Source organism: Sciurus carolinensis, chromosome 6 (genome assembly GCF_902686445.1).
Source record: "Sciurus carolinensis chromosome 6, mSciCar1.2, whole genome shotgun sequence".
Classification (NCBI taxonomy): domain Eukaryota; kingdom Metazoa; phylum Chordata; class Mammalia; order Rodentia; family Sciuridae; genus Sciurus; species Sciurus carolinensis.
In genome coordinates this window covers 142,836,926-142,909,014 of record NC_062218.1, presented here as the reverse complement: position 1 = coordinate 142,909,014, position 72,089 = coordinate 142,836,926, and the positions used below count along the sequence as shown (strand labels likewise).

General features: G+C 37.8%; 2 protein-coding genes across 2 annotated transcripts; one reads left to right on the top strand and one right to left on the bottom strand.

The window, feature by feature from the left end:
* Window positions 1-11,991: 11,991 nt before the first annotated feature.
* Mfap3 (microfibril associated protein 3) lies at window positions 11,992-28,960 on the bottom strand. The gene is made up of 3 exons (XM_047555514.1): window positions 28,913-28,960; window positions 17,948-18,412; window positions 11,992-14,655 (listed from the first exon to the last, which is right to left on the bottom strand). The coding sequence occupies exons 2-3, from the start codon at window positions 18,240-18,242 to the stop codon at window positions 13,862-13,864; spliced, it is 1,089 nt and encodes a 362-aa protein (XP_047411470.1). The 5' UTR covers window positions 18,243-18,412; window positions 28,913-28,960; the 3' UTR covers window positions 11,992-13,861.
* Fam114a2 (family with sequence similarity 114 member A2) lies at window positions 28,935-61,466 on the top strand. Its single transcript, XM_047555512.1, has 14 exons — window positions 28,935-29,044; window positions 32,830-33,053; window positions 33,414-33,513; window positions 33,877-33,969; window positions 37,179-37,270; window positions 38,571-38,705; window positions 39,184-39,342; window positions 40,036-40,159; window positions 45,687-45,766; window positions 51,919-52,038; window positions 52,697-52,836; window positions 53,149-53,221; window positions 57,800-57,853; window positions 59,686-61,466. Exons 2-14 carry the CDS (start codon window positions 32,844-32,846, stop codon window positions 59,818-59,820), a joined length of 1,515 nt encoding a protein of 504 aa, XP_047411468.1. The 5' UTR covers window positions 28,935-29,044; window positions 32,830-32,843; the 3' UTR covers window positions 59,821-61,466.
* The last annotated feature ends 10,623 nt before the right edge of the window (window positions 61,467-72,089 follow it).

Here is a 72,089-nt window from a genome sequence, read left to right as displayed (position 1 = left end):
TATTATTTCCAACTTATAGATAGAGCTCTGAGAAATGAGCTAACTTTCCCAAAGATGCATCACCAATAAGACAGGAGGGCAGAAGAACTAGAGCTCTTAAGCCCAGCTTACACAGTCCAGTCCTTAGCCTTCCTGCATTTGGGATGCCCATTTAAATACTTGAATTTTTGTTATGCAGTTAGAAGGTATGAAATAACTCAAAACAGCACCAAAGAGCAACAAACTAAAAACCATCATGAATACAACACTCTTTTAAAGTTTTCCAGAATTTAGAAAAGCTTCCAGTTAGCTAGTCCTTTCCTCTGTCCTCCTGCCCTATCCCTCCCTCTGTTGCTGCTGCACAGACCTCTGTACCACTGGGAACATCCAGGGTGCTCCCCTGACTGCTTTTGTATGTTTCTGCAGGCAGCAATCTCACAGATTCTATTGAACAACCTTCCTTCCTCTTCCTCACCATCACAGCCCTCTCTGTACCAGGCTGCATGATCTTTCCATGCAGGGTTTGCTGATTAGACACTGTTATGCACAGTCCATATGCTGGTGGAAGCAAAAAGAGGTAGTATCTGTACTCGGTTAAATAGTGCCCCCCTACTTCATATCTACCTGGAGCTGCAGAATGTGACCTTATTTAGAATCAAATGTGGTCTTTGAAGATGTAATTAGTTAAGATGAAGCCTTATTGAATTGGTGTGAACTCTGTTCCAATGACTGGCATCCTTCCTTAGAAGAAGAGAAAACAGACACAGACAGACCCTTGAACATGGAGGCAGAGATTAGAGAGATGCCATTCTACCTCAAGAAACATCAAGGATTGCTACCAAGAGACAAGAAAGGATCCTTCCCTACAAACTTTAGAGACAACATGGCCTTGCCAACACCTTGATTTCATATTCTTAGTCTCTAGAACTACGAGAGAATGAATTTTTATTGTATTAAGTCCCCACGTTTGTGGTAATTTGTTACGATAGCCCAAGGAAATGAGCAGAATATCTGCTGGTCAGAACTGGACGGTATATCTGAGAAGGACTGTGGTATCCCCATGTGCATCAGTCAGCTGCACTGGACTGCAATCACCATTAAGAACTCAGCAAGGGCTGGGGAGATAGCTCAGCTGGTAGAGTGCTTGTCTTGCAAGCACAAGGCCCCGAGTTCGATCCCCAGTACCGCAAAAAAAAAAAAAAAGAACTCAGAGAAGTGGGCACAGTGGCACATACTTGGAATCCTAGTAACTTGGGAGGCTGAGGCGGGAGGATTGCAAGTTTGAAGCCAGTCTCAGCAACTTAGTGAGGCCCTAAACAACTTAGTGGGATCCTGTCTCAACATAAAAAATAAATAAATAAAACTGAAAGGATGGGGTGTAACTCGGTGGTAACGCCCTCTCCCTGGGGGGGGGTGGTTAAATGCCCAGTACAAAAGAAAGAAAAGAAGAAAGGAAGATGAACTCAATGAGGGCTAGGAATGTGGTTCATTACTTTCCTAGCATGTGCAAAGCCCTGGGTTGGGCCCTCAGGACTGTAAATAAATAAACAAATAAATAAAAATTTAAAAAGAACTCATTCAGGAGCAGTACCAAATAATACTTCTGGGAGGAACTTTGGAGATAGTGTCCTTGGCATTTTCCCCCCAGTACTGGGACTAGAATGCAAGGGTGGTTTACCCTTGATCTAATTTCCGGTCCTTTCTTTTTTATTCTGAGACGGGGTCTCAATAAGTTGTTGAGGTTGACCCTGAACCGTGATTCGATCCTCCTGCCTCAGCCGCCCCAGTTGCTGGGATTATAGGTGTGTGCCACCATGTTCAAGCCAGCAGTTTATTTTAAAGATGGGAGAGTAAAGTCCAGGAAGAGCAATGAGCTGGTCCAAAGTCACGTAGCTATTTAGTTGCAGGCCCCATATCTCTGTAGCTCATTTTATAGCCTTTGTAATCTGGAATACTTCTTGGTCCCTAGCAGGTGCTCAGTAAATATTTGTTGAATGAATTAAGTGAATAAAATGCAAATGCCTGGTCTCCAGCCCAGTTTCCTTTAAATAATGTGCTCATGGCTTGCTAAGATTAAAACCAACACTACTTTGTTTAAGTTGGCAGTTACTTTTCTCCAGATGCTTAGGTTAATGCCTCCCAGCTATGGACTGATTTCATATTGTTGAAATGTCAAGGTTTTTTGGAGATTTAGTAAGAGAAAATTTCTAATACTGAAGCATAATGCTTTGTAGGTTTTCCTACCACCTAGAAAAGGACTTTCCTGTCCCATTGGACATTCCTCTAGAATAAATAAGTGGGCTTTCTAAAAAGAGTGCCACCTAAAATGTACTAATATTATATCAACCCTTTGACTTCAGTTTTATTTCCCCTCAGGCATTGGAGATAAATTCTTGACTGGTTGCTCACAAGGATAAAGGCAATGTGACTAATAGCCACCATTCATCAGGCAACTGTGGTATGCCACATATTCGTTAAACACTTTGTTACATTTGTTACATTATCACCAATCTTCACAATAAAGATTAATGATATCTTTCAGGATATTGATTATTTCTCTGCTGTCCAATAAGGCAGACACTAATCTTGGAAGAAGTTCTTTTTGTCGTCTCCTCCTCCTCCTCCTTCTTCTTTCTCCTTCCCCTCCTCCTCCTCCTTTCCCTCCTCCTCCTCCTCCTTTTTATTTATTTTTTTTCTGGTACCAGGGATTGAATCCAGATGTGTTTCATCATTGAGCCACATCCCCAGCCCTTTTTATTTTCAATTTTGAGACAGGATCTTATTAAGTTGCTTAGAGTTTTGCTAAGTTGTGGAGGCTGGCTTTGAACTTGCAATCCTCCTGCCTCAGCCTCTTGAGTCTCTGGGATTATAGGTGTGCGCTACTATGCCTTGTGAAGAAGTTCTTTTTGGAGGCTGACATCAGAAGGGACAAAATGATGGTTTGGTGAACATATAGGACAATGCTGTTCCAGGTTTTAAAACTTCTAAGAACTTATCTTATATATAAAGTCCTCAAGTGTGCTAAGACATATGTTCAGAGATGTATGTTACAGAAATGTTTATAAAAGCAAAAGATAGAATTATCTAAAATGTCCATCAACAGGGGTTGGTTAAAGGATACATTCCATTAATAGAAAGCCAGAAATTCACTCAAAGGAATAAAGCAGATCTATAAGTACTGGTATGGAAAAATGTCCAAGATATAGGATCTGAACATATGGTCCCATTTGTGCTAAACATACACAATTAAATAGAATATGAATAGAAAGGGAGATGGGAAAGATGGTACAATATTTGTGTAAGATAAAGATAATTTTGGGGACTATATGGAGAAATAAAGGAAAAGATGGAGGGAGAAAATTTCTTCAAGAATGTATAAAATACTGCTAATATACAGGGAGTATGAATGTGGAGAAGGAAGTAGGAGGCAAATAAAAGATTGTTTCTTTATTAACCTACAGACCTTCTGTAACTGTTCATATTTTTAAACAATATGCATGTATTAAACTTATAATTTAAAACCCAGTTATTTAAAGATAATAAGAAAATATAGGGCTTGTGACTTGTTATTAACACCCCTGGAGTCTGCAGAGATCAAAAAGAAACCATGGAAGCTTATTTCTGCATTGATGCTCAAATATTAAGAAAAATTTGGCTTTTAGCATCATGAAAGCTCAGGTTAATGTGCTCAGAATAGACTGAAGATAGTAGCACTGAACATATTCAAAAGCTGATAAAGATATTCCAGAGCACAAAATGTTGGGCAGATGGAGGCTCAAGATGCTTCCCCCAAATGTTACAAAGTCTCCAAATGATACAGAAAAATATAATATTTAACATGAATTCCTAATTTAAAGGGGCCCCTTTTGTTCGTAAGGAAACATTCGTGTGTAATTTTTTTCCTCTTGCTTTAAGTGGGTAAGATGTGAGCCATTAAATATCAAGCTAGAAAGTCACAGAGTGACTCTAATATTTACTGATGGTTTTTTCCAGACCATTTTAGCCCCACAGCAACCTGATGAAATAGGGTTTTCATAATTAGGCAAACTGATATGCAAAGAAGTTAAGTTACTTGTTCAAGGCCATTGGTGAGTAGGGGGTGGTGGGGTCTATCTTCTACCCTCCTACTTGCTATGGTAAGTGCACCTCAGTATTCTAGAGAGGGGAGGGTTCCTCAAGTACTATCTCAGTCTATAGATAGTGGCCAAGGTGACACTGGAACTTAGTGCTTGTACTTCTGCTCTCAGAATTTCCCTGTAGGCCCTGTTCTTATAGCAAGTGTCTCAGATAATGTTAAGCTAAGCTACAAAAATGTAGCAGGTCTCCAATAATAAGGTTCCTTTCTGAAAGCTGCCCTCTTCATTCCTAAATATCCACTTTTTGATTTTTGCATTTTTTCTCTTCCCCTGAACATCATCTGTCAATAGTTTGTGCAAGGCAGATTACTGTGGCATCACTTACTTTATCTAGACCCAAAATATGTGTGAAAGCACAATTTTGTTGGTTGTTTTCTTCTAACACATTTTTGAAGTGTAAAACTGATCATGTCACTTCCCTCTTTAAAACCGTTTAATCTGTGCTTAGAATGAAGACAAATTCCTAGGCTGGGCTTGCAGGGGACTCTGTAATCTGGCCCTGGTTGACTCGACAGCATCATCAGGAGCGACGCTGTTCTCATTTGTCTGCTCAAATGCACCTTGGCTCTCATGGTCTTTGCATGTACATTTCCATCTGCCAGGAACATTCTCCCCCTGAATAACTCCTTTGTAGGAATCAGTTTAAAGGCCATTTCTTTGCAGTGGCCTTCCCTTGGGTAGGTCTTTGAGACTCTTGTCACATTTCTTCTTACTTGGTCATGCCATGGGTTCCCCTAGAAGATTCTGGGCTCTAGGAAGGTAGGGACCACATCTGTCTTTTCATTTTGAATATAATGCTCAGCAGCTAGCCTAGTTTGTGCTAGATGCCCTACAAATAGTTGTTGATTAGATATATGTGAGAAGAGAGAAAAACCTATATAATACACAAGGAGAACTCAGTAAACCTAACTGTTCTGCACACTTATAATTTCAGAGCTGATTACTCTTTCATATCCAAATATGATAACATATGCTTATGACGATGTTGCCACATTATTGATAAAAGGCTCAGTGTGCCCACCAGAGAAGGTGGCACTACAATTTATTTGAAAACTACTTCCATTAAAATGTTTAAACATTAAAAAAGTCTTATTACAATGGGAATATTAACTACATGAAAAAACAAATCACTTAGCAAAATATCTATTGATGCCAGAGAAAGGGCTACTCTACTTTGATTTAATGTAAACTACACTTATGAATTTTTATGTTGTAAATGGTTACATTTTATTTTCCCCTCTCTCACTCAGTCCTCAGGAGGTTTGTAAGAAAATATTAGCTTGTCATTGCTATTTTCAAATGACTCTCTGCCCATAGATTCCCATATTTTTCTCATCATCATTGCTAAAGCATTCAGCCTTCCCATTTGTCTGAACCACTTCCTTTGCATTCTGTAAGAGTCAAGTAGTGTATTACCTTCATTTTTACCAGGGAAGGAGGTAAACTGAGGCAAAGATGCTAAATGATTTCCTTAAGCTCACACAATCAGGATTCACTCATCCATCTTCATCAGTGATGCTACAAATATTCAGTGACTGCCAACTTGTGGTCAAGCTCTGTTTTAATTGCTGGTAACATAATGGGAAATAAGATGGACAAGGGCTCCTTTTTCATGGGCCTGTTGTTCTAGATGAGGGAAATAGACAAATCGACAAGCCAACAAATAATCCAAAAAATCAAGTCGTGATGGATGCTATGATGAAATTAATAGGGACATGAAGTGCAGGGTTATTTGACCTTAACCCTAACCCCAACCCCACCCCAATGTTGGGAGAAGCTACTTTAGTGTGTTCAGGGAGGCCTCTCTGAAATGGTGACAACTGAGCTAAGCTCTGAACGCCAAGAAGCAGCCAGCAAAGGGAACATCTGGGAGATCATTCCCGGCAGAGGTAACAAGCAGGATCAAGTGGTTTGACGTGGCAGCAGACTTGGTTGGTGTGTTAGAGGAACAGCAAAGCTAGTGTGGCTGGGATGTAATAAGTGAGGTGAAGAGTGGTGATGGAAAAGAGAGGAAAGAGCCAGGTCACATAGGGTCATGTGTGCCATGGCAAGGAATGTGGATTTCTTCTAGAATTTTCTTCCAGTGAGGGTAAGCACTGATTTATTAGCAGAGAGTAACACGAGGGACTTTATGCTTCTGAAAGTTTACTCTGGTGGCCGTGTGGAGCACGGATGACCTGGGGAGAAGAGTGGAAGCTGACTGCTTGGTGGTGGCCATCAGATAATACAAGTGAGAGATGATACTGTCTTGCACCAGCATGCTGGAAGCAAAGTAGTTGATGGATTGGGTAGATATTTTTTTGAAGTGGAATAGGACTTAGTAACCTACTGGACATGGGGAATAAGGCAAGCAGAGTTAAAGATGATTCAGGGTTTTGGCTTGAGCACATGAGTAGGACGATTTACTGAGAGAAGATGGCAGGGGGAGAAACTGGCATATTCTTTTATAATCAGGGAAAGGAGCAAAAAATTTCCATTTTTAGGCATCTTAATTTTGAGATTGAGATGTCTGACCAACTGGAATTGCCAAGTAAGGAGATGTTAAATACCCAAGTCTGGATGGGAGTATTTGGAACTGGGGATAGAGATTTGGAAGTTACCTGGGTGAAGATTGTATTTAAAACTTTGAAAGTGGGTGATGTCACCAAGGAAACAGGGTGGCCACAACTCCCAAGTCCTCATTCCTAATCCCCACACAGACCAACAGACACGGTCACATACAACACAATTCTACTCCTCTGTTCCACTAACTGGAACAAATATTTTTAATATCTTCTATATTTTAAGATGCTATCCTAAGGAATAGAAGCTACAAAGATAGGTGACCAATATAATTTGACGCCATTCCTCAAGTTGCTCACAAACCGGTAAGCAGAGAGCAACTGTAATATAAAAGGTAGAATATGTTAAAATATTTCTAAGAGAGCGAAGGGGATTATCAACATAAGCTCTGGAAGATGGGAGGGAGCAGTTCTTGGAGGGTCAAGAAACTGGATTTTTTTTTTCCCTGCTGAGACAACAGGACACTCTTGAAGATTCCTGAGTTTCCCGATCAGATTAACACCTTTCCTTCCCCATGCATGTCTCAGTCATCCGTCCATGTCTAGCACCTAGTCCACCTGTATTGTCCATTCTCCTACACAGTGATTTTTTATCTTTCAGTCCTTCTGCCTTTATTATCTAGGGCGAATCCATTTGGCACTTAGGATACATGATCTCTTTCAGGTGGTTAATAATATCTTATTTTTTCAACTGGTCTTTAGATTCCTTCTAAGCAGGATCTGTGACTTAAATCCATAGCCCCTGGCTCAGGGCAAGGAACATAGTAAGCCCTCAAGCAATGCCTATTGTTTCAAGTATCACCTTTTCCCATCTCCAATCAGATCAGGCTCCTTTGATCTAGGCTCTCATAGAACCTTCAGCACACTTCTGAGTTTTTAACTGTTCACTGTCTTTGTGACTATTTCAATTTGATCTATCTCCTCACAGGCTGTAAGTTTCAAAGAGCAGAGACCATCTCTGGTTTTGCTTGTGGAACTGTTCCTATTTTGTGTATGACATTTATTAAAAAAATTGAATGAATAGAGCTTCCCTTAGGTGTGAAGACTTTACGAGCAAAGTAGCTTCAGTAATGATCTGTTGCTTGCGGTTTCTGAAAGGGCAATGAAATTCATACTGCAACACTACACCACACAGGGATTTCCTTTGGATATACCTCCCTCCTGCTTAGGGACAAACTACATCCCAGAGGGTGGCTCTTCTATCCAAAGGAGGCCCCTTGAAAACTGATTTGTCATCACTTAGGACACTTGAGTCCTCCCTTTCATGAAGCTGAGTAGGAGGCAGAATGTTCTCAACGATCAAAAAGAATAAGCACGCTGGCAGCGGCCACAGATCCTCTAGGCAGATGGAGTGACATATGTATATTTACATATATATATATTTCCTAATCAATAGGTTCCAGCAAAAACATGAAAACTCAAGAACACGACTGGAATTTAAGGGGCTTTGAAGGAGTTCATTTCCTCAAAGAATATTAGCACAATTGTTTTTTGGCTGCAGGTTACTTCAGGAAAAAGCTAATAGTATTATTGAGTGATGATATTTTCTCCCTTAAATACGTAAATCTCCTTTTCTAAATTAGGCATTTCTAGTATTTCTTCTAAGAAATATATTTCTGGGATCAGCGGGAGGAAAAAAAGGGAGAGATTTGAAGTCTTCTACCCATATTTCTGACCTCTAGCTGCTTTTCTGTCTCCTTTATCCACCCATGAGCCTATGTCTTTTGTTTTTGTTTCTTCAATAGGTCAAACTGGCCATTTCTCTTTCCTCTGCCTGGTGTGCCCCTCCTTTGAATCTTTCCATGTCTGGCTCATCATTTGAGTCAGTAACACAATGTCCTCCTTGGAGAGGCTTTTCTGGTAAAGACATACCCTGTGCCACTCTGGATCACTGTGCAATCTGTCTTGTGAAGAGCATGTGGCATATGGTGGGTGGTCAGTAAATATCTGCTCAAGAATAAATAGGGCAAGATAAGTCAGTTATGCCCTGCAGAATTCCATAACTTGTCCATTGTTTAAGTCAGTGGAAAAGTTGGGAACAATTTAAGCAATGGTTTGAAGATTTAGCCTATGACTCATTGCTTCTGATTCTGTTTTTCATGCATGTGATTATCCTCAAGGAACATGGAGGCGATTTTATCCACCACAGAATCACATTTTGCTCTTGAGATTTGTGTGAAGTTGACCTCGTTTCATACAACCTGTTGCCTACAATTTGCATTCTTCCCTCCTTTCTTAATAATGGAAACTCAAACAGAAAAAAATGTATCCAGTCAAAAATACCCACTTATCTCTTCATGCTTTCTAATGGCTGCAGCAGGTAGCCATGTAACCTGGTTCTGGGTGCTGAGGAGCCCAAGTTGGACGAGGCTTTGGGAAAGCTGTTGCTTTCTTGATAAAAAGGTACAGACTCAGCTGCTACGTGTCTTCTGTCTTTTGACCTTCCACTGTTCTCCCTGCCTAGAGTGTGGATTCGATGCTGGATGTGTAGCAGGCGCTATCCGTGCTCTGCCCGCAGCTCCCTGACACTCACTATTCCTATATTTACCACAGCTTCCAACACAGAGCTCCTGTAAATCTCTATGGAGGGCTTTTGCTAGCTACACGATCATGCTTAGTCTGTTCATGGAAGGCAAGAAGTGCCAGGGATTTAGTGACCTTGGGAGCAACCTTAACTAATACCAGATGAGAATCAAAGGAAAACAATCCTAGCTCCCTGGCCTCCAGGGGGACAACTCTGAGGCATGAGAGGTAACCAGTGGGATGGAAGACTACTTGCTCATGGCAGTAACCTACCCATTAATGCATCCTGATTGTCTTTCTTCTCTTTCCAGCCTCACTTCCCCTACCATTTTGAGATCACCTCCAAAATAAATTACTTGCACAAAAATCCTTGTATCAGGAACTCCTTCCAGGGGAAGTCAACCTAAGACATCCTGTAATCAGGAGAATGAAAACCATATGCTAAGGGCAGAGAGGAGTCTAGAAGCCCGGTCTGAGCCACTATACCAGGGCTTGGACTTCTTATCTCTGGACTTTGTATTGAGAAAATATATTTATCTGGGTAAGCCACCATAATCAGGTTTCTATGGTATACAGCCAAGAGGTGTAGACAAATTTTTAGTTTATACAGATGACACCAATCATCAGCTGGATTTGGCTGCTAGCAAAGCTGACACTGAGGCTGCATTACTACCCCCTTACACCACATGGCACATTACAACTAATTGTTTCCTTAACTGTTGCTACATTTAATCCTCATGTCAATTCTGTGAAGTAGGTATTATCAATTCCATTCTAAAGCCCAGAGAGGCCTGGAGAAGCTGAGTCACTACTTGTTCATGATTATAAGGGTAGTAAATTCCATCACACAAGGCAAGGGGTACAGTTAGGACTCCAAGTCCAGCAATCCCCTGCCACTAAAAGACAGGAGCAGGATTTTCATTTTAAGGAGTCTGTGGCATTTAAGTTATTAGTCACACCTCCCACTTGCTCCCTTTGCCTTTCTCCTAAGACCCTGAGATTTTCTACACTCATTTTCTATTACCAACTTTCACACGTATGGGACTCCTGGCTGCCAAAGCTCATCAAAAACTTTTATATACTAATTAACATGCTCTCTGAAACATGTTACTGAATCTTCTTATCTCTAAGCCTTTGCCCAAGCTCTTGTCTTTGCCAGGAATGCTTTATTTCAAAAATAGGACACCATAATGTTTGGGCTTAGGAAAGACAGTCTGTTATCTGTAAGGACTGTTGTGGGCAGGATGCCCATCCCAGTAGAGCTCATAGACTAAAAATACACAGATGCTTAGTAAGTATATTTAATATTGAAATGGATAGCTGTAATGGAATCTTAAGTTGAATTCAAATTTAATCCTGTTTAAAATCATTAACATCAAATTCCATCACACAAAAATGAAATATACCATAGATTTCAAATGACATATACTCCATTGAACATTTAATAAATTAAAGTGTAACTTTTTTCCTAAAAGACAAAATTATAATGCAACTGTTTATTAAAATGCTGAGAATTTAAACATCATCTGAATCATATCAAATACCATTTATGTTTGCAAAGTATGATAATGAGAACCCAGGAGTTTTTGTATAAGGCTGAGCATTTTCAACATTCCTGGCCTGTATGAGAAAAGATTGTGTTCTCTTATTGGTAACTCTGGAAATACAATACACTTGCGTTACCAAGGCTGGTGTGTGGAGACAAGACTAGCACCCATGACTAGCTGGACTCTAGAAAACAAGCATGCAGTACTTCCGTGCCACTCTGGGACCTGATAAAGTTTGATCAAGGGTGATACTACATGCAGGATCAGACTGGACTAAAGGAGCTCACTATGGCTGGAAGGGAAAACAGCATGCAGATAGTGCTCTGACCTTAAAACAGAAGTTGAGTGAAGCAAAGAAGCAGCCAGGAGCCTTCTCACAACCATCCCAAATCAGCAAGCTGAACGATGTTTATGTCAAGCTAGTGAGTAGGCCTGACTCAAGAATGAAACCATCATAACAGATAAAACTTTGAGGACAGGGGGCTATCACACTGCCTAGAGTCACTCAGAGGATGCCCATCTGGTTTCAGTCGACAGGGAATCTATATAGATGTTTATGTGTCAAAAAAGCTCTGATTTCATTTCTTAAGAACAATATGGTTCATTAAATGACAATACAAAATTTACAAATGAGATAACAGAACTATTTTAAATACATTTTGTTGGGTAAAGGTATTTTCTTTACTAACTACAAAATTAGGTAAACAAAAAGATAACACCACAGCTACTATCAAAAGACAGAGACTGTAGTTCAAGTTCAAAAGGTTAAGGACATTACAAAAGACCAGACTGCTGGTTATACATGAAGAGTACTTAATTAGATACAGAAAATATTAGTGTATGGTTTTCTTCTTCTTGAAATCTGGCTTTACCAGCGTCTATTAAAATTTGACCTACTTAATGGTACTATAACCAGGAAGATTCAAAGCAAACCAGTTATTTTTGCCACCAATTAGATAACTATTATGTTTCTAAAAAAAAGTATCTAGGATACACTGGAGTAGCCTATGCTTATTTATTATATGGTATTGTGCAAACTTACAGATATTTTTCAGTAATCCTATGTTTTTCCAAAGTTGTTTCCTAGGGCACTGATCATTAAGAATATTTGTTAGGGTTCCAAACACTAATGTCTACTCTGAGAATATGTGGGATGACACCCCTCTCCTTAATGTAGCAAGTTACATCCTAAGAAATAATACAGGGCAGGGCTGGAGGAACTAGCTGAAGATCTGAGGATCTGAGGGATATTAAGGAGATTGACATACACAGGGGCTTTAAACTTTTTTTTTTTTTTAATTTTTCAGGAGAAACATTGTAGGAAAGAAAAAAGTGCTTCATAAACTAGGGTATGTTTAAAAGCCCTTGCTGTCCTAGACAAATGTCCAAAAACAGTTTTACTTCAGGAAAACACCTCTAAGGGCCAAGGTAAGCTTTGGCTAATTGATTGGTAGCATTTGTTTGGCTCTGGAGGTTTCCATGGAAACAGCCTGAGAGACAGAAAAGGCAGCATTATCATCTTTATCCATAATGCCATCTGATAAAGCTGCACATTGATTCATTCATGCTGTCCAGAGCAGATATATTACTTTGGTTAAGTCTGGACAAAGGGAGGCATGGGTTCTACAGGTCACACTTTACATTTCCTGTCTTTTTGTTTGAAACCTTAAATTAAAATCTCGATAAAACCCTGTTTGAACATTTCCCTCAGAAGCTTCTAGTTCAAGGAATGCTTCAATAACCAGAAACCAAATGAAGAAATGTGAAGCATCAAATGGAGCTCCACTACTAAGTTCTTAAAATTATTCGGCACCAAGCTTCCTGGAGCTGAAGAAATTATTCTGCAGAGTATTTACAATTCCATTATATCAGATCTTAGCCAGGCAAGAAATGCCATGTTCAGTGTTTATTGTACACAGTTGAACCAGGTGGCGTCGTTCATCATTTCTCTCCCTCTGTCTAGATTCTCTCTCTGTCTTAATACAGTAACACACCAAACACAATTTTCTAATCTTATTTCAGGTAAATGCTTCTTAGAAAGGCCACAAAAGCAGACCTAGCTCAAAATTACACATCTGAAATACACAAAAACATCAACAATAAAATATATACAAATAAGTAAAATAACGAGGCATGCAACCGTTAGCACCATATTTAAGACCACAGAGTGCAGGAGTGTTGACAGAGGTCTAAAGAGGAATATAAGTTCTAGAATAGTATCCCAAAGATAGAACCTACTTCTTGAGTCCAATACTTTTAAAAAGGGAAAGCCTGAGAAATTCTCAACAGAAATATAAAAATTCATGATTTAACAGAGACAATGTGGTATTATTCTTATTTTAAAAGCAGTGAAAACATTATTCTTTAGGAAAAGACTGCTCATTTTGGGAGACCAGTTGGGAAACCACTGCCAGCCTCCATGAACTAAATGTCGTCTCAGTAAGTTAAAAAGACATGATATGGCCACAAGAAGGACCAATTTACTCGTGGCAAGCAGTTTGCTAAAGAGCAGTTAGCTCCCCAATATCTGTACAACAGTCCACGTGATACATTAAAAAGATTCAATCTGGCACATACAATTGTACATCCACAAGGCAGAACAGTTGAAAAATGTCCACACTTCTGTGTACTATGGGATCAGTGTAGAAATCTAGAGCATAAACTCTCAGCTTGGTCCTTTCCAAAAGAAAAGGTGGTGGTGGGGAGGACTAAAAGTCTAGGGAAAGGTTTATCTAGTGATGTAGTGAAGATTTTTATGATTTAAAGGTGCTCTTATCTATTGCAAATCCCTCATCTTACTGATGGGAATTGAGAACTCAAGTGTCACATCTGCCAATGGAAGAGGAGCCATGGGACAGTTAGTTCAGTCTTTTTCCATTATACTTATCTCTCAGGCTCCTTTAAATCTTAACATGCATCATCTAATTAAGCTCAAGGAAAAATAACTGAGATATATCAGATAGGAAAATGCTGCATTTTTTGCAAAGATTTTGGCAATTCATGTTCTGATGTGCTTAATATAAAGGAAAAATCCCAGTCATCTTTTGGTTAAAATGTTATTTCCTCCAAGAAACAGGTCCTCTCCTGAGAGAAGTTTTGTAGGTACTGGGACAGTTCATAGCTGACAGTTTTCATATGCCCCATCTTTGTAGTTAGAGCTGGATTCTGCAGATCCTGTATCATCAGGTGGGATGAAATGATTGCTGTCTTGAGAATCTGTATCAATACTTTTGGTCTCTGACTGAAGGTGGACAGAAACCTGAACTGCTATCTCTTGGCCTTGCTCATTCAGAGAGCCATCATCTGAATCTCCTCCTGGTGAGTTGCTCCGCCCCATCTCTGGGTTAATGACATAGATGCCACCTTGAGCATCCAAGGCAGGTCTCTCTTTAATTCTTTCTCCCATGTCGTCAGGGTCATCCACTCTTACAGCCTCAAACATCTCTTCAACAAAGGCCCGACAGTTTAGAATAAGGGGTGGAAGAGGAACACTTCTTGCTAGTTCCTCAATGTAACGAGCAAACTCCATGGTCTTAAACTGAGTGACTTTGGCGAGTTCGAGAGTCTTGGCTGAGGTGATGATGGGGATGCGTTTTGCAATCTCAAAGGCCTTCTGCAATTTCTCAGCCCCTTCAGTTCTGAAGAACTCATTGATGGCCTTCTCAGTCTTGCGGAGATGGCTGCTCATCATGCACAGCCGTGTAACATTCAAGATGAGAGTGATTGTAAAGGCAATCAGGCACACAATCATGTAGTAGATACTCATGTCTCCCGAGGTGAAGATAACGCGTAGGGTGACAGAATAGGAGGCACGAACCGGAGAGGTGACAAAGCATGTGTAGAGCCCACGGTCATCAAAGGCTACATTGGTGATATTTAGGAAGTTATCAGAAACCAACCATTTTCCACCTGATAATTCAACAGAAATAAAAGCAATTACAGCACAATAAATATTATTACTAAATAAACCAACTGCCTTATCAATATTCTACCACTTCAAGAAAGTACTTAACTGTGAGATTTTGCTGTTTGTTTAAACCATGTAAAAAAAGGGCAGACTATTATATCCAGAGCCAGAATTTAATCTGGAACTTCAAAAAAGAAATCCAGATTTTCTCTTCCAATGCTAATGACTACTGCCATCATTTCCTTTTCACTGCTTGCCATAAAATATCTTTGAGGCAGACAGGTGTGTCCAAATAGTACTAAATGACTACTCGTTAAAAAGATGTTTATATGTAACATGTCTATACCACAATCACTGTCTATAAACTTTTTTAATACTTTCTATATTCTAGAAGGATATGCCTCAGAAACATAAAACAATGGTTATCTTCAGGATAGTGGGTTATAGATAATTTTTATTCTTTTTCTTTTTTGTTTTTTTTTTTCAGTACTGGGGATTAACCTCAGGGCCTCACATATGTTAGGCAAGCATGCTATGATTGAACTATATTTCCATATCTTTTTAAAATTCTGATACAGGATCTTGCTAAGTTTCCCAGGTTGGCTTCAAATTTGTGATCTTCCTGCCTCAGTCCCCTAAGTAACTGGGATTATAGTGTACCACCATGCCTGGCTATTTTCTTCTCTTTATTTAACTGTGTTTGTTCATAATGAACTTATACGACAAAACACAAAAGTTATATTTTTTAAAAAGTCTAGCAATTTAATGCATTTATTCAATTGCTAACTGGCTAGTCTGGCAAACCTTGCACATGTTAACTTGCTTTCTTAGGAAAGGCTTGTTGATGACATCTTGATTTTCTGGCAAAAGGAACTAAAGCACAAGCCAAGAGATATATCTCACAAGACAGGGTAAATGAGCAGCTTGGCAAGGAGAATCAAGCTGCCCTTAGAATGCGTATGCTTCTATTTAAAACCTACAACATGCTGCCTCTGGTCCATGCATGAAGATATATTCCTTTAGGGAATGTGTATGCAAAGAATAAAAGTGCACAAGTAAACAAACCATACTGAGCACTTGCACTGATTCAACATCCTTTAATAACATGGCTTACCTCAAATATAAGATGGATGGACTAACTGGGATTGTGTGTGTGTCCCAATGACTACAGGTGGTGTCCTGGGGAGACTGGGTGAGTGTATGTTAAGTATCACCTGATTAACATTCAAAACTGCTTTCATCCCTGAGTTTCTATGGTTCTGGATTAAAATAATCCACTAAAATAGTAGCAAATAAATTAGTAAGCACTTTGGATTGTGACCCTTTTTATCATCATTAAAACTGATTTCAATTCTACAGCTATATTTATTTTTAGGAGTCATTACTTCACTAATGTAAAAGAAGAAAATATGTAGCTAGGAGCTTTGCCATTATTCCAAAGCTTCTGTTCTATGCACTTGGAGCTATGAAAAGGACACCCTTTGAATCCAAGGTGTGATGAACTACACAGACTCCATTAATCAACCAATGCACTACGAACACAATCTAAACTCTCTAGCTCACTTGCTGATAATAGCTCAAGATTTATGAACCTTATATTAGACTGACATGCTCTTTAAACTCCTCTCACTTGAGATTCATAAAATTTAATACAATTTTCCAGAGCTGCTACTGAAAGCATCAATGATAGATGTTAGTAGTCATCAAAGTAAAGGGAAAATAGGAAAATGAAACTGCGATTCCACTTGGCTGGTTTTGTCCTAACCTAAGGCTTTGTTTATGCAGTCAGTCTGTAATGATCACACTGAATAATTCAAACTCAGATGTGTTTGTTCAGGACAGCCCAGAGGAGAAGAGTCTAGTTCAGTGGGTCCAAATAGAGAAACCTAAATCACATTAAAAAAAAACATTCTGATTTAATAGGTCTATATTTTTAATAAGCTGATTAAAAATACTCTGTTCTTTCTAACGATATAAACTCTTTAATTCCTTGGTGATCAGTTATTTTATCTGCAGTAGGTTAAGATGTCTAGTATATATATACACTACATATACTCTTCATCTTTTTTTTTTGGGGGCAATGCTTGTGCACAAAGAGCAAAATTAAGTAAAAACATATTAAAAAGCAGAATTAAGTTTAATTATCATTTGTTTGTGTGATTTTTAAGACTGAGGAAACTCAGGTAAATTAAGGTATTGAATAGGAAAAAAAAATAAAGTGAGAAAGAGAAAGAACTGTTAAGGCTTATAGATTTTCACAGTATCCTTCTAATTCTCAGAGGTACTCCAAGTTTTATGCACAGATGAATACAGTAGGTCTCTAGTATCCATACATTCTTGGATTCAACCAACTGCAAAGTGAAAATAATTGGGGGAAAATTATATCTGTACTGATTTTCTTCTTGCCATTTCATAAACAACTACTTTCATAGCAATTGCATTGTATTACTTATTATAAGTAATCTAGAAATGATTAAAGTATATGTGTAGGTTATATGAAAATACTAGCCTTTGTAGTTAAGGAATTTGACCATCTGCAGATTTTGTTACTTGTGGGGATTCCTGGATCCAATGCCCTGGGAAACCTAGGGATGACTTAATTCATTTAAAAAACATGCTGGATTTCCTCTAATATTTATAGTAACTCATTCTGGAACAAGAAATTTTTGTTTTTATAGGTCTAGTCAAAATCCTTCCTGAGGTATTCACATGGGGCTACTTCACTGGTCTAGTCACAATGAAGTGTAGGCAAATGGTACCCCTGGAGTTGTACATATACAACTACACAGTTGTAAGTAGCAGTACTCATGTCATCTATTGTCAATGAAGGAAACCAGCTCACCAAGAGGAAGGAAAAGAGCTCATGGCAATCATGTGTACACCTTTTAAATTTATAACTATTCTTTGCATTTTTATTCTTCTGGTTAAATAATTATAATTATTTATTTATTTATTTATTTTTGTACTGGAGATTGAGCCCAGGGGTGCTTTAAAGTGAGTTACATTCCCAGTCTTTTCTATTTTTTGAGACAGGGTCTTGTTATATTGCTGAGCCTGGCTTCAAACTTGAGATCCTCCTACCTCAGCTTCCCAAAGTGCTGGGGTAACAGGTGTGGACCACTGTCCCTGGCACTTTGCTCCTTTTGATAGGCATAACAGTCTAGGCTTTTCGAAAATTGTAAGCTATTCACCCTCATATCTCATCTTTGATATTTCTTGTTAAATATGTCATGAAATCAGGAAGAATGGATAGGAAACAAGTAATTGGATTAAATTACAGCTCGACACAATTACCTCTGCCTCTGTCATCCAGTTGTTGTCCTTTTGAGTTGTACCAACGGACATCTTCATAGTGATCAGCTGTGAGAAGACATTTAATTGAAATGCTAGTTCCCTCTTTGGCTATGATGACATCATCACCTGAGTGGGAACCTGCTGTGAGTTCAAAGGTTGGGAGAAATGATGCATTGGAAGTACTCTGATTTGCTCCCAGAGGGGCCATTTGGTTGAAGTCCACATCTTCCACAACAAGAGCAGCTGGCACAATAACAATCACCACTAAAGTGAATAAGCAACAATGTGGATTCATGGGAAAATGAAAGAAAATCTTGTTTAGACACGGAAAACTCAAAAGTTGCTATGCTATAACAAGAGCACAGTGGGTGATTTATTGCTTGGTAGAAAAGTTTTCCAAAAAAGTGGTAGATCCCAGTATATTTTGAAGTCTTCAAGATTAAAAAGATGTGAGTGGAGATCAACCTAAAAGAAAGACAAATATAAAGTTTAACCAACTGAGACTCATAATGGGGTGAAGCTCGGTATGTTCCCGAAATGAATAGACATGAAATTGATTAAAATAATTGCTGCTGACATCAGGGAGTGATTAGAGAAAACTGCCTAAAAATCTCACACAGAGATGGTAGAAAATGCACTGAAAGAGCAGACCAAGATTCCGGTCCTAGCTTTGCTTACTAACTAGCTGTACGACCTTGGCAAGCAGCATTCTCTCTGGGATTCTGTTTTCTCATCTGTCAAATGAGGGAGTGCATAAGATAATCTCTAAGGACTCTTCCAGTTCTGAAATGCTATGATTCTATTTCACTTTGACAAATCCTAGGCAACAGGGAGACAATGAAGGCTAAAATATTTAGCTTAATGATCCTTTATTTCAACCTGTACCACTGCCATCTGTTGTTATATCAATAATGTAAATCAAATGGTACATCATAATCATAACACAGGGCTCCAAATTTGTGTAATTCAAGTACATACATATATTAAATATAAATAATGCAGAAATACTTGAGGTAGTTTTTTGGTCTTCATATTTGAAAGAAAACTGCATTAACTGCATATACATAAATCTCAGAGGTATGGATCTCTGAGGCTATAGAACCTCTCTCTTGGGCAAAAATGCTACATGAAAGAATTTTCCTTTAATAGTTTCCTCAATATTAAGAGACAAAATACAGTGTATTAAGTAGTTTGTAAGAATACCAAATTTCTAGCTCAAACTCTAGTAAAATTAGCTAAGGGGAGAACTGACATTTTAAATGTGTGGTTGGTAGAAATGAATTAAAAAACTCCAGGGGAAAAATATTAGACAAATTAAAAGAAGAGCAAAATATCATGAATAAAAAGCAAAACAAAAGCTCAGTTTAAGAGTTTTAGTATTTATAATTATCTTCCTGCTAATTTGATTCCGCTTTTAAATTACTGACTCTCAAGGAAAAATTTCAATTTATACTTCTATAAAATACAGATGAAATGCCTAGTTTTATTTCTTATAAAGGCTCAAGATAATTAGTTTTAGAAATGACATTTACTCTCCTTTATACTCACATGAAGACTGCTTGATCACAGAACATAAAAAGCAATGGATCATTGTATTTTGCCAATAAACTCCTCAAAGTCTGAATTACAAGAAGTTGTAAATGACATTTAATTTTTTATGAGCCCTTGAAAGAATGGTCGAATAATGACTACAAATAATCTTCCAAATCTTTAAAATTTAAGGATGGATTATTTAGAATAAAACAAAAAATTTCAGACTTTAGCTCTACATGATAGATTAAACATACGTGTTTATTTCCACTTCATTTTAAAACCCCACTAAATGACAGTGAAGGAAACAAAGACTTGGGTATTGGAGGGGGCCTAGTAGGTGATTTTATCTAATCTATAAACTTCACAGTGACTTGCTCCTTAAGATTAAGTTAGAAGTTAGTAGGAGAATCCAGATGAGCACCTGGTATTTTCTTTTTAGGAAGGGAGATGGGCAGAAACAATGGAAATAACATTTCTTGACAGATGGCCACAAGTCAGGCACTGTGCTAGGGACGTGACAAGCAAGCTCCCAAGTTCTTTCTCATCACAAAATATACAATACCCAGTGGGCATGATTTTGCCTCTTATTCTAGAGTAGTGATTCTCAATAGCAATAGGCTATGTGATTGTGCTAAAAAAGTGCTTGAGGCTCTCCTGGGACTTTGATAAGAAGTTCCTGTGGTTCAAGACAGGATTTTAAAAAATTAATTTTCTCCCTCTACTGTTTTTGCTACATCTGGGTGGGTACCAAATCATTACTAATCATGCCTTTTCTTTAAATCAACATTATTTTATGATCATACATTTTTTAAAAAAGGAAATTCTATATCATTTTTGTGGATAAGAGTAACTCTACAAACAAGCACAAGGAAAGCAAATAGTGTTATCACCTCAAAAGATACTTCCTGAGCTGGAAGCGTGCCTTCTTTGTAGGGACACCAAAACCAAAACCAAACAGAACAAAAATTCTAAGACCACCTCATTCCTTATCCTGTCATCTTCTTCCTCCCTACCTTTCCCCACCACTCAGTATTAGACTAGAGAAATATCAGTAACATCTTGGTGAGCACCTACTACGTGCCACTCTATTATCCTACAGACATCATCTCTGCCTTCACAAAGCGCAGTCTGGAAGTGGATATAGACACTAACTAAATATATACAAAACATGCTTAAGGCTACCCAAAGGGAAATACAGACACTACAGGAGGACCTAACGTGAAGGGAAACCTCATTGCAGGAAGCCTCGCTGAGAAAGTGAGGTGTACAACAGGACCTGAGAGATACAGAGAAATCAAGACTGGAAGTGCTTCAGATTGAGGGCCAGGGCACAGGGAAAAAGCAGAGGGGTCAGTGGTCGGGCGCATTCAGGAAGAAGAGCTACGAGTTGTGGTGGAGACAGGCAGATCTCATTACCCACCTTTCAGGTGGCCAGAGAATGCTGGGCTTGGAACCTGATTCTGGAGGGGAATGTACTGGGCTAACGGTGAAGTAAGAGTTGGATTTTAGGAACTATAATGACTGAAGTGAATAAAGGAGCATCTTGTCCAAGATGAAGAGGTCAAAGAACTGAGTGTTCAGAAGTGGGGGAGCTCACCGTGGGGATGATTATGTACCCTCACAATCAAGGCAGCTAGTGTAGAAGAAACTGAAGTAAAGGACATGGACTCCTTGCTGTGAGATTCAGGAGCACTGGGAGGATGAAGAGCCTCTGCACAGGGTTACTGGGCAAGCAGTGTCCTCACAAACAGAATGCTTGGCACAGCATTTCCGCTGCAGACTCTCTTCAAGCAGTGATATAGAAGATCCTTCAGAAGCTGGCTGTTCTTTCCACGTGGAGCCACACAGCACACCCAACCCCTGGAGCATGCCACACCCACAGTACTCGCCTCGCACTGGTATACGCTGCTCTGTACTGCTAGGCAGCTTACCCATCTCACCCCTGAGCCTCTTAAACACAGGGACTATATATTTTTTACTACTATGTCTCATAATGGCACATGCTCAATAAACATTTATTGATGGATATTAGTTTAAATTTGATAAAGTATGTGATAGATTTTTATAAACTGAATATTTTTGTGCAACAGAGATCATAATCACTCAAATTGACATATTTTACTAGCACCTATTATATTCCCTGGGACAAAAACAGCAAATGTCAACAACTTTCAAAGGACCTCAAAGGTGCCTACTTACAAGCTTTCTTCAAACTGACTCCCAAACCCTAAAGTCTTCATTTATTATCCTGTCCTAGAAGATAAGATTATGGTGGGAATAAAAGATCACTAGTTCAGAGTTTCCAAACCAAGATGAATATCACAGTTACCTAGAGAGTTTGTTAAAAACAAAGGATTCTGAGTCTCACTACAGACCTACTGAGTAAGAACCTCTGGGACTGGGTCTTAGAATTTGTTGTTTTTCAATTAGATCCCTGGGTAATTCTGAATGAGTGGGTCCATGGACTGGTATGGCATCCAAGGGCAACTACAATATTTCCTATTTGAAACCCTGACTAATGGTGCTCCAGATTGTTTGAACATGCTGGTAAGAGAGAACTAATCAGTCACACTTCATTCTGAATTTAATTACTAAGGAATGGTGCAACTCAAAGTCTCTGATAAAGGCAGGGTAGCACAGAGGTTCAGAGCAGATTCTGAGGCCAGATTTTCCAGAATTGAATCCTGGCTCTCACTCTAACCAGCTTTGTAACTTTCATATATGGTTTAATCCCTGTGCTTTCATCTTTAAAGTGTAAAAATAATAGTACTTCTTTTCATAGGATATTGTGAAATCTAAATGAAGTTTATATATAAATGTAGTAATTGTAACTACTGAATATGCTCTGGTTATTATTGTCTTGTTCAGATATTGTGTTAAAATATACACCTGTTAGTTATACTTGTAAAGCACTTTCACTCAGGATACCACGTAACCATTTAAATATCTTGTGTGTGTGGGGGAACACTATCATGCAATTTCATTTTTTAACTTTAAATTTCATATTTTTTCCTTTTCTCAATGCAAATAAGTTTTCTGCAATAACATGGCACAAACAGGCATTATAAACTGAGTTTGGGTCTCAACCGTGATGTTACATTAATTTTTATGTGTCCTGTGTTTGTGGTACAGAACATTCCTTGTGATCTACCCAGGCTATGGCTTCCTTTTGTGAGTCCTGCTTCTCTCTTTGGGGGTTAGGGTCATTTGAGGAAGAGGAGGAACACAAGGGGCTAAGGCAGTCACATCTGGATCACATACACAAGGAGAAGCCTAGGGATAGGACAATGGGGATAGCACTGATAGAAGGGAGAGAGTGCTAACAGTGTGGGAGAGAGAGAAGGGCTGCAGGGAAGAGAGATTCACACATGCTGAGCTGGCTCCTGACAGAATTCAACTTCCTGGCTCCAATGATTTAATTTTTTAAAATTATTTTTAAAGAAATAAACATCTTTATTCAATTTTCTTTAAAATAATACACCCTACAAAAATGAAGACTGAGTGTACAAACAAGGAAGCAAATGGGAAAATGGATTAACTTCACCAAAAGTAATTGAAAAGTAACTGTGCATCTGGCTACCAGGCAATCCTTATCAAGGATCTCTAACCATCTCTTCACACACTGGAGTAGTGCAGACAAACTGCCTATGTGGCAATATTTGTCTCTTCCAGAAGTGCAAAGAAACCTACAAGACTGAGTCTAGAAAAACCTTACAAATACCCTGAAACTGCTCTTAGGCTAAAGGTGGGCAGAAGCAGCCTGTTATGCTGATTTCATGCCAGGAGAGGAACAGGTGTGATGATAGTCTTATATGTCCTGTCAATACTAGGCACCTCAGGTTCGCACCACAGGCATCCTGAACAAACAGAACTTTTGCTGTTAAGATTCACAACCCATATGCTGTTAAGAGGCTACTGAGCAGGTGGGAGGGAAAAACTGGCAAAGTGTGTGTCCAAGGTGACAGAAACAAAAAGGAAGAGGAAATAAACCATCCTTGGAATCAGGATCCCTTGGCTTATTTCCTCATACAAAATCTCTTTTTACGTGTCAGCTTTAGTAGGTTTCTGTTATTTGCAACAAAAATTACATCAACTATAACCATCCTTTTCCCTGCTCTCTGCAGCAGCACTGATAAAGCTAAACAACTATGACCCTTCTGCTAATTCTAGTTTGACTTAAAAAAAATCAGTTAAATCAGGGACCCATAATGTGCATGTTGGAGTACTAGGTGCCACCAGGATGCTCAGGAATTCACAAACTAGCTTGGGAGGTAAGGGTAGAAATAGCTAACTAGATACAAGGTAGTGTGAGAAGTCCTGAAGAGAAGTGTAATTATGCTGCAACTGCAAGAGAAAGGAGGAATTTATGAATTTTAGGAGTGCAATTCACTTTTAAGTTTGAGACTTCCTATTTTGTATATATATATACATATATAAACACATACATGTAATATATCATGCCTGCTATTCTCAATGCAGCTGAAGCTGAAGAATAAAGAGTTCAAAAAGGAAAATCAAGTGTCACCTTCCTGTGAATAATAAAAAAGGGTATATACTCTGCTCTTGGATGAAGTTACTTGGTAGAATTCTATATTACCTTTCTTCAACATTAATAAGAATGTAACAAATAAGTACAATGCTCAAGCTGAATACAACTCCTTTTTCAACTTTTTGGTATGTAAAATGTTAAGCTTTGCTAGGATCATGAATAATCACAAATGTAGATGAATTTACCCTAGAAAACCATTCTGAAAACTGACTATATTATTCTAAAAAAGTGAAAGAAAAGTGCCTATAGCTGTCATCCCTAACAGATTGCCTTGTTGCTGCTTTTGCCAACTTCTGAGAGAAGAAATATTTCCATTTGGTTCCAATTTTCAACATAAGTAAATAAGGAAGTAATGTGGCTGATTTCCGTTCTAGTGGCTCAATATTAAGTTGGCTGAGGAAACTGTTTGCAGAAATAGTTCTGGGATAACTCAAAAGAGGAAAAATACCGATGCCCAGATGGTATTGTTTTTTGCTCCAATTATACTGGGATATTAATGCTTCATTCCCCATAGTTAAGTGTGCTCCAGGCTGTATTTACAGCTTATCCACTCTTCTCTGCCTGCACTGTCACACTTAGAAAATGGAGGAGTTCCTATAAACTAGCACACAAATTGGCAAAGTGGCATTCTGAATTGGCAAGGAGCACAAAGAACAAATGAAGAGCAGATTGTTAGCACTACTCTATCCTATGCAAAGAACAAACACAAAGTTGTTTTGCTTATACTTGAGCATTGTTATAGAGATGTGTAACGTTTACAAGTTACTAGTATTAAAACAGAAATCACCATTTTGGGGGCCATTTACTTACAAATTTCGAATTCAAATAGGCTTTATGCTTCTAGTAGTTCTCTTGGAGCCATCACACACCTCATAACTGGCCATTTGGGCAGTTTCAGGTCAAACTTCCACATATTTTCTGGCACACTAAAAAACACCTTCTGTACTGACTGTATCTTCTGGATTGATTATATTATTTAGAGTTTTGCTTTCAACCCAGAATTACATCAGTTATACCTGAGATTTTCATCCTTTTTGCCATAAACATTTGCATATTCAGTTCCTAGAGGTAAATGACAGAAATAGAGAGAGGCAGGCTTAGATTTAGGATCTCTCTGCCCCAACTTTTTTTCTTTATAGTCTGAAACATCCTTCAGTATCCTAAACTCAGTGTATCTGAACAGAAATCCTCACTCTTAGCCTTGGATCCACTTTTCTAACATATGCATAGCTTGGATGATAGCACACAATTCTTCCAGTTTCATAATATCAAAATTATAGAAACTAGGCTCAGTGGTTATGAGAACAGGTCTCAGAGTACCTACCCCTGGGTGAATCCATGAGTTTGAAAGGCCTTAATTTTCACAGCTGCTGACTAAGGTTATTACAGGGTAGTTGTATGGTTTAGATAAATGGATGTGACTAAATTATAAATACATGTCCTTATTATTCCACTTCCTAGATGTTTTTCAATTAAGTCCTTCTGTACTTGCCCTAGGTCATAGTCCTTTCATCTCACCTGGGTATCACACTATCTTTTTAATTTCTAAATGAATCTCCATAATTCTAATCTTATCCATCTGATATATTAAAATACTGCCTTTCTCAGATTGGTTCTAAAGATAAATTCAAGCAAATCCAGACAATTTTAAAATCTATTAGAGATTTTTCCTCAGTGTATGAGAAAAGCTAAAATTCCAGTCTGTCATCCATAATTCTCAGGAACAGATTCAGGTGGCACATCAGAAGTGATGGGAAGGAGCCCAACAATGTCCACATGGGTGAAAATTGTTTGTTGCATTAATACATGGATTTAGAAATTAAACAAGGACTTTAGTTGCACCTCTATCACTAATCAGCTCTGATGTTGTCTTGTGGCCTCAGTTTCCTCATCTGGAGGTTGATTATCATTTCTTTCTTTACTCAAATCCTATAATCTTTTCAGCTTTCTTGCCTAGGCAGGAAGTCACAACGATGTTTGGTCTAGTCTTTAAATACTTTTTCACATTAAGTTCTGCTTTTAGTTATTCCTTTTGCTTAAAAACCCTTCTGTCCCTCCCCATTGATATCTTCTTGTGAAAATTCTACTCTCTCTAAAATATGTAATTTTCACCTTACTCAGGAAGCCCTCTCACCTAAACTCTCACTTGCCCTCTTTATTTTGGATGAATTTCTTTTGCTGTCAATTTTCTAGAACATTGAGAGTACCCTACTGGAAGACTTATTGCAGTCTCCCTCTTTAACAGTTTTTTTTTTTTTTAAATCTGTTCAAAAAGACTGTAAGTCTGAAACCTTTCTCAGTCTTCAGCAGAGGGCCATGGCCTGTGTCAAGTGCTCAACATTTTGAGTTCAGATACTCAGCAACTTTGTAGTCAAAAAGGTGTCTGGGGCAAACTTCTTACTAACATCCCAGAGTTTCAGGCTCTGGGAATGTTAATTAACAGATTTGAAGGCAAAGAAACCCAGCCTTTTAAAAAAATATAGTATGCAGAACACTCTAGAGAATATGATTTATAACTGGTTTCTCAAACTGCAACTTTTAGATCAGTTACATCAAATTAATTTGTGGTGCTTGTTTTTACAGATGTGAATTCTTGGCCCTACTCAGACATACTAACTTGATATCTCTAGCTAGGAGGATCTGGAGATAGATATATGTATAAATATATATATACACACACACACACAAACACATATATATATATGTTTTTCTTTTTTTTTTTTTTTTGGCCTGGGGATTGAATCCAGGGCTGTTTAACCACTAAGCCACAATGCCAGCTTTTTAAATTTTGGGACAGGATCTCACAAGTTGCTTAGGGCCTTACTACATTGCTGAGCCTGGTCTCAAACTTGCAATCCTCCTGCCTCAGCCTCCTAAGAAGCTGGGGTTACTGGCAGCACCCATCTTGGACATCTGCATTTTTAACATGCATATAGTTTTAGTGATTTAAAAGTCAATCATATATTCGATTGTCCTATATTTCTTATGACAATATCATAATTTAGCAATCCTTGAAGTATCATGCAGGAACTTCTGGGTGTCCCTGGGACTTTTTTTTGGGGGGCAGGGAGGCATTGAACCCAGGGGTGCTTAACTACTGAGTCACATTCTAAACCCCTTTTTAAAAAACTTTTTTGTTCTGAGACAGGGTCTTGCTAAGTTGCTTAGGGCCTTGCTAAATTTCTGAGGATGGCCTCAAACTTGTGATTCTCCTGTCTCAGCCTCCCCAGTTGCTGGGATCACAGGTGTGTGCCATCATGCCTAGCTGGCTGTCCCTGGAACTTTGTCAAGACAAAGTTGGCCTTTTTCACTTTCATTCTCATAACATGGTGCAATTTTCCAGAGGTTTTGTGATGATTGATACTGAGAGAATGCGGAAGAAATGAGAATCTAGCTATTTCCTACTAAGAGAGACATTAAAGAAATTTGTAAAAATGTGAAACACTGCCATTCTCAATATTTTTGTTTTGGAAAATATCCTTTATAAAAATGCTAGTTATGTTATTATGTAATGGGTTTATTATTTTAAAAGGAAACATTTTTTAAAAGTTGTTTTGATTTCTAGAATGGTAAACATTGATAGCTATAATCCCCGCCCTCCCCCAAAAAACAACTCTTTGAAGTTCTCAGTAAGTTTTAAAAGTGTAAAAGATTCTAAGACCAAAATGTTTGATAACTGCAGTTATAAGTAACAGCAACATTTTTTTTATTAATAATTCTCAATTTATTAAAAAGAGTTCTACAACTTTACAACCAGTGCCAGACTAACACCAATATTTTAAAGATTAATATACTTAAGCCATTTATCAAGATAAGGTAATTCCCAATTCTATTCATTTTGCATTACAACAGAAAAATAAGAGGCAGCTATCCATTTTATACTTATATGGTTTTTGTTTTCCAATTTGGAGCAGGGATTTGTAACAAGCTCCCAGGTGATACTGATGCACCTAAATTTAAAGAACCGTCATCCAAAAGCAAACGAAAATATCTGGACTTTAGGAAGTAGCAATTATTATATCTGGACATTAAGACAATTCTGAAGGCACTAAGTGGAGGTGGAAGACCTGGATTCCTAAAAGCCGAGTCCCCACCCGGTATTCAGTTTTCCACATCTTTGCAATAAAGATGACTTTAATGCATTTCTGGCTCTGTCAATCAGGGTTTCATGCATTCCTACTGCTCAAGGGCAAATGAAGAGCTGCATCTTTCTGATGAGGGTGAGAATAATCTTAAAGACAGAAATCTGAGCATGTCACTCTTCTGCTTAGAAACCTGCAATCGTTTTCCATTGAGTTCCGGACAGAAGTGAATCTTCTTACCCTGGCTCCTAGGCCTTACAAGACTTGGTCGCTAACTCCATGATCTCATCTCCCTCCTCCTCATCCTGCTCGTTCTGCTCCAGGATGTGGCCTTTTTCCTCTTCCGTGACTTGGCTAAGTTTGTCCCATGCACATGGCCCCTGCACTTGCTATTTCCTCTGCTTGGAATGCTCTACCTAGGTCTGCAAGTGGCTTATTACTCCCTCACTTCGTTCCATTCCATCACCTATCTAAATTTCTTTAAAGCACTTACTACCATCTTAGGCAATCTGTTTGCTGACTTGTTTATGCTCTGCTTCTCCCACCAAAATGCCATGGAGCGATTTGACTGCGGGGCTTTTGCTAGTTCACCAGTGGGTCCCCGGCGCCAGGGTAGTGCAGGCAGGTATTTGGCGCTCAGTAAATATTCGGTGGCCGAACTCATGCACCCAGGCCAGGCCTTCAAAAGAAGGGCGAACATCCCCGACTCGGTCACATCGGACCACCACGCACAAGCTACCACCCACGACGCGGCGACCTCAGCACCTCCCTCCAGGCTATCCGGTCCGACCCCTCACTCACCGAACCCGAGCGGAGCTCCTTCCGCCTGAGCGGATAGTGATCCGGAAGTGTTCTCGGGCAGGCGAGCCCGCCTCCGAGCCGAGGGAGTACTTCCGGGGCAGTAGGAGCGGCGAGTTGGCGGCCGTGGCTGCGGTGAGAGTGGCGGCGGGCTGGGCGCGGGGCTTCCCGGGCTGAGGCAGGCAGCCTGGGGTCCTGGGCCTGGTCCCTCTCGGGGGTCGCTGGGGCCGAGGTGGAGGCGGCCCGAGGGCGGGAGGCGGGCGCCTCGCGGCGGGTGCGGGGCCGCGGAATGGCTTGGGTTGGCTGCGTTGGTGGGAGCGCTCCCGTCGGCGTCGGGAAACTTAGGAGCGCAAGTTTACAGAACCTCTCTGGTTTGGGACCTGCTGTTGGATGTGGGAAGAGGGAGAGAGCTTGTCTGTCCATCTAGAGCAGCCACATTAACAACGATAGTAAGGCTGCAAACTACCGAGTCCGCCGCGAATACCGACAGCGGCTGTTAATCTGCGAGCCCGTGGGTGCAGTCGCTGGTCCAGGCCCCTCGCCTGCGTCGTGGAGTCTTTAGAGGAGTGCATAGCCCCGTTTGACAGACGAGGAAACGGAGGTGCAGAGAAGCGAAGTTACCTCTGGACAGGGTTAGAAGAGTCGAACTCAGGAGCCAGGGCTCTTAACTCTTAAGCTTTGCAGCTCTCCATTTCGTTAGCGGAGGTGGGGGCCGCGTATACATGCGAGCACGTATTTCTGTTTCTTAAAAATGTGGATCAACTGTTTAGCTGGGATGTTTCTCTTCCAATTTTGAAAATAACACACTTGTTATTTATACCTGGAAAACCTAGTAAAACATTAAATAGTGTAATTCCGTGTTTATTCTTGTGTGTGTGTGTGTGCGCACGCGAGTGCTTTTCCTGCTAGATTTTGAATCTATTGAGAACCGGATGGTATGGCCATTTAACAATGAGAGTAACAATATAAACAACCATCACCACAAAAACATTATTTTTTGGCTTAGCCTAAATGTCTGACACATTCTACATGTTCATTAAATCTTTGCTGCACAAATGAGAAGCTAGGGATAACCTGCGTTTAATATTTTGCCTTAGTCTTTTGTTACATGAATTATGTTTATGCAATATGTATGTCACTACTTATAATATGCTTTATAATAGTTAATGTGTTGTAACCTGGAGACAGTATAAGGAAAAGATACTAAAAAAGACATTCAGCTGCAAAAACATTGACGTTTGTGCAAGCCCTGAGTTGTCTTTCCTACTAGGCCCCTGAAACAAATGAGGCAGAAACTGCCTTACTTACTTCCAGATAAATTGCCTTCTTTTTCTCCAGAACTTGGTAAATAGTGGGAACCCAAAAGGTGCTTGCAAGTGAGTGAGTGAATGAATATTTCTAAGTTGAATGTCAATTGGTAGTTGTTTCTGGGTTGTTTTTTCTCTATTTTTGGGAAAAAAAAAATATATCTCATACCTGCATATCCTAGGCTCCATGGCATTGATCTACCCTTTCTAGACTTGTACTTCCCTATCGTTCTTAATATATTAACTACTCCAGGTAACTGACTGTATCCCCTGTGCATTTGAGCTCTCTCATATATTGTTTCTATAACCTCGAATTCTCTCATTGGCATTTTCGTATGTCAAAAATCCTAAGTTCCTTTTATGTCAGGTATTGCAAACTCAAATGTCTACAGGGGCTAACCATGTTAACGTAAGTGAGCGAAGTGAATTTAGGTGGAGATTGTGGGGCACAGGAAAGCACTGCCCTGTCTCAGAGGGCCTAACAGCTATTTAGTGTGAGGCAGTTATTATGCCATCAAATGTGGGCCCAGTGTTGCCAGAACTTTGAATTTTACAAGAGAAATTGGAAACATTTTTACATGAAGTCTGAGTTTTAAATGTTAGCAGTTCCTGTTTTTAAAGTTTGAACACTGTACAGATCAATTAAAAACATCTATAGGCTGGATTTGGCACTCAGTTTGTAACCATTGCTGTAGGCTCATTTCAGATATTTTGTTGAAAAATCTAGATTCCCTGATTCTTATAGACATCTTTCTGTTTTAGAATTTTCATGCACTTCAATTATAGTGTTCAGTCTGAATATGTACCCAAGTGGAGTGTGTGTGGGGGGGTGGTGTGTAAGAGAGAGAGTGAGTGAGTGTGTGTGTGTGTGATGATATTTGGTTAACCTGGAAACTAGTGTCTGCTCTTTGTAGAAGTAGCAATGGTATCTTGGCTTTAATTGCCAAAGAGCTCTACTTCTAGAAGGAATTGAATTGGGTAACATTGCCATTCAAAAACTGATCTAACAAAAATGTTATCTGATGACTTAAATAACTCAGGAAAAATTGAGTTGGGAATGATTAATGATAGGATTTTTGAAGAACATTCAGTAAAAGGAAAAATTGACAACTGGGACCTCATCAAAATGAAAAATTGCTCTGTGAAAGACTATAAAGACAAAATCTACAGACTGGGATAAAAATATTCATTAACCATATATTAGAGGACTTGAATCTAGAATATATAAAGAACTCTTAAAACAACAGTAAAAGCAACAAATATAATTAGAAAATGAGCAAAAGATAGAAATAGATATTTTACTGAAGAGGATATTCAGATGGCAGGTAAGCACATGGAAAGATATTCAACATCCTCAACTGTTGAATAAATGCACTTTAAAAGCCACAGAGGGATGCGACCACATACCTGTTAGAATGATTTAGATAAAAAATAATGACAAAAAACTGGTGAGCATACAGAAGGAGCTTGATCACTTATATGTTGCTGGTAGAAAAGTTAAAAGCTATACCCCTGTGGAAAAGAGTATGACTATTTCATAAAAAACTAAAGGTGAGCTTACTGTAGGACCTAGTTGATTATGATCGTGGTCATTTATCACAGACAAAAGAAAACTTATGTTCCTTTATGAACCTGTATGTGAACTTCCATAGTCATTTTATTTGTGTAATAGCCCCGAAATAGAAATGGCCCATGTAACAGTTGGTAAATAGTTCAGTTGTGATATGTTGATACCATGAAATACTACTCAGAAATAAAAAGGAACAACCTATTGGTACAACCTAAGTGGATCTGGAGGAACTCATTGCTGAGTCAAAAAATTCTCAAAAGAACATGTTATGATTCCCTTTAAGTAACATCTTGAAATGACAAAATTTCAGAGAAAAAAATCAGTGATTGGTCACTTACTATGGGTTGGGAGAAGTATGGGAACTGGATGTGACTAAAAGATAGCAGAAGGGATTCTTAATGATCAGACTTTTTTGGTTTCTTGATTGTGGGTAATGGCCACAAACATCTATACAGGTGATGCTTCAAATGCATGGGTGCCACATCTATAGATTGAAAATATTTGGGAAAATATATCTCTACTGAACCTGTACAGATTATTCGTGTCATTATTCCCTAAACAATGTAGTTTAACAACTACTAATAGCATTTATATTATATCAGCTATTGTAAATAATCTAGTGATGATTATATGAGAGGAAGTATGTAGGTTATATGCCAATGTACGATTTTAAATAAGGAACTTGACCTTTACTTTGTTATCATCTGGGTTATCATCTGGGGGTCCTAGAACCAATTCTCCAAGGACATTAAGGAATGACTGTATATGGATAACATTTTGTAAAACTTTGTACACACAAATTAGTGCCTGTAAAACTGGCGAAATCTGAACATGATTGGTGGATTGTATCAGTATCAGTTTCCTGATTTTGATATTATTCTGCACTTACACAAGTTGTTACTAGGGAAAGTGAATGAATGCATATGGAATCTTATTTCTTACACCACATGTGAATCTATGAAAATCTCAAAAGATCTAAATAAGTAATTTACATCAAAACATCATATATAAGTACACTTTTTCTTGGGCTTTTCTTTTACTAGGTGATGTTCTAATCATGTCGGATAAAGATGATGTTGAGAGTAAAGTGATAACTGAAGCAACCCCCATCCTTGAAGATGGAAACTGTGAGCCAGCCAAGAGTTCTGAGTCTGTCAACCAAAGCACTAAGCCAGAGAGTAAATCAGAACCTGTAGTGTCCACTCGGAAAAGGCCAGAGTTCAAACCTTCTAGTGACCTTGAAACTTCTGAAGTTCTCCCTGTTCAGGTATTACAGTCTATAGCCGAAGTAGAATATCTATTAAAATATTGGGATTTTAAAATGTCGAGGTTAAAAGCGACTTGGATTTAATGCTAATTTAAGGTAGCACTTATCTTTTTCTTTGTAGAACCATAAAGTGCATTTTTCTCAATTGTATAAATGCCTTTAAAAGTTCTTGTCTTTGCTGCTTGGTGCTTACATGGTGATAATATACATCTGTTAGTAAAGCAATATATTTGTTCACTCATACTTTTGCTAATAATTAGATATCTTGTCTGTACTCTCATTAATTTTCCTATTTTATTTTTTTCTTTTTATTTTTTCCTATTTTTTTCTTTTGTTTTTCTTCTTAACTGGGAAAAATAGGAGCCCATTTCCAAAGATGTACCCCAAACTGGATGGGGGTATTGGGGAAGTTGGGGCAAGTCCTTACTTTCTTCAGCCTCAGCTACAGTAGCCACAGTAGGTAAGTTGTCAGTAGTTTCATTATTTTATATGTGCATTTTGCTACAGATTTATGTTGCAAATGATTTTGATAATAATCCTTCCTTCCATGATTACTCAGAGACTTTATAGTTTGATGGTGATTGAATGATGGTTTGGTACATACTGCCACTAGAATTTGAAGCATTTTCTCATTAGAAAGTTGAAGTCTGGGAATTGTTAATGTAAATATATGAGTTAATTTTTTTATATTAGTTTTGTATTGTTATGTATTGTTAAAATAGCATGTCCTATGGCTATAATAATTTTATAAATATGCAGGTATGATTTTTGGCTTGTTTCTTCAGTTTTGGTAACAAATAGCAAAAAATGTTTTTCTTGTTAGGACAAGGTATTTCAAATGTCATTGAGAAAGCAGAGACTTCTCTCGGGATCCCTAGTCCCAGTGAAATTTCAACTGAAGTCAAGTGCGCAGCAGGTCAGTAGACAGAAACATTAAAGCCTAGGATTTTGGATTAAAATGGAACAGTTGAACTAATTTTTCAGTAGTGTTTATTGAACATCTAATGCTCAGGGCATAATGGGACTGTGGCATGAAAGAGGATTTGGAATCTTTAGCTGCTTGTGTCCTTTAACCAATCATGTGTCTCTTCACTTCCCACATCTACAAAATGATTTCAAAAGACTGTTATAACCATTTAATAAATAAAGCCATGAATATAGAATATGAGAATTGTTTAGCATTTTTCTTGGTATATTTGAGTTAAGTGACCAAAGAGTTGGCTGAATTTAAATCTAGCAATGGCAAGAGAAAAATATTTTAATGGTTAGTTTGGGGTTGAGTTTTTTTTGCATTTGGACTTCAATGAAGGTGAAGTTTTATTCTGGAGACTTGCCTTGATCAAAGGGAAACATACTCTTACTTAAACCATAAAGGGCAGGATTATCACCAGGAACCAGGAGGGCCTGGGACCAAAAAATAGAAAGGTTTTCAATACCTAGTTTGCTTTCTCCATCTGTCAGGGACCTTATTTTTTTCTCATTATTCTCTTTGCTCATATATGTCATTTTTCTTTCGAAGCAAACTGATTCTCTGTGCTTGTTTTCTCCAGTTCCAACGTTATAAATGAATCCTGTTATTTATGCCCATCAGAGACCAGCTGGCATTAGTTATTTCTGAGTTCTTAGGAGAGGCAATTAGATTGGCCTAATCTTGGGTCAGTTGTCCATGGCCAGGAGATGAGGTCACATTATACAAACGTGTCTACAAAGGACTGTGTGTGTGAGTTTGAGGCATTGTTCTTAGTGGTGTTCTTAAGACTACTCTGCTGAAAATAACAGAATATGTGACTAAGAGTGCGTTTATTTTTCTCACTGAAGAACTCCAGAAATACTCTGTTGCAGAGATAGTTCATTGATGTTAGGGTCTGGGTTGGCTTCTCTCCTGTTTTCTTTGTTGGTTTCTTAATGGCTGCCAGATAACACTGAAACTCAAAGTATGATTTTCTAAAACAAAAATGCTCTCAAAGTCAGGAATTAAGTGGAAAGGAAGTATCATTTCCCCTCCTGCATCTCTTTCTTTAAATGAGTAGTTTTCCCAGCAACTCTGAGCATACTACTTCTCAGATACTGTTGACTAGAACAGCGTCTGATGTTCATGCTGTAGTGGAGAGTGGGTTTTGGCCATTATCAGAAACTTCCATATCAGTAGTTGGGTTCAGACAAGGAAAATAAGAGTTATAAGTGGCTTTGGATATGGAAATAGCAGTGTCTTCATAACACCTGAAAGAGGTTTACCACACAGGGCCATGAAAAACTGGAGTGAATCCTGAAAAGTTTGAACTGTGTGATGAAATATCTACAATTACTGTCTTGGAAAGTTGAAGATATTACGGGTATTAAATATGAAAATCTCAGGAAGAGAGATTGAAAGAATATCGTGGTTCTTTTTACATCTCTGAAGACTAAGGCAGAGAAGAGGGCTTATGTTTTTTATTTGTGGCTCCTGGGGAGGGAATGAGTACCATCCAGTGAACATTACATGGACTTCAGTTTTAGTTTTAGAGTTTGATGGTGAGAAGTTTCCCAAATTAGAATGGACTGCTTTTTGACAATAAGTCCTTTCCATCTTTTAAAGTTCCTAAGGAAGGAGGTGAATTCCACTGTTAAGGATATTGTCACTTTGAGCAGAGGCTGCAGGTGAATCTTATTTGTTCATCTTTTAGGGATTTTGCTGTTTCTTTAAAGGTTGTCTTTGGCTGTCCTTTTGTTGACAGGTAGTTACAGGTAGCTTAGACTGATACTTTCAAGGCACTATTAAGCTTGTTTAGGGTGAGTTAGAGTAGCCTTTACTCTAGTAAAGTTGTTTTAACTTTACTGCTAAGGCCTGACTTCTGAGGTTTTTACTCAATCCCCAGTTGTTTAAAGATGTCTTTTTACTTTGGTTGGTTGAAATTCAAATGTCTCTGCTCAGCATGCACTCTGAGATGGTTTAACTTACCACTCCATAGCAGTCCCCGCCTCCCCACCCCCCCCAACTTTGTGGAGTCTCCTAGTGCCTGAGCATTGTAGTGTTCAGCTGAAGACACAGGGCACACCTATGTAGATTCTTGTAACTCTTTAACATATGTAGCTGCATCCTCTCTAGTTTTTTGACTTTCAGTTTCCAGCTACTTCAGTCTTTTCTGGCTCCAGTCTTTGTTCCACTTGTTGTGATTGCTGTGCTCTGCTTACTTTTCCTCTCCTTGTGTTGTGGTTTGTTTAGAAAGTTCCTCTAGACAGTCAACCCAATTATAGGGTTCACGTTGTTTCTCTCTCCTCCTGTACCAAAGTCTTGTACTGCCTCTTGTCCAGTATCTGCAAAAGGTTGTTTCTTATGTTTTGTGCAGTCTTCTAGTTGCTGTGGTAGGAAGGCAAGTCTAGTACCAGTTAATTCATTGTAGCTAGAAGTAGAAGTCCTCCCTATAATAGAGTATTTGATATAGTTAGATTATTTGATGTAGCTGCTCTCCTATAAGATTTTTAAAATTAATAAAATAGAACAGTTTATTTGAAACATAATCTTTGTAATCCATGTGTGATTCCTATTAATGGGCATGATTTTCTAGGATAAAGTTGAGTTATAAATTACATACAAATTTGCTTTTTTTAGCTATGTAGATTTTTGTGCTTTGAGAGATACAGTTATGTTTGTATACTATGTAATCATGGTACCTTGTGGTTATACAGATATAGAATATTTTCTATGTCAACATAGACTATTAAGATATAAAAATATTTTCAATGAGCAAGTTCCTTCATGCCCCTTTGTAGTCACTCCCTTCCATCTGCTATCAGTCCTTGGCAAGCAGGAATCTGTTTTCTGAACCTATAGTTTTACCTTGTCCAGAAAATCGTGTCGCTGAGATTATTCAGTATGTAGTCTGATGTTATGTAGATCAGTAGTTTGTTCAGAAGATTGGATTTTATTTTTAAAATGAAATGAAAATTAAAAAAAAAGATACCTATTCGAAAGTAGATACCTATTTAACTTTCAGTTAAAATGGGCAAATTGTTTAAAATAATGAAAAGACCTAAGGTCTTGAGTTTAGGAAACTGAGTCTACATTTTAAAAAGTCATATAGATGCTAGTAAAGCCAAAACAATTAGCGAACCTTCCTTTCATGTTTACAAGTTTCCTCTCTTTAGGAGAGACAAATGCCAAAGAGAATGAAAATTCCTCCCCAGTGACTGGGCCGTTTGGTGTATTCTCGACCATTTCTACAGCTGTTCAGAGCACAGTGAGTAAAAAGTGCATGGTGGCCTACTGTCTTCTATTTTTATAATGGGTTTGCTTATCTTCTTCTTTTCATTGAAAAACCTTGAGAACTAATTATTCTTAAGGGAGTCCAAAATAGAGTAAGAGCTATGTGAAGACTTTCTTTAAAGAAATAAAGGAATATAAGATGAAGAGTTATGCAATGTGCATGATATTTATTTTTTCTTTTTTATTTGTACATAATATTTTATGGACCAGGAATTCTTAGTTTGGTGACCCTAGGAAATGTCTCTGCTTTTACAAAAATAATTTTTCTCATATTTGTATCTTAAGTGGGTGGGGGTGGGGACTGGAGGTAGTGTGTGATCTTTATGGTAGATACTAGTAAAACTACAGATTATAAAAAACATTTAAAAAAGAATAATATAGGACACTATGCTTCTTATAGGAGGGTAGATAGCTAGTACATTTTAAAAAACTTCTTGTTGAAATATCACATGCATACAGAAAATAAAATCGTAAGTGTTCAGTGTGAACGTTCACCTTATGAACATACCCAGTCCCCCGCCCCAATTTGTGCTCTTTCCCCCTCCAAGGTAATCACAGTCTTATACTATCATAGGTTAATATTGCCTGCTTTTATGCTTTATAGAAATGGAAGTGTGGAGTATACCTGTTTGTGTTTGGTTTCTTTCACACAATATTATGTTTGTATATTTTATCCATGTTGCAGTTTGTATAGATTTTCTTTGCTGTATTCCTTTGTATGACTGTCACTTTTTTGTTTTTCAATTCCATCATGGTAGACACTGGGGTAATTTCCAATTTATAGCTATTACAAATAGTGCTGCTATCATCATTCTTTTTTTAAATTATTTTTGTTCTAATTAGTTGTACATGACAGTAGAATGCATTTATACATTTTGATAGATCATACATAGAGTGTAATCTCTAATTTTTCTGATTATAGATATTGTAGGATCACATCAGTCATGCAATCATACATGTACATGAGGTAATAATGTCTGTTTCACTCCACTATCACTGTTCATATTTTCTGATGCTTCTCTGTACATATTTCTATTGAGTATATAACCGTGAGTGGAATTGGTGGTTCATGCAGCTGTAGTAGATATTTAGCTATAGTTTTTTCAAATTGTTACACACATTTATATTTCCACAAGCAGTGTATAATTGCTTCACTTGTTCCACATTCGTCTCAATCCTTGTTCCACAGTCTTCTCAATCCACTACTTTTCAATACTGAAATATGCAAATATATTTTCATAACATTGCTGTAATGAAGTTTCTGTGTTTTCTAGGGAAAGAGTGTTATTAGTGGGGGTTTGGATGCCTTAGAATTCATTGGAAAAAAGACAATGGATGTCATAGCAGAAGGGGATCCTGGGTTTAAAAGAACCAAGGGTCTGATGAACCGGAATTCTACACTATCTCAGGTACTGTTTTCTTTACCTGTTTGATTCTTGTTTCTGTCTTGATTTGCGTTTTGCTTTTGCTAACCTGGGGCCTTTTTAGTGTTTCCTTTTGAAGAATTTTCAGTGATTTTTTTAAAATTAAAGCTACTGGGGTAGGGAGGCAGCCAGTGAAAGCTTGAATACTTAGAAAAATGCCCAGCTGTTTTTTTTCCCTCCTTTTTTCATTCTCCTGTCAGTGAAATGCTAAGCCCTGTCAAAGTTGTTTATTAGATTAATGTTTAAACCACTTTTGGAGAAACACCTGTTCCTTGGGTGTTATTTACACTGTCTAGCATCAAATTATGTTTTTTTTCCCAGCATCTCCTGAGCCTGTTGGATTTGAATTGCAATGCTAAGAATGAAAGGGCAGTGCTCTGTACTCAGCTTTGCTTCCCTCCGCTTTCAGAACTCACCCTTGAGCTCTCATTTGCTGCAGTGTAACGCCTCCATCTCTTTTCAGGTTTTACGAGAGGCAAAGGAGAAAGAAGAGCTATGGACCTCCAATGAGGTTACCATGGAAACAGACAAGAAAACTCATTATGGGCTACTCTTTGATGAATTTCAAGGCCTTTCACATCTAGAAGCTCTGGAGATGCTTTCCCAAGAAAGTGAAATAAAGGTAAATCCAAACTAAAAATCCCAACTGAGAAAAGTCTTCAAATAAAGGAATGTTACATAGCTTCTTTTCTCTTTGCACATTAGGAAGATGAAATGTGTTTCCAATGGAGACTTGAGACTCTCTGGAAATACTATACCAGAACAAACAAAAAACTGATTTTGAACAAACTGCTAGAAAGAAATTGGATGAGTCCAGTGTTTTTCTGTAAAATTACACGAAAAAGGGCATATTGATAAAGAGGTCTTAATAACACATCTGCTATTTTTCCTATATCTCAGTCTTTCTTTCTTTCTTTCTATCTTTTTTTTTTTTTTAACCTTGTTTCTTTGGCTTTAGCTGCCAAAAACCTATTGACTTAAGCTGTTAATTTGTATACAGTTACCTTTTAGCTTTTAACTTATTTAAAACTAATTTGTATACAGTTACTGATAACTTTTAATTGATTCAAAATGATCTCCTTTTCCTCCCTGATTTTTAAGTTGTTTTTATTAACTAAACTTCCAGATATCTCTGGCCTTTGTTACTTTTGGAAGTACAGATTCTCCCTACCTTCCTGTAATAATTAGCCTCTTGTGTTAAGCTTCTTAAGAAATAGCTTGTGTTGACTGGTGAGCTCAATTATTGTGTCTTCTCCCTTTGAGAATTTTTTGTCCTCTTCATATTCCTACAATTTTTAATCTTATATCCATTTAGGTGAAATCTATTCTTAATTCTTTAAGTGGAGAAGACTTAGAGGCACTAAAGCTTGAATTAGAGCAACTCAAAGAAGCATTTTCCTTAGCAGAGTTTTCTGAGGAAGATGAAGAAGAGAAAAAAGGTAATATGAAAATTCATTACCTGAATGTAGAGGATACAGTGTGTTTGTATGCAGTGCTTTGCCCTCGAGATAAAATATTTACTCTCTAATTTTATTAGTCTGATTTTTTTCAGTCAGAATTTTCATGCAAACTCCTTTCTGCAGCCTTTTCCCTGACTAGGCATTGAAATGGGCAAGTTATTCTCATGTCCAGGCCTTCTCTTCTCACTACCAGACTCTTTGGAGCTTCTCCAAATCTTTTTTTTTTTTTTTTTTGTGTGTGTGTGTGTGTGTGTGTGTGTGTGTGTGTGTGTGTGATAGGGATTGAACACAGGGCCTCATGCATGCTGAGCTATGTTTCTGGTCCTTCCAAGTCTATGCTGGCAGAACACATCTCTCTCTCTCTCTCTCTCTCTTTTTTTTTTTTAACAATTAGAGATGCCTTTGTCAGATTCCCTCCTCAGTTTGTCAGGCCCATCCTTATGAGCATCTGTATCTCTAGGTACTTTACCTATGCTTCTCTGACTTCTGTGACCCCTGTCCCCATCTTGAATTGAAGCCTGCAAGGTGGCAGTTATCCAAAATGAGGATTTTTTTTTTTATTTTTACAAAGTTTGTCTTAAATTTTAGTATTTGCATTCCTAGGGAAATATAAATGTTGAAACTACTCATTATTGCAAAATTATCAGGAAATGCAATAGTTTACATAAAGCACAATTTCTAGGTAACTGAATCTTAAACTCTGTCATTTTTAACATTTTTAACTGGAAATATTTCTAAGATATAAACTGCACTGACTTCTTTTAGAAACTGGAATTAATTAATACAGTTTTGTCTTTTCTTGATGAAGCAATTAATTATAAACATTATTGAGTAGAAAAATTCCCTCATGGTTCATCAAAATGTAAAGGGCCAATTATCCATGTGGTAGATTAAATCAGTGGTTCACGAAGTATGGGCTGTGCATTCTTAAGTCCTCAAGACCCTTTAAGGGAGTTCATGAGTCAAAATGGCATAATGATATCATATGTAACTTAATTTTACAAATTTTTGTTTTTACTTTTCTGTGTTTTGATACTTTTACTGACAATGAAAGGCAAAAATGGATGAAATTCCTGGTGCCAAAACATGGATCAAGATAGTCGCATCTAACTATACTAAGATTTTCAAAGTCAGGTACTCATTGTAAAAAAAAAAAAAAGAAAGCCAGTTTTATTTAACCTTGTGTTTAGTGAAGTGATAAAATTACTAATTTTATTAAATCTTAACCCTGAAGTATACTTATTTTAATATTCTCTGATGCATACTGAAGTATGATGGGTCCTCTCAGGAAAAGCGTATGTATTGTTCGAACTATAAGCTGAACTATTCTTTTTAGCAGAATATTTTGTTTGTATTTTGTCACTCAAATCTCTAATTTTAATACATGCTAACTTTTGACTCAGGTTATTTTTTACGAAAAAAGTTTTTACAAAGCAACCAGCACAATCCAAGAGTCACAGGTCCCAAATCACATGAGCTACTGATAATAATGCAGATTCTTGGACCCTGAGCTGAACTACTTTTGTCATGGAACACCATTTTTACTTAGAAGTGTAAATAGTCACACAGATTGTTCAGAACACAATATTGGGTGACTATTTTCTTGAAAATTAATAAAATTAGCTTTTACTTCAAGGAAACCAACTATTTATGACTCATGATAAAAACTCAAACTAAGTCAAAGTTAGAATTTTGTAAAATGTTTCTCTGTTGAGTTTGACAACTTTCCAGTGCTGTTTACGGATTCCTCTGATGAAATCTATAGTTATAAGTCTAATAATTTTTGAATGTTTTACAATGAAGTGTGTCGGCATTTGGAAAATCTACATAAATCAGAGAACCAGTATTTTTCCTATTGACTAATGTGTGATGTTATAAAATCACATATGGGCAAAAGATAGACTAATGGATTTTAATTTAATATAAATAAGTACAAAATTTTATGATATGGTTTTAGGTTCATTGCAATATGAGTAATTGCTACGATCCTTTAAGAAATGACCCCTTGAATTTTGTTGTAGTATTAAAGAATATCTAAAGTTAATCTTTAGACTATCTGAAAAAGCTATTAAAATAAGAATATATCACAACAGACTGAGTGTCAAAACTGCTATCTTCTCTTAAGCTAAACATTAAAGAGATTTGATACATATGTAAAATAATGGTATTGTCACTAATTTTTTTTGTTTTGGGAAGATGTGATTATTTTTCTTCAAAAGTATGTTAACAAGTAGTGAGTTTATTGTGATTATCAATGAACTAATACTTTAAACATTTGTTTAAATTTTAATATGATACTATCTCTATTTATTATAACTTATATTGAAAGAAACCCTTTGGAATTCTCAGTTTTAAGGATATAAAGAGGTCCTTAGACCAAAATGTTTGAGAACTGCTGTACTAAATTACCCTAAACTGCAGTGCTTTTAATAATGTATGCTTTTTAGAGTTGCACAACTTTATTTCCTTCATTGTGTTAGTCTGTCCATCTTTTATATGTCTTCACTATCAGTGAACTTGCCTGAGTCTCATTTGGTTTTTATTTCTAACTTATATGAGTAGGAACCCAAACAAGTAGTCTTGTCAAGTTGTCTGTTGAGAGCAAAGAGCTCTGAGTGTAAGTCTTAGGGTCTTGTCTGTGAGAGGAGGACAAAAAGTTGAGTCTGTAGATTCTGCATAGACAAGAACTTTTTCTCTTTTGTTTCTTTTTGTGTTCTATATTGGGTTCTAGGTCAAGGTGGCTGGTTATGTAACATCTTGCTAAATCATACCTTATTCCATATAAAGGTACTTTTTTACTGATTAGAAAATGGTTTTTAAATGTAAGTTTTTAAAGCTGTGCTGAGATATTGAGATGGTGGTTTAGCTTAATGAATAAAAGAATGACTTTTTGGGTTATACTTGAGTTCGAATTTACTAAGCCATGTGACCTTGAGAGATTACTTAACACCGAACTTCTTTTTCCTGATTGTAAGAATAGGATTTAATTCCTCTCAGGTTGTTATAAATATTACATTAATGTGTGGCATATTAGTAAGTATCCAGTAAGTGATGGCTATTATTATGTTCATTATTAGGAAGATATAAATAAAAGGATTTTAAAAGTCTCACTTAGCAGGAAAGCAATAGCTTAATTTTGATTTGTTCCATTTGCTCCAATGTTCCTAACCAAGCCATTGTATGACATTTCCCAGTTATTTATAAACTTTTAAGTTATTTGCACATGTGTTAACAGTAGTTGTTCAATTTAGTCAACATCTGGCTTTACATAAAATTAGAAATTCCAATCTTTATATGCCAGAGGACTCTAAGGAGTTTTATAATCAGATGGTTTTGTATCTATGATACTTATCCCTGCCTGTTTGCCAGAGATCAGATATTTGAAAATAACAGCAGTGAATTCTAGGACCCCGTCCCCTACCCTGCCTCAGCCCTCCTCATTAATTTTGATTGAGAATGCAATAGTGTCTTTTGTATTTAATTATAGCTTAATGAAGTTGTTAGAAATAATGGAGGTTGCATATAGGAGAGAAAAATCATAGAATTTGGTTCTGGTGATGTTGGTCATCTTTGTTTTCCATCAGCATCCCTAGCCCTTGCCCCTGATGTGTCTGTTCCCTTTACATAAAAAGGAGTCATCTTGCTTGGGGAGAGTCCAGCCTTTCTCATGAGTTCCTCCAAAGCACCAGCCCTGTCTCTTTTCCATCTTTACAGAATTTTATTCCAATGTAACAACTACTTTTTTTGTGTTCATTTCTATGGAGAGTATGTGACTGTGATCTCTAAACCCTTTTTGATCACAAATCTTGCCAGTATAAAAGTTCATAGACATAATATCTGTCTTTACACACATAAAGATACATATGTATAAATGTTTATAAATTAAATACATATAACTACCATATTATTTACATCCTAAATTATATCCTAAATTAGAATTTTTAATAGCATAAGATGGATATCCATAAATAAAAGTCCATAATTTTTTTCCTCTGTGCCTTGGGATTATTTTGGGAACCCTTTAAGATTCAGATTCGGAACCCCTGGATTCAGATTCGGAACCCCTCGATTCAGATTCATTCCCAGCACCCCAAAAATTTAGAGCTTAGTTGGGAAAACACAATGCCTGAAAGTCAGATTTTAGATTTTTCATGGTAGGATATGATTAAGGGTTTAGATGAGCTATGTAGGTCAGAGTTGTATCAGTGAGATCAGCTTTTCCCAAACCATGTTGTACTTGAGATTATTAAATCAATTTAATTCTCTACCTTAAATGCCAAGAATGAGGGATAAAATAATAGTGGATGAAGAGAGAAGAGCCAAGATATACTCCCCACCGGGGATTTTGGGGAGAAATACCAGGCATAAATTTGGTAATAATTTGATCTTTTAAACCATTGACTGGTGCTTTGGAAATGCTCATATAGATTCTAAGTGCTAAAGATTTCTTTATACAAGAGTTCTCTTTATAAAGAGTTTATTTCATGTTGCTTGGGGACTTGGGCTGGACCTCAAAGGGGAGAATGAATAGAAATTTGGTGGGTAGAGAGGGAAAGAGATTCTTGCCATTCATTTAGATATCTTCATCTTGACTCACCCATTTGTTTGTTTCTTAAGCGTAGGTGTTCTGTATTCCCATCAGCTCTCACCAGGCTAACTCCAACTTCTTCCTTAACCATCTTTCCAACATTCTGGAGTCCCTTTTTCTTTTCTTTTTTTTCAGGGTCTACCATTATCTCTTTACTAGATCATATGTTATTACCTCAGCCTTGTCTCCCTTTTTGTTCTCCTTCTTATCCATTCTTCACCTAGCAGCCAAAGTAATCCAGTAATTTAAATTTGATCATATCTGTTTGCTTAGAATCACTTAGAGGTTCTTCACTCCCTCAGTATAAAGTTTGAGTTCCTCATCATGGCATACAGGTCCTTTATTATCTGGATTCTGCTCCCCTTTCTAGCTTCTTTCCACTCTTCCTGTTAGACACTTTTCACCATATTAAACTTCTTGTCATGCTTTCTTATACTCCTGGATCTTTGCACTTGTTTTCTCTCCCTGAAACTCTTTCCATTCTCCTAACTTGTGCTCATCTTTCGTGACTCAACTTAAATTCTGTTTCCTTGGAAGCACATGCACAGTCTCTGTTCGGTGTTCTGTCTTCACCACTTCTTCATTCTGGGATTTAAGGCAGAGTTCTGGGAGGGGGAGGGCCAAAGTTTGACCACTATTGCTCTGCAGTCTTGGGAGAAATCTTTTCAAGTGTCGTTTCTTCTTCTCTAAAATGGGGTAATGACTCTTCTTTTATAAGCTCATTGAAAACATTCTTTGATATAATATACATAAAAAGAGTCTGTGTAAGCACTGAAACTCCAAGCTAATGTAACTTGCTGCTGCTGCTACTGTTGTTATTAAGACTACTGTTGCTGCTACCACTCTTTGTCCTCCTCACCCTCCACATGGTCCCCAGCAGTCTTTCTGGAATGTTTTACATGGGACTTGGTTTTTTAGGGGATGAAGATTTTACCAAAGAGATAACAGAACTGTTTTCCCAGCTGCACGTCTCCTCCAAACCAGAGAAACTTGCCAGGGTAAGTTGTTACTTCTTGGTAATTTTCATTATTTTATCTAAAAGAATTTAGTAGGCAAACAGCATAAGATCTTAAATTCTGGTCAGGGGTATCATCAGAATTGAGGATATATTATTAATCTACCTAGAAAAGGGATTCCACACCTTCCTGCCTTCTGTTCCCCCAGGTTGGTGTGTTGAACCTATATCTGTCCTCCCCCCAACACATGTCCTGTCCTCACCTTTTCTCATTTGGAATGCTTTGCTTATCTGAAAGCTTAATTTAGGCCACAGTGTTGGTAATTTGAAGTTGGCACTATGACCAAACTTCATTATACCAAAGAGCCAGGCTCCATTCAGGTCTCATTGATCTCAGGGCTTTGAATGATACAGAGATGATGAGGTGTAGCTTGAGGTTGTCATTTTCCAAAGGCCAGTGACTCAGATAGTGACCATTTAGCATGTGGGAATGACAGTCTCAGGCCAAGATCTTAGTCTTTGGTAATGACTTCTGAGCTGTCTTCATACATCTGGAACATACACTTTAGTCAAAGCTCAGAGTGAATAGGGAGGTCTTGTTTCCAGAGAGATCCATTTCTTCCCTCTCTCCTTTATAAAAATAGACTATTCCTTATTTCAGGAGCTTATCTGATGCTTTCTCATGCTTAAAGTTAGACTGTACATTCCTAGGACCAAAATACCCTTGGAATGGATCATGCCCAATTCCAGTGAATCATGGGCTTCTTCCTGCCTCTACATCCACCTCTCCCAGTCTTAACATTTCAGGATCAATCAGCAGTGGGCACACATTGCTTCCTGGACAGAGAGCTGATAGCTATTCTATCTTCAGCATAGTCATCTTCTTTCCCGTCCCCGGGGTAGGGAATGTGATGCTTAGCGTTTTATCTCAGTCTCCCATGCCCAGTGGAAAGGTTATATTCTCCAAGAAAGTTTTTTGCACCATTCCTAAGCAGCCCATCTTCTTCATCTCAATTGTAGTGCCTTACCATAGTACTTTCAATCTTATATTATAGTATTTTTTTTTTGAAATAATATGAAACAGAGAAAAGTTGCAGAAATAGTGTAAACAACGTTCATATATCTTTTATGCAGATTTACTGTTGTTAACATTTTATCTCATTTATTTACTCATTTCTATTTGCACATACACATACATATGCGTGCATGCACATACTGCCCATTTTTGTAGTCATTTGGAAGTAAGTTGTAAACAACATAGCCCTTCACTCCTAAATATTTCAGTATATATTTCTTAAAGATATGAATGTCTCCTTCCATAGCTACAGTATGGTTACCATCTTCAGTAAATTTAATGTTAATACCATACTTTTGTTTAATCCTTTGTTCTGGTTTCGTTTTGTCAGTTGATTCAGTGATGGTCTTCATATCAAATATTTTCCTCTAATACTGGAGCCAGTGCATGATCATAAATTGTTATTTAGTTGTGTATTTTTAGTCTCCTTTAATCTGAAATATTTCCTCAGCCTTTCCTTGTCTTTTGTGACATTAACATTTTTTGAGAAATACATACTTCCTTCTCTTCTTTTTGAAAATAGAATATTCCTTATTTCTGGGGTTTATCTGATGCTTTCTTGTGCTTAAAGTTAGGATGTGTATTCCTAAGGCCAGAATGCTCTATAAGAGCTGATCTCTCTTGCCCAGGGTATCATATTTAAAGACTTATGATGTCCATCTCCTCCTTATTAGTGATGTGTTATCTGATTTCTCTTTGGAGAATTATTTATTTTTCTTTGCTTTCAGTACGCTTTCTGTGGAGATACACTGTAAGACCCCACAAATCTCCTACTTATCATAATAATTTTCCTCCTAAATTTAGCTTCTATTTATGGTTCTTGTTGCAACAATCTTTACTGTGAGGATTGCAAAATGATTTTTTTCTAGCCTCAGCACTCTCACCACACTTACCAGTTGGTTTTCAGCATTCTCCTGCATTTTAATGAAGAGCTCTGTCCCCATTTTTTTTGCTTCCTTCCTTCCTTTTTTTGGGGTCTATTTGTTGTTGGTATGATTTTCTCTCCACTGATTTGTAGTTCATCACTGCCCTCAGTTATTTTCACGTTCATATTGTCCTTTAGACTGGCTCCTCTGTGACACGCTCCATTACTTGGGGGCAATTCTTTATTTTCTGGCATAATAAAGTAGTATAGACTCATCTTGTGCCCTCTGTTTCTCAGCCCTGGAATTAGCAATTCTTTCAAGAAAACCTTTTTAGTATTGCAGATCAAGACCTGGGTACTAGGTGTCCTCATTGCTACTTGGGTGTCTGTCTCTAGACTCTGTCAGTAGAGCTAGAAGATATACTTAGGTACACACACACGTGTATATACGTAGATAAATAAATATGCTCATGTGTACACATACACATATTTTAGAAATTGAATTCACACCAATAACCCCAATTTTAATCTGCCCCTACGGCCTTCTTCCTTGCCTTTCCCTATACTTTGTTTATGGTAAGAACATTATTTCCCAACATTAGTACATTTCCTTAATCATATAATGCATTTGAAATAACTTCATTATTTTGCCCATACTATTATAAAATCAACCTACAAAAAGAATTTATGATTTGTTTGCTGTCCCCTATACTAATTTAATTTTTGAATATAGTATTAACATGCTTCCAGAAGTCAAAACTATACAAAAAATATATTCAGAAAAGTGTCATTACCTCCTAAGTCCCTATTACTGCCTTCTCTTTTCTTTTCTGGCTTGTCCTCCCTATTTCTTTTTTGTAAAGATAAGCAGATATACTTTTTTATCTCTTTCTCACACAAAAATTAACATACTGTATAGGTTCTTTAACAGTATATTTAACATTGTATATATGCATTTCCCTAAATTTATCATAGTTTTTTTTTTTTTGAGGAGGAACGTACTAGGGATTGAAACTAGGGTTGCTTCTCCACTAAGCTACATCTCCAACACCTTTTTGATTTTTAAGTTTTAAGACAGGGTCTCACTAAGTTGCCCACGGTCTTGCTAAGTTGCTGAGGCTGGCCTCAAACTTACGATCCTCCTGCCTCAGCCCATGAGCTGCTGGGATTATAGACATGCACCTCTGCATCCAGCTTTTCATAGCTTTTTAAAATATTTGTATCTTACCTCTAACATAAAATTTAAATTTTTTGAAGTCAGGATCTACACATAATTGGTTCTTAAAGTTCCAGCTTTATATCTCTTATTTTCTTTATGACCTTGAGCAAGTTACTTAACCTCCCTTTGCCTCAATTTCTCTTATGAGGTGGAGTAATATAGAATTCTTATGAGAATTAAATATGTTAATATACACAGAACTCTTAAAAATGCATGTTTCATTGTAAGTGCTCACTTTGAAGGCATCACAGAAGCCAGCTGATGTTCCATACATATAGATGTCCAATAAACAAGCATATGTTCAATTAACCTCTAGGTATTTTGCTAGGTGTTAAGGAAATAATAATGAGAAAGACAATTTCCATGTTCATGTAAATCACACTAATAAGCAAATATGTTTAAAAGAACAGTTATCTGTGTGTTAATTCTAGCCATTATCTGAAAGCACTCTATTTAAATTTTAGGGGCATTGAGATTTGAGATGTAGGATGATTAAAGATCAACCAAGACCTGATTGTCCCTGTATGTATGATACAGGGAAAAGAGCACTGAAGTAGAAGTCTGGGACTAAGATTCCATTTCTCATTTGGACACTCACATATATTATGGCCTTGGGCAAATCCTGTTCCTTCTTCAGGCTATATGTATTATTTCTCAGTTGGAAAAAAATTAGTTGTTGGAAAAGCTAAGCTCAAAGGTGCCTTTTAATTCTAAGATTCCAGATCTCACCAGTGGGAAGTTCTAGGTTGAATCATGGGAGTGGATGACAGTTTTGGAAAAGACTGATAAATGATCTAAGCTGGCACAGTAGTTCATGACTTCACTTAATGTACTGTAAGAGAGGTCACTTTGGGTATGTACTATGCCTACTAAAATATCTCATTCAATGTATTAAATGTATGATATCAGTTTTCTCTTATGTGGTTTTATTGCTCCCTATTTTTCTTTCCTTTAAAATCTCAGATAAATTAATCCTTAGGGTTTTTTTTGCCTCATTTTATCTCTTCAAAGAAATTACAAAAAATGTCACATACCGTTTGGACTATTAGTTAACTGTTAGGATTCCTTCCAGTTTCCTGTGTCACTCACTGTTCTGTAACTCACCACTCTGACCTCATCTCTTTTCATGTTCCCCTATCCTCTGTGTTCTTCCCATACTGGCCTTTGTTCTGTTCCTAAAATATACCAAACTGCCTTCCCTGTGCTTACAGGTGTCTTTGCATAGGTATTTGAATGTCCAACCCCTTGTTACCCTCCAAAGTGCAACTCAAATTTTACTCCTCAAAGGCCCTTCCTAACCACCCAAACTCAAGCCACCCTCTGCTTACCCAATCCTACACTCTCCATTACCCCATTTTATTTTCTTTATGCATATATTTATTTGCTTGCTTGTTAACTAACTGTCTTCCCTCTCATGAATAAAGAAGAGCAGATCCCTAGTTTGGATCATTTATTAGTGAATCTGCAGCAACCCAGCACAGTATGCAGTATGTATTTGTAATAAATGAATGAATAAATGCCTGTGTCCTGTGTACTGTGATCTTGCTAGATATCTCAGACTTTGCTTTGCACTTTGACTTTTCCTGATTCTGAACCTTTGTATTGTTCATTCTGTTTGGTTTTGTGAACCTGAGAGGTTAATGCTTAAGTAATGGGAAGATTTAGATTAGAGCCAGATTGTTCCTGTAAGTTCTTGTTAGAGGTTCTATGCTATAGTGAGTAGAATCATGAAATAAATATCTGGATATGCATTTGTTTTATAGCTTGCATGCAACCCTACCTAAGGTCCTTAAAGGCTAAATGATAAAACCTGTGATTCTCTGTTAGAATAAATCTCAAGGTTGTCTGCAAATTCCTATTCTAGATTATATCCTTGAATGTATGCTGTCTGTATAAAGTTAAATCAAGTGAATGCTTTCATTTAATGATAGTAAACATTTCTTGAGAAACCAGGAGACTTTCATCTGTAAATTACAGAAAGTCAAGTCAGACTGCCGAAAGAGGAGAATTCAGTTGCCAAAGACAGTCAAGGGGAAGGCAGGACTGGCTTCAGGCATGACTCTACTCAGGAACCTGTATCTTGGCTCTGCTTTATTTTGCTTTGGCTGAATGCTTAAGGAAGCTTTCCCACATGGTGGTAAAATAACCACTAGCAGTTTCAAACCTGCCCTTGTTTGAATAACTTCAACAGAAAGAGTGCTTTCCAGCAGTCATTTGGAATACATTGTTTTCAGCAGAGGTAAGGGAAGGATGGAAGGGTCTAGGAGTCAGCAGCAAGTCAGGAATAGTTAAAAAATCACTGGAGTAGAATAAATGGAGATGCCCAAGGACAGGGAGTAGAGTGAGAGACGTAGAAAGTAAAGAACTCCAGCTAATGATACTTAAGGACTGATCAAGTAGGATTATGCATACAAGAGACTGAGGAGTCGTGATTATAAAGATAGGTGGAGAACCAGATGATAGTGGTGTTACAAAAACCAAAGAACTAGAAATCAGGAGAATGAATAAATTGTGGTGTATGTATAAAATGACATACTACATAGCAATAAATAAGAATGGACTGCAAATATGTGCAACAGCATGGATAAATATAATTGATATTTGTTATGCATTAAGTAGCTACATACAAATTAGAATAAATAAACTTCTTGAGGGTGTAGGAATGTTAGTTTCACAGGCGTGTGTGTGTGTGTGCGCGCTGGTGATTGAACCCAGGACCTTGAGCTGCATCCCCAGCACACATGTAACATTTTTTGAACTGTACTTTGAAGGTTTGTACACTTTATTATATGTAAGTTACACCTCAGTTGAAAAAGAAAAGCCAAGGAATCAAGAGAATTTTGAAAAGAAATGAGTGTACATAGTGTCAAGTGTCAGTAGTTCTTGTCTGGTAAGATAAGGACTGAAACGCTAGGTGGTGTATTCAACTGACAAAGAGTGCTGACTTTCTGGATGCTAATGTGTTCTTCATAGGCACAGAATAATCTTAGTGAGCTGGATTGAATTGCTGGTGTGAAATAATCTTTCCTTATTTAGGCAAGAAATACTGCCTACAAATGGATCATGGCATTTCCGACCACACCATTAGCAGAGAAAGAAGAAGAAAAACAATTGGAGGCAGAAAATACTGAAGAAGTCAATACAAATTCAATAGAGGTAACTAAAGCAACTAAGCTCTTTTTCTCTCTCTCTTTTTTATTTATTTTCGTGGTGCTGAGGATCGAACCCAGTGCCCCACCCATGTGAGGCAGGCACTCTACCACTGAACCACAACCCAGCCCATTCTCTCTCTTTTTTAAAAATAGATTTGAGATGTAGATATGACAGTTGAGAACCCAGTCTCCTTCTGTTTTATTGAACAGACATTTCAGCTTTGTGAAGCCAAATTGTAGTATCTTAGTGTCAGACAGCAGAAGTAACACAGGAGAGAGAGAGAGAGAGAGAGAGAGAGAGAGAGAGAGTGCACTCTCACAAGAAATAACAAAAGGGTGCATGTGTCTTTGGTCCCAAGGAAGGTTCCCAGGAGGTGCTACCAGATACTTCATGTAAATCTTTTGGCAAAAACTTAGTCTCACCCAACTGCAGGGGAGCCTGTTTTTTTTTTTTCTACTTATCAGCCCAGCTGTAAAACTATATCACTACTGTGGAAGAAGACTAGAAAGTTTATTAAAGGGCAACTCTGCTTTCAAAATATTGAATTCTTTAGAATGAGAGAAGCAAGATGGTGTCATTGCCTCTCAGATTAACAAAACAAAACAAAACACTAAAACCTAATGTTTTATTTTGTTATGCTTTCTTTTGTTTTTCCATTCAGGATATCCATGCATTTGCAATCCGCAGCCTAGCAGAGTTGACTGCCTGCTCAATTGAACTGTTTCACAAAACAGCAGCATTGGTTCTGCATGGTGGGAAGCAGGAAGTGACAGCCATAGAAAGGAGCCAAACTCTTTCCCAGTAAGTTTAATGAGTATCTCTTAAAGATAAAAAGGGTTGGGAATGTGGCTTGATCCTTGGTATCTAAATAAATAAATAAAATGATGCAAATTGCTGAAAGAGTTTTCTTGGCTTAATTTCCAAAGTTTTTTTCCCCTCCAGATTTTTTTTTTTATTGGTGCCTGATAGTTATATGAAATTTATTGCCAAAATTTTTAGAATTGTTTGTCTTAGTTTCAGACAGTAGAAGTAACACAGGAATAAAGAGAGAGAGAGAGAGAGAGAATAAAGAGAAAGAAAAGAACCCTCCTGATTTTCTCCATTATTTTCTAGGATGACAGTTACGTTGTGTAAAGAGTTGTCTTCTCTGTCTAAAGAGTTCACCACTTGCCTAACAACTGCTGGGGTAAGAGTTCATGCCTCTTATGGGCTAATGTCTTATAAATGGGTTTTTAAAACAGCTTAATTGAGATATAGTTGATGTGCCATAAAAGTCACCTGTCAAGTATACAGTTCTATGGATTTTAGTATATTTACAGAAATGTGCAGTCATTATTACAATAGAATTTTAAAACATTTTCATCATCCCCCTCTCAATCCTAATATGTTAGCAGTTTCCCATTTCTTTCTTTTACACACTCCCCCAATCTTAGGCAATACAAATATATTTTCTTTCTTTGTAAATTTGCCTATTTTGGACAATTTCATGTAAATTAAATCATAATATGTGATATTTTGTGTCTGATTTCATTCATTTTGTGTAATGTTTTTGAGGTCTATGTTTTAGCATATCAATCAGTGTTTTTATTACTGTACAGTACTCCATTTTATATGTAGATACATATGTATTTGTGTGTGTATATACACTCATTTACATGTATATACCTAAGTATATATGTATACACATACATACATATATACCCATTTTTTTAATCTACTCTTCAGTTGATAGACATTTGATGTGTTTCTACTTTCTGACTGTAATGAATAATGTCATGAACAAACATATGAGCTTTTGTGTGAATTTATTTTCACATTTCTCTTGGGTAGACAGTTAGGAGTGGAATTGCTCTGCCATATGGTTGATAACAGCTCATTGAGTAACCGCCTAATTGCTTTTCAAAGTGGCCACACAATATTACATTTTCACTAGTGATGTATGAGGGTTCTAATTTTTCCATATCCTCATCAACACTTGTCATTATCTTTTTGATTTTGGCTATTTTAGTGGGTATGAAGTGGCGTCTCATTGTGACTTTGATTTGGCTATTGATATTGAGTGTATTTTCATGTGTTTGTTGGTCACCTGGGCAGCTTTGGAGAAATGTCTGCTCAAGTCCATGGCCCATTTTTTCCCCCTCCTTTTAAGAGATGGGGTCTTACTATGTTGCCCAGGCTGACCTAAACTCATGGGCTGAAGTGACCCTTCTGCCCCAGCCTCTCAAGTACCTGGGACTATAGTTGGGTGCCACTGTGCTCACCTGGCTTATTTTTTAAATTTGACTGTTTTTTTTTATTATTATTATTAATGTATAGGAGTTCTTTATCTTTTCTGAATGCAAGTTTCTTACCAGATATTTTCTCCCAGCCATGGATTGTTGTTTCACTTTTCTTGTCCTTTGCACAAAAGTTCAAAATTCTTGATGAAATTCAGCTTCTCAGTTCTCTTTTATCTCTTGTGCTTTCGATGTTATAGTATGTAAGAAATCATGAAGACTTACTTTTGTGCTTTCTTCTAAAAGTTCTGTTTTAGCTCTGGTGTCTGATCCATTTTGAGTTAATTTTTGTGTGTGATATGAGGTGTAGGGTTCCAGCTTCATTCTTTTGCATGTGAATATCCAGATGCCATTTGTTGAAAAGACACTTGTCCCAACACCATTTGTTGAAAAGACTGTTCTTTTACCCATTGAATTGTCTTGGCCCCTTTCTGGATTCTGATTTATAGTATGTTGATTTCTATGCGAATATCCTTATGTGATTACTATGTTGTCCTAATTATTGTAACTTTGAATCAAAAAGTAAGATTCTAGCTGGGTGTGTGGCACAGGCCTATAATTCTGGTTGCTCAGAAGAATGAAGCAGGAGGATCACACGTTTGAGGCCAGCCTGGGCAACTTAGTGAGAACCTGTGTCAAAATAAAATAAAAAGAGGTGGTGATGTAGCTCACTGGTAGAGCACTTGCCTAGCTTGTGCTAGGCTCTGGGCTCAATCCCCAATACCACTCCCTCTTCACTCCCTGCAAAAATGTGTTTTCTTTTTCAAGACATTTTGGTCATTTTGGGCCCCAGGCATTTCCATATGAGTTTTAGAATCAGCTTTTCTGTGTCTAACTTATTCTCACAGACTCTTGTTCTCTTTTTTTATGTAGCCTTCACTATGCTTTGTGCTTTCACTGTACCTGTATTGGAAATATAGACCTTAATAAAACAAAAACCCCAAATTTTGACTTTTTTTTCCTTTTTCAATGAATTTCTATATTCTATGTATTTTTTTTTAACAGTGATTAGGCATTACTTTTACAACTTTTAAAAAGTGCTACTTCCATTAGCAAAATCAAAAAAACTAGACCTTGAAAAGGTGAATATGACATTATCTCCTGCTATACCCCATCCCTGTTCTTTAGATCTGTTGGCAATATTCATATGTGTATGGTGGGCCAAAGAGGGAATGCAGCACCGGGGGAGTGGGGTGATTCTATTTTTATTGATAGAATATGAGTACTTAACCTTTCAAGGCTAATTTAAATATAACCATCATGCTAAGCGAAATAAGCCAATCCTAGAAAACCAAAGGCCGAATATTCGAATGCTTATTCACAATAAGGGGTGGGAGCACTAGGGAAGAATAGAGTTACTTTATATTAGGTAGAGGGGAGTGAAGGGGGTAGGGGAAGGGGTATGGGGTAGGTAGGATAGTAGAGTGAAATTAGCTCATGTACATAGACTGCATGACCAGTGTCATCCTACAACATGTACAATCAGAAAAATGAGAAATTATACTTCGATTTATATATGATTTATCAAAATGCATAAATGCTTTCTACTGTCACGTGTAACTAATTAGAACAAATAAATTAATAAAGAAATAAAATGAGAAAAAATGTCATTGTTAGTCAGCAACCTTTAAAAAAATCTGGTAATTAAGGAAATTATAAACACTTTTCTGCTGAATCTTACTGGAAGCATAGCTTCTTAATTAGACACTGGTAACATTCATATTATATAGTTGCTAGTCAGTGAGAGAGCTGAAATTAAAGCTAAAGTTTTTTTTTTTAAATTGGAATTATAAAAATTTACTGAATGCCTGTGAGTTATGGAAGGTGATGAGAAATCAGTAATCATGAATTAGGATGAACGAAGGGATTTTTTATTGGTGCGTTATCATTATATATAATACTGAAATTCATTTGTCATATTCATATAGGCACATAATTTGATCAGTCTTACTCCCCAGTATCTCCCCTCCTCCATCTCCCTGATCCCTTTACTCTATTCTACTGTTCTCCCTTCTGTTATTATTTTTTAATTAGTGCATTATAATTACATATAAAAGCTGGATTGTGGTAAACTCAAATGAACATAGCATAATTGGGTAGTTTTGCTTCCCATTCCCTTCTTTCTCTCCTTCTCAATCCCCTTCTGTATTGATCTCCCTTCTGTTTTCATGATATCCCTTTTTTATTCCTTTTTTTCCCCTCTACCTTACACATATGAGAGAGAATATTTGACCCTTGACTTTCTGAGTGATTTATATCACTTAGCATGTTGTTCTCCAGTTCTGTCCATCCATTTACTGATAATTTTATTCTTCTTTACCAAATGTGTATATACACCACATTTCCTTCATCTATTCATCTTTTATAGATACGTGGGTTGGTTGCATAACTTACCAAGGGCATTTTAATCAGGTAAATGAAAATAACTTTATAGTAAGTATAAATTGTGGTGGCAGAGTTACTCTGGGGCCCTAAATTTGTTTAAATTAAGAACATGGCCCAAATTCTTAAATTTGAGATTAGATTATTCATATAAAGGGTAATCTTAGAATTTAACTCTTCTCTCTTTTTAGTATTCTGTATTTACTGAAAAATTAAAAACATTTAATTGTGCAGTGTAAAACATTGAATATGGAATGAAATTTGCTTAATGGGATTTACTCTGAAAATGTGTGGTGTGTATGAGTGTGTTATGTGTGCATATGTGTGTGTGTAAGTTCCAGATAATGTTAGTATTTTTGGTAAATATATTTGAAACCATAAACTTGGCTTCCTTGGGGTCTAAGTCATGGAATAAAAATGTTCCTTACTTGGCTGTTGTGGTCTGAGAGAGGAGGGAAGAGGAGGGAACTGCGGGAGGGAGGCAGCATTTAACCAGAGGTCCTGTGAAGATAAGAGTGATGGGAGATGAAGGATTTTGGCACTTAAGACATAGGGGAATTTCCTGAAAGAGTATATGTGCAAACTCGAGTTAGTATTTTCTTTAAAAGATCTCTGTTTTCCTAAAATTAATCTTATAAGGCACAGCCTTTTCATATATTGTACTTTAACAAAATGAATCATCTATGAAGTGCTAACACATGTATTACATTTGCATGCTTAATTTGCATGAAATGAGACTTTTCCAAATAGACTGTCTTAAAAAAACATTTCATTTTTTGAGCACATGTTCTATATCTACATGTTTTGTTTTAAAATTGTTATAAAGTTCGTGGTCAAGGATGTACCTTTCCCACTGCCTCATCTAAAACGAGGGATACTTTTTAAAGTCTGTAAAAAACTACAAAGAAGAATAATCCCAATTTGGATAGCAGAGAAGTATAGAGAAAGTTTAAAGCACTTAAAATTTCAGTTTCCAGAGATGAAATTTTGGTCTCTCTCAATCCTGACATCCTATGTTTATATTTTTGTGTGTTTCAAAGTGAGATTATATTCTACCTGTTGTTTTTTAAGGTTCTCTTCTGAAAACATTGTATCCTTTATTCTAGATCAAAGAAAAGGCAGATGTCCTGAATCCATTAATCACTGCAGTCTTTTTAGAGGTTAGTAGTAATTGTTTTTAAGTCTTTGATTCCAAAGACATTATGTATTAATTAACTCTTATTAAGTCTTTAGCTTTTGACTTTTTTGTTTTTTTCACCAAATTAGTGGCTTGGTGCATATATGAACAAAATGGTGTATGTTCGAGGTGTATTTCCTGCTTATTAATTGCACAGCATAGAAGTTGAAGCAGTAGGGTAATGTGGATTAGAAGGAGCAATTGACTGTCATTACTTAGTCCCTTCCCCTTGACAACTTAATGTACAATTCTCAGGAGTGAAATACCTTCTGGAGACCAGAAGCTGGTAAACATGAAGGGCTGAAAATTACAAATAGGCAAGCACTGCTTTCTAAAGGACTAAAGCTTATGAAGGAGAGGTGTCACAAAACGAAACAGTTTGTCATTTCCTTTCCAAAAAATCTTACTTTTTTGGTCAAATAGGTGCCTATGTTTATATAATCCTCATCAGTCTGTTAGATTTAAGGAGTGGAAACTGGAGTGGAGGGTTTAAGTTCCTGGAAAAGAGTGGTGTGCAAGGATCCCATGGTTGAGTATATTGCCTCCATATGTGATGGTTTCTGGATACCATGTTTGAAGAACTCTTGTCTTATAAATCAGTTGTACAGACAACTTTATACTTTTGATGATCTGTTTAAAACATATTTATCTTAGTCTTGGGGGGACAAAAATATTGATAATTGGTTAGGTATTAAATATGAATTTTTTATACTGCTAGACTATTCTCTAGTTTTAAATTATTTAAAAATTACCATTAAAGAAATACTTTTAATTTCTTAACTATACAGTTTTCTTTCAGCAGTCTGAGGAACTCTTGAGCACTTAAACAATTTTTTTTAAAGTGTAAGTTTGTGATTTAGTAGATGGCAGAGTGGTAGGGTTGATAGAACTTTGCAAACCAGCATCACAGTCCTGTCCTTGATCATCTTTGACTCGCTATATAACATTGGATTAGAAATTTGCCCTTGTTGGCAATCTTACTATTGTTAAGTGCAAAATAAGAGATTAAACTAGATGATCTTTGAGGTCTTCTGGTGGAAAATGTATTGTCAAATGTCACACAAGTTTATATCAGAGTACTAACCATTGATAATTTCAGAAAAGATCTCACTTAATACACTTGATATGGGTTGCCTTTTTTTTTTTAAAGTTGATCTTTGCTTACAGATATGAAACACTTTTGTTCTTGAAGTAATACAATTTTACCTGTTGTTACTCTTCTGTAAAGTGAGAGTTTGTCAGATGTAAACGAAGTCTGGCAAACTCTGAGCATAATGATTCCATAGTACTTCTCACAAATACGTCTGTTGTGCCAGATAGAAATATATCTAGATTGTTTCATCTTTGAAGCACTGTTCCTTGTTCATGTTTGTGAGCAGCTGTCTTGTGTTCACTGATTGCATTGAGGCCATCGAATAGAGCTATCATAATGGACTGGAAATCCCATAGGTGCAGGATTCATAGTCTTCTGAAAGCCTCCTTCAGTAATTGACTACAATGCTATAACAAACTGCCCACTCAATTAAGGAATGAATAAACCTTGCATGCCAAGTTTGAGCACAGTGTCAAAGAACAGCTACCATTTCTGATGGGCAAGTTGGGGAAAAAAATGCTAACATTCTATTTTGGTACTGTTGTATCATCTCAATAGTTAGGTTTTTTGTTCTCTAAAATAAAGTTTATTGCAATAGTCAGGTCTGTGATCTTACTTGGCAAGCTACAAATTCATTTAGATTACAAATATTAATCTGTTGTATTACATTCTTTTACATGGCTGTGATTATTTTCTTTTTCTTGTTTTCTCAATCCTTCCAGGCATCAAATAGTGCCTCCTACATCCAGGATGCCTTTCAACTACTCTTACCTGTGCTGCAGATCTCTCTCATTGAGAACAAGACAGAATTACCCAGGCAGGAGCTACAAGTTCAGAGACCTTTGCCAGGACATTGAAGAATAGAGAAGATTTGGCCTGGGATTTGTGATGGCTGAGAAGTGCCACTTTCTTCAGGGTACCCCTGTAGAAATGAATGAGAAAGGTTATTTTAATATATAAAAATTCAGGCAGGAGAACAGGTTTAAAGAGGAAGTTAGTTTCTTCACTTGGATGAAGTATTCAAGTCCTTACACTATTTCCAGTTATTATAATTAATAAATTATTTGAAAAGAAATTTTTGTAGAAAGTCCAAGAATAATAGCTCTAGATAAAATTTAGTGGGGCACTCAGGCAAAAAATATGGATCTATTTTTAACATGTTGCAAAACACTAACAATTTTGTCACGAATATAATTTGTAGTCCATGGATAAAATTGGTGATAACACAGGAGAAAAGGAACTTAATTTGGCATTCTAGAATTTACAACATACTTAACTTTATTAATGCTATGAATTTTCTCCATTCTAGAATAAAATCTGTGGCTTTAAGAAAACTGAGCATGTATAAACTCTAAAATGATTACCCTTCATCATGTGAATTCTTGGAAATGGTTAGGAAGTTTCATCTACTCTTAAATTCTCGGTAGATATTTGACATTGAGGAGAAACTTGCAGTATTATACTTTTTCAGGCACATGAATGAACTATATAGCAAAGTCCCCTTTGGTGTCAAATGACTCCCCCATCCCATGAAGATAAGCTTCAAGTCATAGCTGATCCCTACTCAACAGGATTTAAGACCAGTAAGTGCAATTTAGAGAAACAGTTTCATATTTTAGATACTGTTTTTAGGTTGGTTTTCATGCACACCCTGTAAGCAGGGTAAATTCTGTCACAACCAACCCAAAAGGAGTGTTGAGGCTCTTTTGTTAGTAGAGTTTTTGTTGTTTGAATATTATTAAAGTGAGTCATAGAGTCCCATAGAGATGATATTCATTTAAAACAAGATTTAACTTCTAACACATTTTTCTTCTTTATTTGTTTTAATTTATTCTTTAGCATGCTTTTAAATACAACTTTTATCCTGTAGATCTTATGCCATTTTTGCTTTCTTCAGCAACTGAAATATATTTTGGTATCTGTTCTTTTTTAAAAAAAAGTTCTCCAACTTTGTGGATTTTAAATGATTCAGGTAACTTTTTTGTGAACTTTGCCCCCCATCTTATAAAAGGTTTAAAATAAAATATAATTGTATCTATTCACAAGTGTGATACTTCACAAACATCAAGGATGAAATCCGTTTATGTACTCTGATATAATATGATGTACATTTTCATAAAAGGCTTAAAAATGAAACATTCAAGAAGTGAGGAAGTTCTAAAAATTCAAGCCTCTTAGTTAACATGTCATCAAAACCTCTGGTGAATACGTAAGAGGAATTTTGAAAACCTGCCCACTGACTTGCCCATCTTATGTCGCCTCAAACACCAGTCTGCTCATTTCTCCATTTAACTTGAGACCCCATCAGTGCTTGTTATTATATCATCTGACCAAAGTCCCATCATGTGTCACTATCACTTTTCCTATCAGGAAAATTCCAAAAAAGAAAAGTTCAAATAGTCTCCTATCTCTCTTGTTCTTTGAGTTAAAGGCAAAAAAAAAAAGGCTACCTTGATCACTTTACCCTCACAGATCAATGTTGAACTCTCTAGAAAGTTTTTGACAGGCTTACCCTTCTACAGAGACTGCAAATTGAGTGAAAACAGCATAAACAAAAAAACTATCATCTGTTTCTACGTTTTAGCCCCACATTTGTCCTTTTCGGTACATATTGGCCATTGCTGTGCTCTTAAACTAGTTCTGAAGTTAGGTCATTTTCCTAACTTGAGTGTGAATGCAGCAGTATACTAAAAAGTTTTAAGTACGTTTGTAAATTGGAATGGAGGTAGTTTGTCATAAAGTTTTTACCTGCCAGTCTCACCTGAATAACTGTTGAAATTTGCTTGGCAATTTCAACAAAACCGAATTAAACCTAAATAGTCTACGTAGTTATTATAACTGTTTTTGTCAGAATTGGACCACTGTTTAATACAGCTAGATCTTCCTTTACCTCTCCCACATGTCATTGAGAGTTATTCAAACTGCATAGTTTAACTCATGTTGAAACTAAAGTTTCAAAAAAAGGATCGATTACTACGTATTATTGGCATTCAGTAAATTAACAGACATGTAAATGACTTTTGTATTCAGATTGCTCACCATTGAATTCCCAACTTTCAGGCATTAGAATCTGGCCTGCAGTAGGAAGTATTTGTTGTTTGGCTGGAAGGAAAAAAAGGAAGAAATGGAAGGAGGGAGGCTGTGATGAAGGAAGGAAGTAAAAGAATAAATGAAAAATAAAAAAGATAGCTTAGTACTTTTGTACCAGCAGAGAAAACAGAGCTGGAAGAGACTCTGGAGTGCATTGTGAAACTCCTGGTTTCATAGCTAGTGACACTGAGGCCTCATAAGAGGAAGTAACTCCCCGAAGTCACACAACTACTGGTAGACTTAGCTGGGATCTCCACCCAGGTTTTCTGATCCCAGTCTGAGCCTCTGTTGGGGAGTAGATACAGCCTCCCAGACACTAGGTTTGATGCTGGGGAAGCAGAATGCAGTGTATGGCTCCTGTCCTGTAGGAGTTTACACTGGTGCTACTGTCTGAGCAGACTCTACCTTGTTGCGATGTCCTCTGAGGAAGGAAGTGAGGCAACTGCTGTTGCAATTAATTCTGGCTCTGTTGGATGAACTTGTCACAAATCTGAACCTGATTGTTTGAGTTAGGTCAGCACAGCAAATGTTTGCAGATGCATCCATCAGTATTCTCAAATTACTACTTTTATTTTTGTGATTTACAATGTTTTAAAGGGCCAATTTCTGCAGTGTATGGCACTACAGAACCATCTACTGTTCATCCACCACCAAAGCTTACGGAGCAGTTTGAAGTCCCAGCCCCACAGATTCTCTGTAATCCTCATAGCTGCTCTGGGAGGCAGGGCAATGGCACCCCCAGTTTATGGGCTGCAGGATGGTGCAGACACACTCATAAATGAATCTTGTTTTCCAAGCCCTGTACCAAGGAGGAAGTGACTTTGTTTTCTTGTGGTTTTTTTTTTTTTTTTTTGGTACCAGGGATTGAACCACTTAACCACTGATGTGCATCCCCAGCTTTTTTTTTTTTTTTTTTTTCTTTTCCTTTTTATAAAATTTTGATGTTACAGAGTCTTGCTGAGTTGCTGAGGCTGGCTTTGAGCTTGCCATCCTCCTGCCTCAGCCTCCTGAGCTGCTGGGATTACAGGTGTGTGCCACCGTGTCCAGTATGACTTACTTTCTTAAATTCAATTTTATTATCTGTGAGATCAATCTCATAGCAGTACTTGCATTGTGAAGGCATTCTTAGATTAAGTTATCTGCAAAGTGTATAGAATAGTGCCTGCTGCATAGCAATATGAGCTAATGCTTAATGAGCACTACATGCCACTGTTCTGAACATGTATTACTTGTACTGATCACCTGTATTTAATCTTCATAACCAGCCCTCAGAACAGGTATTGTTAATGTGCTATTTACAATTAGAAAAATCGTGGCACACAGAGGGTTAAGTAACTTGCCCGAGGTCACAGATCCTTAAGTGATGGGATCAGAATTCAAACCTAGACAGCTTGGTACCAGAGTTCCTGCTTCTAACCATTATGTTACACTGACCATAAACTTCCAGTGAAGAAATCTTAGCAACTATTAATTACTTTATTATGATGATTAGGAAGCAGATTCAGAGGGTTAAGTGACTTTTTCAGGTTTTACAACTATAATGAGAGCCTCTGCAGTGTGATCCTTGGTTGTGTGGTTCCCAAACCCATGTTCTATTTTATGCCTTTAAGGTAAAAGACTCAGAGGTGCCTATCTAGTGATAATATCCATATGGAAGCATCTGGTTGGATTATTCAGAACCACTAGGATTTGGCATAGAAAAGATAGCAGGGTGACAAGTCATGTTTGCCACAACAGAACAAAGACCTAAGTGAAATAGGAGCATCTGTACCAATTAGTGATCAGAAAGGAAAGAGGAGAACATGAATGTGCATAGCAACTCTTATGATAGCCCTAAGCTGGAAATGATGCAGCTCATACATGGTTAAACAGTTTGTGTTACATCCATACCATGGATTGCTGTCAGCAATTAAAAGGAACACACTATTGATACATGCAAGAACTTGGGTGACTCAAGGGAATTATGTAGAGTGAAAGAAAATCTAATTCCAAAAGGTTACGTACTGTATAATTCCATTTATATAACATTAAAATGAGAAAAAATTATATAAATGGAGAACATAGTAACAGTTTCCAGGTTTAGGGATGGGGTGGGAAAGTAAGTAAGTAAGTGTGGTTTTAAAAGGACAATAGGAGGGATCCCTATGGTGATGAAGTGTCTTGACTGTGATGGACCCAAACCTACACATAAATGTAGACACACAAGCACCCCATAAATGAGAACAAGGAAAACTGACGAATCTGAATAATATCAGTGGATCATTATCAATGTCAATATCCTGGTTGTGAAACTACTTTAGTTTTGTTAGATGTGACCTTCAGGGGAAATTGGGCAAAGGGTACACAGATTATTTGTTTCTGATAACTACGTGGGAATCTACAATTATCCGAATAAATATTTTTAACTTTAAAAAAAGGAGGGCTTTGGACCAAGGGAACCAAAGAATCAAGAAGCATTGCCCACTTTCTGGGGTTTTAACTTTGAACCCAGTGGTTCATGTCCTCATCATAGGGACTCAGCTGTAGAAATGGTGGCAAGTGAGCTCAATTTGCCTCTCAGTAGGTAAGCGTTTTGGTAATGGGTTTGAAGTGGGATGAGATAGTGCAGGAGGGGTTTGGGGTTTTGTAATGAATTCCTGTCATTTTTTATTGAAATCCCCTGATTCAATAGAAAAGATCCTTGCAGAATTGTTTCTATTATCATTAAAGCCATATCCTGAATCAAACAGGTGATGAAAGCTCTTCAAATTAAAAAGAACCATGTGTAAACAAAGGTTTTAACAGCAGCTACTCAGGACGGTTGGGTTCTAATTTTGGCTTGGTCCATGGCTTAGCCTCTATCTCACAGGATTTGTACTGAGGCACTTATATTGTCTTCACAATAATCCTTCAAAGCTAAAACTATTCTTTTATCTTCAGATGAGGACCCTTGTGGCCTGCAGAGGTTAAGATATTAGGCTAAGGTCACAGTGTCCAGGTGGTGGAATGGTTTCAACACTAGTTCTGCTTGTGTTTAACGGCTTCTCATTTCTCAGCCATCAGAAAGAGGAGATTGGGCCAAGAGCTTTGGATTCTCCATGGCTTGAATGAAAACAGACAGCTAATTTTGACCTGAGGTACAGGGGTTAGTAAAGAAATAAGAATTGCCAATCCTGCCTTATAGGAGAGAGGATAAGACTGGGCAGGTTGAGGGACAGAAGCAGCCATCACAGAGAGGGTAACGGAACAATTGGTCATCCTTGGAAGGGATGTGACCTACTTAGAACTTCCCAGTATATCCTGATTGTGAAAAATAAGCCCCTTCTCTCCAATAGAGTTTAGGTTCTCTGAAGAGTCCTGTTGAATGAATGCATATTCTTAGCCTGTCTCTTTTGATTACCTAAAATACAAGCAGTGGGAAAATAAAACACCTGTGTGCTGGCTCATAAAATTCACTAGAGCTCACCTGAAAAAGAAACTGGTGCTGTTCAGAAACCACAGAAAGGAAACCCAGGATTCACTAAAGGTTGAAGGTGGAAGAGAGATGCCAAGACCCAAAGTCAGGAGAGAATGCAAACTCACACAAACAAAACAAATGTTGAAGTTTGTATCTTCTGCATCTCACAATTGTTTGGGTTTAGTGAGATGTTGGGAGGGAGGTTCTTGGTTTTTTCATATCTTCAGGGTTTGTATGGACACTCAGATGGGATTGGGGTGAGGGACTGTTGGCACTTAGTGTGGGTAGACCATTGTCAGAGACCATTGAAAATCTACAGTGACTTTCAAACCCTCATTGCTTACTTATCCTAGGGAGGCAGAACAGCAAAATGTTAAGTGAGGGTGACTCTGGAGCCTGGTTCCATCTCTTGCTGACTGACCTACATGTCCACTCTTTCTGCACCTTTCTAATCTGTATAATGGGGAAGCACCTGCTTCACAGGGTTGGGGGAGGTGATGTACACGTGTTCTTGGCCAGTGCCTGGCCATAGTGCTCACTCCATTTTAGTGATGATTCTGACTACAAGATGGCAGGGGATATTTTTCAGCTTAAAAAATATTCTGCTATTCTGCTGGCCAGATATGCTCTGTCTTATATGATGGCTGAGAGTGAGAAAACTGGGCTTCTTGCCTTAGTCCTTTAGCTTTTCTTTCTGATCCTGTTTCCTTAAGTTATGAATAGAGCTGTCTCATCATCTGGTCCTTGCCAATGCAGGCAAGGCCAGACAGTGTCTACAAACAGTGATGTCACCTTCCATTTTTATCAGATTCATAAGGGACTTTTACATAAGTAGTTCCACTCCCATTTTAGGATGGGGCAACTGAGGGCTGTGGAAGTCAGGAGGAGTGTTCACAGTCACTTGACCCTTAGGTGGCTATGCTGAAATATGTACCTGTGGCGTTTTTGTTGGGGGGAGGGGCACTCACCTTCGTCTCACACAGAAGACGAAGCCCTCCTCTTTGGATCAGGCAAACATCTCTCAGTTGACAGGAGTTATTTCCAGGTCTCAGGGCTTTCCTGACTTCCTTGCAAACCCGAGTGGGCTCTGCCTCCTGTATCCAGGTGAGAGACCAGCTGTGGTGCAAATAGTGACAGTCTTTGATTGAGGTTAGAGGACATCAGGACACTGCTCTGAAGAGGCTGATTTCTCATGTCATTGTCTGATTTCCTGTAGCACAGTGGTCAGGCCACCAGCTCTGAGGTCAAGTTGGTAAGGATTCAGATTCTGACTAAGCCACCTCCAGCTGTGTTTTCCGGGGCAGCAGGCTTTATGGACTCCACTTCCTTTCTTGTAAAATGGAATAAGTGAGCACATATTTTACAGGGATGTTATGAATTTACTATTCATATAGCTTCCTGCTCAATTTGGAGACTGCAGTGCAAAATGCAAATGTGGGGCTCCTGTTCAAAAGCAGGAAAAAAAAAAAAAAAACTTTTCTCCCATGGTCTCTTTCTTGTCCCATCATGCTATTTTTTTTATTTGCTATTTAATGTCCTCCCTCAGGCACAAGGATACGTGCCTGGTAAATGCAGACCCTTATGGGTGCCTGAGACCCCACCTTAAGACTAAGGGTACTGAACCATGCATGAAAGAGTTCCAGGTCCTCAGCTAGTCATTGTTCTATTGGACTTCACTTAAATTCAAAGATGAAATTATTAAACATTACGAGATGGAACTATAGAGATTAAATCCTTAAATAAGGCCTTTCTGACTGTGGACTTGTGACAATACTGCTTGCATGCCCGTGAAGCTGGCCCTGAATGTACCTTCCAAGCATTTAGTATCTCTGGCCTACCCTAAGGATTCAGTAAATGGTCAGTAGAGAGCCAGTTTTGCTCACTTTTTTAAGAATCCCACAACTCAAGCTTTCACTTGAGATTTGCATTTCTAGCCTGGCTCATGGAAGAGTCAGAGAATTATTATCAACCTTGTTCAAATGGGGAAACTGAGGCCCAGAGAGGGAATGGAGGTTGGTTGTTAGCCTCGTCACTAGTAACGGAGTCAGAATTCAATGGTGATCTCTAAACTCCCTGTCAATGCTGGAGCATTGGAGCTCAGAGCCTGCTCTTGACCTTGTTACCTGGGGATCATGAGTGGCAATAGCTTTGTCAGGGATTGCAACCCCTGCCCCAACCCCTTATGTAGTTTTTCAAACCCTGGTTCAATGTGAGCTGCCTCTGAAAGCCTTTCCTGTTAAGAACCTTCCCATAGTATTTTTTCTTTCATAGGCATATTCATCCAAAATTCACTCATATGAAATATAGGTTTTTTTCATAATTCAGATTTTTTTGATTGTGTTGAGAATCACACAAGAGAATGTATGCAGACATTTCAATTTGTATACAATTCTTAATACATGCACCAAAAATCTAAGAACCTTGTATTATGATTCTTTTTCAAACAGTTACTTCAGTGACTTTCCAGTTTCAACTTTGGAAGCAAATTTTCTTTAAGAGGATATCAAGTACCGATATCTTCAAATGCTGCTAAGCTGTTACATAAGTTTCACCAACTCACAATTTTATATCATATACACTTGATACTGAAGTTCATTTTAAATCTCTCACAGTACATTAGCAAACTTATTGAGAAACTAGACTACCATGACCAAGGATGTCACAGAGTACACAGAGCAATGATCAAGGAGTGGTTTTCTTTAGGAAAAAATTCTACTAAAAACAACATGGAGATAGAAGCAATTAAAAATATTCAAGACATCAGATGCAGTACTCTGACTCCAAGTAGTTGCTTAGTATGTATTGTATTGTAGAATATAAAACTAACTTCCTACCTATGCTATGTTAAGCCAACACCCAAGACTGTCGAAGCCTCTTCTAATTCAGTATCCGTGATTTTCTGGTAGTACCAAAAAATAAGCAACCAGTGAATGATCTCACCTCTGAAAAACTAATTTACATTAAAAAGATGAAATGAGGTGAAATTCCTTCCTTTTAAACATGTTTCTATACTTACTAAAAAACTTCACAAAATAGGTGCTAAACATATTTCTCTGGATTCTTCAAGAGGGGAGATGGGATTACTGGTAAGACAAGCTCTGTGATTAATCACATTTGGCTTATTTATCTTTTGCTCCATCAGAGGCTGGACTCTCCTGGACTTTAGTTTTTCTTTTTTTCTGCAGGCAAATCTTTACTTTCTTCATTAGTCACTTAGCCTGGCTAGCCTGTGTTCCCTGTTGTTTATGCTGTTTTGTGAAAAGATCTATTCTTTTCTGCTGCCTTTTTTGGCTTTGTTTGTACTTTTGCAGGGGCATGTTGCTGACAACCTTGATGATCTCCTCTTGGGCTCCTCCTTTGCCACCCCTTGACCTGAGCTGACTTTCTCTTGTGCATCTTGGTGGCTTGGAGGATGTGTATAGGTGCTACAGGCCACAATGCCTGGCACTGCCACTCCTGAGTGCCACTCCACCTGAGCTGCTGGGACTGAAGTATAGCTTCTTGTTTTATTATATTTTTTGTATGCACTGGAATAGAGCTTTCTGTTTTGTTTTATTTTATTTTGTAATTTGGGGGTTGACCCTAGGGCCTTGCACATGCTAGGCAAGTGCTCTGCTACTGAATTACATCTCCAGCCTTTCAAAAAGGTATTTTGAGGCAGGGTCCAGCTAAATTGCCCAGGCTGGTCCTAAACTCCCATCCTTAAACTCTGCCTCAGCCTCCAAGTAGCTGGGATTGCAGATATGCACCACAATGCTTGCAGAATATAATTTTATTCCCTGTGCTTTTTATATTATTAAACATTATAAGCATTCTATGGACATTCTTTTTCATAGCTTTATGGCATTCTATTTTAGGAGAGCTACATAACCTATTCAACCAATTCTCTGTTTTTGGACACTCAGGTTGTTTCCAATTAGTTTTCAGTTACTGAAAGACAATGTACCAAATTTTAAAAGTTTGCCTCCTAGAGGCAAACTGTTTGGGTGTAAGTCTATACCAACCAACTATGTGAATTTGAGCAGATTAGTTTGTGTCTTAGAGCCTCAGTGTCTTTGCCTATGAACTCAGCATAATCTTAGTATGTAGCACATAGGTTTTATGAGGATTAAATAAACTTGAACAAACCAAGAACCAAACAAGTATGTGCCATATATGAGTTAGCTAATATTATTCTGTTAATTATTACTTTGATAATGCTCTAGTTGATAGAGCATTTTATAGACATCTTTCAATGTATAGCTGATTCTTTCCTGGGAGTTGCAATGCTGGATCTGAGGGGTGAGCATTCTTAAGGCCAGCATAGGCAGTGAGATCCAAGAGACTAGAAGCCAGGGTGGGTTTGGGGATTGATCCCCAGGCTTTGGCAGGAAATGTTTGTCATGAAGTGACTGGTGCTTAAAGACATTTTGTCAGCAACTTTTCCCACTTTAGTGCTGAACCTAGGAATGGTAGAGAGCATAATAAGCTTCAAGAAGGCCCCCGAAAGTATTAGATAGCCTGGAGGAGAAAGACAGAGAAATTCTCCCTCCAGCTCCAGAATGCTAAGTGGGTCTTTTTCTCCTTTTATTCTTGGTTCCTGCTATAAGTAAGGAATTTGAGCTTTGAACACAAGGGAGTTGAGATGAAATTGAATGGGACCACTAAATCTTAATTAGCCAGGGATTTTGATATTAGGGCTGTCTTTCAGGTATAGCAACAGGGAGGATTGACAGCTGCTTTTGTGATCTGCTTGCTCTCAATTATTCCCTCTGTCAACTGTCTTTTATTATGAATTTGTGACTTAAAAGTAATTTGTCTTTCGGATGTCCCTTGTACAGTGCAAATACCCAGGAAAGATACGTATCTCATAGGATGATAGAATCATAAGAGTTTCAGAGATGGAAGTGAACAAATTCCATCTGATATTCTAGAGTAGAAATTCTCAAAAATTCATTTGTGAGTCAGAATCTTACATCAGAATCACCTGGAGGCATAAAAAGGTAAATTTCTGGGCCCACACTTGGGGGCTGATTCAGTGGGTTTTGGATAAGTTCTAGGAAACTGCCCCCTAAAGAGTTCCCACAGAATATTCTAATGTAAGTGGGTTATACTTTGAAGAACTCTGTCCCATAGGATCCCCAGCAAGTTGATTGTCTCTGTTGTTGGGGAGCTTATCACTTCAGGAGAAAACCTGTGTCAGTTCAGAACAGGCCTGACTATAATCAACCTTATGTGGAGCTGGAATCTGTCCCTCTCTAAATTCTACCCCCTGGTCCTAATTCTACTGACTAAGACCCTATAGAGAAAGTCCACCCTTGGATGGGTAGTGAGACTTGATGATCGTGCACCATGATAATCTGTGATCTGGAAGTATGTTGGTAGAGAGAATCTAGGGCTGTGCTTTGAGAAACTCACCTCCCCTTCTTATCGGGGTAGATGCCTCCTTCTAGACTCAGGCTGAGTGCCCTCAAATCAGTGGGAAAACTCACAGGGGAGGAAGAAAGGAAAATTTGGGAAAGTGTAGGGGATGGTGAAAATGGATTCCTGTGATCCCAGAGATGGTAGGGGACTGAGAAGATTCTTGGCAGGACAAGATGGTAAGTTTGGAACCTCAGTTCTTGTTCAACTCTTCAGTAGATTTTGGGCAGGTCCTTGCTCCTTTGGACCCCAGTTTTCCTGTACATAAGCATCACTTCCAGTCCTCACAGTCAGAAATCCCATTTTTAAAGCCCTGGAATCTTCCGATTTTAAAGCTACTTTCTTTGCTATCCTGGCAAGTTTCGTTTGGGGGCAGGACGAGGCAGGTGTCATGGTCTCAGGAAAGAATCATGACAACCAGGCTGAGAAGGAGAAATTTGCTCACCTAGTAGAGCTACTTTTGCTAAAGGTCAGGGCTGGGATGGATTTAGAAGGAATGGAGGGGGCTGGCATCCCTGCTGTGAAACAAGATGTTTAGGGCTATGGATCTCTCGAGCCTGTGCTCCTCAGGCTGGAGGGACCTCTGTCTGAGGAGAACCATGAAGAAGTCCTCCTTGTGGAGTGGAGTCCTTAAGGCCTGTGGGCTCCTGTGGCCAAGGCTTGATGAACGAGATGCAGAATAGGCAAATAAGGAGGGTCTGTGCACCGTCCAAGGATCCTTATTCTGTACACACCATGGGTCTGTGTGTGACTCATCTTCTTTCATCAAGACATATCTGAGGAGATTATGCAAGCACTGACTGTGGGTTCTTGGGAAATTCCTCTGACTTCCCTGAGCCTCCATTTCTTCATCTGTCAGATGTGCTAATGACATTTGCCTCCTAGTGCTTATGTGCTTGTCATGTAAACTAATGTCCATAAACACTTGGTGCTCTGCAATGTGCCAGGAAGATGCCAGCCACTGTTATTCTTCTATTTGTCTCAGGTTGATGAGTACTAAAGAACGAAATCTCTGTCCAGATGAATTCTGTCCTGAAGTGTGAGGTCATGGTTTACATGGAATTTCTCTGTATCCAAGACATGTCCTTCAGGGTACTATCAGAGAACTTGCCAGAGGTCACACCTGGAGTCAGACTAGAGCTGAGTTGGGACCCAGAGCTGCCAAATCCCGGGGTAAAAGTGAACTGGACAGGAAAGTAC

Coding starts and splice junctions, on each gene's coding strand:
- Fam114a2 (XM_047555512.1), top strand. CDS start 32,844: ATGTCGGATAAAGATGATGTTGAGAGTAAAGTGATAACTGAAGCAACC. Junction 33,054..33,413: donor CTGAAGTTCTCCCTGTTCAG/GTATTACAGTCT, acceptor TGGGAAAAATAG/GAGCCCATTTCCAAAGATGT. Junction 53,222..57,799: donor CTTGCCTAACAACTGCTGGG/GTAAGAGTTCAT, acceptor CCTTTATTCTAG/ATCAAAGAAAAGGCAGATGT.
- Mfap3 (XM_047555514.1), bottom strand. CDS start 18,242: ATGAATCCACATTGTTGCTTATTCACTTTAGTGGTGATTGTTATTGTG. Junction 14,656..17,947: donor ACTGGATGACAGAGGCAGAG/GTAATTGTGTCG, acceptor TTGAATTATCAG/GTGGAAAATGGTTGGTTTCT.